The following is a 72,089-nucleotide window of genomic DNA, read 5'->3' as shown; positions in this document are numbered from 1 at the left end:
ACAGATTGGGAAAAGATCTTCGCTAATCCCATTCAACAAAGGGCTAGTATCTAAAATATATAATGAACTCAAGAAATCAAACACCAACAAACACAATAACCAGTTAAATAATGGGGCACAGAACTAAACAGAATTTTCAACAGACAGATCTCGAATAGCTGAGAAGCACCTAAAGAAATGCTCAACATCCTTAGTCATCAGGGAAATGCAATTCAAAAGAACTCTGAGATTCCATCTTACACAGTTCAGAATGGCTAAGATCAACATCTCGAGGGCAGCACATGAAGGTTCAGGGTGTGGAGAAAGGGCAACCCAGACCCAGAAAGACACATATGGCATGCACTCACCTTTTTCATATTTTATGAACTTTAATAATTTTATTTAGTTTTTTTATATCAATTAGTTTATTTACTTTGTATCCCAGCTGCAGCCTCCTCCCTCATTCCCTCCCAATCCTACCCTCTCTCCCTCACCTCCTCCTATGCCCCTCTTCAAGTCCACTGATAGGGGAGGTCCTCCTCCTCTTCTATCTGTCCTAAGCCTATCAGGTCTCATCAGGACTGGCTTCACTCACTTTAAGGTAATCTTAACCATATAGTACAGGATAAGCATACTATGAGGCATAGACCTAAAGACTATAAATAGCAAGAAGGATCCAAAGGAGGATGCAGAAATCTCCACTTGGAAAGAGAGAGAATAGACAGATGTAGTGGCTGAAGAGAGGGAACAAGTTAGGAGAGGGGATAGAGAGAGCTAAAAGGGTGGAGATCAGACCTGAGGGAGTGAGGGCGGGAGGACAGAAGGCCTGTAGAGAAAAGAGGGTGACAGTTTTAGATACCTAAGTTCTCTGAACAGAGGTTGTAGGTTAACTCCATGAATGGTCCTTGGTTGGAGTATCAGTCTCAGAAAAAGACCTCTGTGCCCAGATATTTTTGTTCTGTTGCTCTCCTTGTGGAGCTCCTGTCCTCTCCAGGTCTTACTAACTCCCCCTTCTTTCATCTGATTTCCTGCACTCTGCCCAAAGTTTGGTAATGAGTCTCAGCATCTGCTTTGATACACTGCTGGGTAGAATCTTTCAGAGTCCCTCTGTGGTAGGCTCCTGTCCTGTTTCCTGCAGGGGTGGTTCAATATGCAGAAATCTATCAATGTAATCCACTATATCAACAAAATGAAGGTGAAAAACCACATGATCATCTCCTTAGATGCCAAAAAAGCATTTGACAAAATCCAACATCCTTTCATGTTTAAAGTCTTGGAGCGATCAGGGATACAAGGCACATACCTGAACATAGTAAAGGCAATATACAGCAAGCCTATAGCCAGCATCAAACTCAATGGAGAGAAACTTAAACCAATCCCACTGAAATCAGGGACAAGGCAAGGTTGCCCACTCTCTCTGTATCTCTTCAACATAGTACTTGAAGTCCTAGCTAGAGCAATATGACAACTAAAGAAGATCAAGAGGATACAAATCAGAAAGGAAGAGGTCACAGTATCACTATTAGCAGATGAAATAATAGTATACCTGAGTGACCCCAAAAATTCTACCAGGAAACTCCTACAGCTGATAAACACCTTCCGCAAAGTGGTTGGATACAAAATTAACTGAAAAAATAATCAGAAGCCCTCCTGTATACCAAAGATAGAAGGGCCGAGGAAGAAATTAGGGAAACAATACCCTTCACAATAGTCACTAATAACAGAAAGTACCTTGGTGTACTCTAACCAAGCAAGTGAAAGATTTGTTTGAAAAAAACTTCAAGTCTCTGAAGAAAGAAATTGAAGATGATATCAGAAGATGGAAAGATCTCCAGTATTCATGGATTGGTAGGATTAACATAGTGAAAATGGCCATTCTGCCAAAAGCAATCTACAGATTCAATGCAATTGTCATAAAATTACCAACACAATTCTTTACAAACCTCGAAAGAAAAATTCTCAACTTCATATGGAAAAACAAAAAACCCAGAATTTCCAAAATGATCCTGTACAACAACAGATCATCTGGAGGTATTTCCATCCATGATCTCACGATGTACTACAGAGCAATAGTAATAAAAACTTGCTAGCTTTTTGATCACTTCCCCTTGGTGGGACTGCCTTGACAGGTCACATGGGATGAAGACACGCTCAGTTCCGATGCAACTTGATGAGCTGGGGTGGATGTGAAGGGAGCTCCCAATTTCTAAGAATAGGGGAGGGGAAAAGGGGAAGGAGGGAGGGTGTGACTGGGAGGGGGGAGAGATGGGGCTACAACCAGGACATAAAGTGAATAAAAATAAATAATTTTTAAAATGTAAAAAGAAAGACAAACAGGATATGTACTAATTTTTAAGTGGATATTAGCTGTAAAAGTAAAAGATAGTCATGCTATGGTCCACAGATCCAGAGAAGCTAAGTAACAATAAGGTCTTAAGGGGAGGGGAGAGGCTCAAGGATTTCCCATGGAAGATGGTAAGATGAAATAGAATAGATTTCATTGGTGGACTGAGGGTAGGTGATAGTGAGAACAGAGGGAGCAGGTGTGTGTGGGGGACATATTGGAAGAGGTGATTGGAATTGGGGTCTTTGGGGGAAAAGATAGGAAACCTAGTACAGTGGAAACTCCATGGAATCTACAAGAGTAAACCTAGCAAAGAATCCTAGTAATGGGGAACATGGAATCTGAACTGGCCATCTTCTATAACTAAGAAAGACCTCAAATAGAGGGGTTGGGATACCAACCCAGCCACAGAACCTTTGATCTATAGTTTGTCCTGCATTAAGAGTGTTTTGGGTTCAGTATCTAGCATGACTGTCATCAGAAAGACCAGAGAGACTTCATCCAGAAACTGATGGGAACAAATGCATAGTCCCACAGCCAAACATTAGGTGGATCTGAGAGTCCTGTGGTAGAGGGGAAGGAAGAATTGGAGGAACCAGATGGGTCGGGGCACCACAAGAACATGGCCCACGGAATCAACTGGGATTCATGCGGGCTCGCAGATATCAGGGAGCCTGTAGGGGTCTGACCTAGGTCCTCTGCATTTATGTTATGGCTGAGTAGCATGGTGTTCTTGTGGTATTCATAACAGTGGGAGTGGGGTCTGTCTCTGACTCTTTCACCAACCTGTGGGACACTTTTACTTCTACCAGGTTGCCCTGTTCAGCCGTGATGTGATGGTATGTGATGGTATGGATGTATCTGCGGTGCGTGGTTGATATGTGGGAGACGCGCTCTTTTCTGAGGGAGGCTGAGGAGAGGTTGATCTGGGAGAGAGACTGCAGGGAAGAGGAGGGAGGGGTAACTGTAGTTGGGATGTAGCATACGAGATGGGATAACAATGAAAAGGAAATCTGAAGCTGTTTTGAGCATTTACTCTGTGAATGTTTCTTCTCCTCTTCATCTCTTGTGAGATATATCCCTGCATTCTTGGTGTTTTGAAGGTCACTTGACTTGGGTGTATTTTCATCCTTGCAATAAGCATTTTTCAAATTAGGAAAATTATGCTGTAATTGCATTTTCTTGATTTATTTTTATGCCTTCCATTAATTCTCACTGTTATTTTGTTCTCAGAATTTGAAATTTTAAAAATGTTTTTATCATACAAGATGCATATATTGTAATATAATCACGACTTCATGTGACCTTGATGACATTCATAATTTTAAAACATTAATTTTCTGCTGTGTAAATTTAAGACATACCGCAGGTTGCTTTAAAATGTTATTACGTAGTAAGATGCATATTAAAGGTGAGTAATTTGGTGCATCTCTTGATTTATTCATCCTCCATTACTGCATTATGTTCATCTGTTGGCCTGTATTGTTACATTCCACACCTCTTGTTTCCACCTTTCATAACCACCATTTTCATCTTAATTTTAATGAGTTTGAGATGACTTATTCATGGATCATTTTTATTTATGTATCGTCTTTCACTTATTATAATGTCTTCTATGTTATCTCTAGTAACTGAGGATGGATACAAATTATATGTGTGTGTGTGTGTGTGTGTGTGTGTGTGTGTGTGTGTGTGTGTGTATTCTCCCCTCCTTACCTGTTGGGGAGAACCACACCCTTAATTATTGTATCAGCCATTGGTTTCTTCAGGCTATTGAATCCTCTGATTTCAATATTCATGGATTGTGTATCTCTAAGGATTTATCTATTTTCTCTGTGTTATGTAATGTATAGGTATATTGTTTGTTGTAGCTCTTTGTAATCCTTTAATCACTCTTTTTTTAAATAATTTTTATTTTTTATATTAATCCCAGGTTATTTACTTTCTACTTCAATAACTCTTATGCCTCTGCTGTAACTATTCCATTTCTGGTTTTAGTCATCTTCTCTCTCTGGTTACACTAGTTAAGCTTTGTTGTTTTGCTTAAAGTTTATTTATTTATTCACTTTGCATTTTAATCGTGGTCCCCTCCCTCCTCTCATCCAGTTCCACCCTCTTTCCCTCTTTCCTGTGTTCTCCTTCCCCTTCCCCTCAGAAAAGGGTAGCTCCACCTACCCACCTACCCATACCAGCACATCAAATTATATGAGGACTGAGCACATCTTCTACCACAGTGGCCTGGCCAGGCAGCCACCCCTTCTAGGGAAAGTAATTGAAAAGCATGCAAGAGAGTCCTTGTTAGAGACAGCCCCTGCTCCACTTGCTAGGGAACCCACATGAAGACCAAGCTGTCCATCATATGTGTAAGGGGCCTGGATCCAATCCATCCATAGTCTTTGGTCGGTGTTTCAGTCTTCACAGGTCAGTTGTCTCTGTTGTCTTCCTTCTATCTTTTCTCCCACTCTTCCACAATGCTCCCTGAACTCTGCCCCATGTTTGGCTCTGAGTCTCAGCATCTGTTTAGATCCATTGCTGGGTGGAACCTCTCAACAGACAGCGATGCCAGGCTCCTGTCTGCAAGCACAGCAGAGTATCATTAATACTGTGAGGGGTTGGCTCTCTCCCATGATGTGGCCAGGAGTCAGTTGGACATTCCCTCAATCTCTGCTCTACCTTTATCCCTGAACATCTTGTAGTCAGGGTAAGTGTTTTCCATCTACTTGGAATCTGGTCTGGTTAGAGGGTGGCCTCTTCAGTCTCCATGTCCCCCACTAGTAGGGGTCTCTGGTAGAGTCTCCCCAAATCCTCTCAGAAGCCTACCATGTCTTAGGTCACCAGCCTGTCTCAGAGATGCTCCAAGCCATGGTTTCTCTTCTCTCTGTCTGCCCTCTCTCCTCCTCTCTCCCCCTCTCTGCATATCAGATCTCTACCCTCATTTCTCTCAACACTCCCTCTCCTGTTTCCTCTCTTTTTGTTCTTACTTACGGGAATGCAAAGCTCCTTTCTGAGTCTTCCAAACAATAGTTTCTTGGAACCCTTTAAATCTTGGTTCAACTGTCTCTCACAGAGAAGCTTCCTTACAACTGTGAAATTAACACTATTCCTGGAATAGAGACTATAAATGGTGTGTTTTAAGTAATGATTGCATGAGGCAAATTCTTTCAATCATTGCCTTCTTATAAATCATCTAATTTGATGTTAGAAGGGAATGCCCAGAAGGGCGAGGGATGAGAAGGTAAAGCAGGGGAGAAGTTATCATACACATAGGTGCCACTCTGGTTGTGCTCCCTAAATCCATTTTGTGTTTCTCTATAGTACCTCCATCACTACTGTTTTTCTTGGCCACAGCTGAGCTAAGAGTTAGTTTTCCCCCATTGATAGAATAGAAAATCTGCTCAAAGTTAAGCTAATTCAAAAGGAATGTACTTAAATATGTTGTACTTCCAACCTTTTCTCTTTGTTAACTGCAGGACTGCACTTGTATGCTTTGTGTTATTATATCTGAAAAGGATTTTAGAAAATAACATGTCCTTTCAAGAGTGTTTAAATTGACTTAAAATAAAAATTTCATCTTGAACTCAAATAATTGCTAGGCATGTATTTTGCCATCAATTATAAATATTGACATTAATGAAACTGCTGCGTTGTGATTTAATATATTCATTGAAAGCTAATAATTAGAAACTTATCACACATTGAGACATATAAGAACTATTTATCTTTCAATAACAGGATGTTTTATATTCTTATGCAAATAGTGTTAGCACACAAAATAGTGCATTTCTAATACTCAGCTTTGCTCTTCTCAGAAATGTTTCTGAGGTGAATCTTGGAGGCAGCCCTGAGGAATGTCTTCACTTACTCAAGAGAGGTCTCTCCTCAAAACATGATTTCCTTTGATAAACTTTCCTATGGCCTCTATTTGCTGACAAATCTCAACTCTGTCTTTGGACCAGAACTACTGAGTTCTGTATCCACATAGCCAAATGCATAAGTATCCATGTGTAAAAGGAGAGAGCATCCCTGAGGTGCTTCTGCCACTATGACCCCAATTCGTTCTTTCGTATGGATTCCTCATTGCTATTCAGTCTACTGTATCTCTCCCAGGAAGCCACACTTGCCCACGTTGCTCTTTGATCACTCACTACCCTTAGTCAACCTGCCTTTCCCACCGCTCAAAAACCTGCCTAAACTTGCCTTTATCAGTGACAATTGTACTATTAGTTCCTAAGATTCCTTTTCTGTGGTTCAGTGACACTCTGTCTTATGAACTGACGAAGGCAGCCATATTTTAGTTCTATAATCACTTATCTGCCTGATTTTATTTTTATTTATTTATTTGGCATAAATATATTTAATTTCTAATCCATTTAGGTCATTGAAAAAGAAAAACAAAGAGATTCACTTCCAAACTTATGGCATATTCCATGAGATGGCTGTGCAAGTAAATGGTTGAAGCTAACCTTTGCCCTTTGGGCTATTTGGAGGCTGTTTTGAGACCCCAGCTGCAGTATCAGGGAGAGACTATGATAATACCCAGCTGGCCACAAAAGACCCATACCTCATTCATTGCAGTGAAAAGGATGTGTTTATTTGTGTTTGTATGTGTTGTATGTTGTGTTTTTATAAACTGTATGTTCTAGGAATAGGGGCTATATCTGAGGAACAGAGTTATTTTTAAATGATGTAAGTTTTTTCCCCCCAAACATCTTCACTGTCTGTGATCTGGTTCCTTCTTACCACCTAGCACCTCTGTCTCTATCAATCATTTTTCTATGTCTGCATTTCCTTCACATGACTATCCATTTCTGCTTTCAGTTGGCTCTGCATTCCCCACGGAGACCAGACAAGAGAGACTTTCACTAAGGACAGGAAGACAGATGCATCCAAGGCTGTAAATTTTCCTGGCTAGATTTGAGGCCAATATTTAGACAGTGTGAAGACAGAAAAACTGAGCTAAAGTCACTGATAGGAGAGCAGTTCTGGAAAGTTCCTGAATGAGCCTGACCTAGCACTTGGTGTCCTCAGTGTCACTCCAGAGGGGACTACCTAAGGTTTATAGATATATCCGTGCTTCTGCTGTGCTGAGGCCAGGCAGTAAGCAGTCGAACCTGTCAGAGCAGAGAAGGAAAGAACAGCATGCTCTGTTCCAAATGGAGAGGTCCTAGGACTAGTGTTAAAACTGACATTGGTTTTCTCAGCAAACACTCATGGGTAAAGAGGAAGGAGCGACCACTGCTACCCAGGGTAGAGTACAGGGCCATTTGTTGGTGTATTAGTAAAGGACAAACCACACCCAGTTAATCAAGAGGGGGGAATATCTGGAGATTAAGTGCAAAAAAAATTTTAAATCCTGTGTAAGCTGGATTTGAAGGCTTTCTAATAGAATCTGTGCAGTTCTCCAGATGGAGGGGACAGAGCTGAAATGGTGACATGTCAAGATAATCTTTTCCCTTCTTTACCTGTCTGAGAATTAAACTGATTTTTCGACTAGCCTCATTTGACTAACATAATAATAAGCACCATGGTAAAATGTGTTCAGAGGTTAAAACCACAGTCAGGTGTTGGACATACCTGGATTTAAGGGACTGATTTGCTCTTTGCTTCCTGTGTAATCTTCTGCAAGTTGGTTTTCATAGAGCCTCAGCTCTGTCCAGGCCTTGTGAATTGTCGTTGGGAAATGCATAGGCCTCCTAGCTATAGATGCTTGGCTGCGGCTTTATGCTGTTAGTTAAAAACAGCATCTTCCTCATGGCTGTATTGGGAGAGTTAGGTCAGTTAACACATATAAATTGCTTAGCTTGTAGCTGACATGGAGCAGATACCCAATAACTGTTGGCTGGTAATTTAGTTATATGCCAGGAATTTCATCTTTTGAGGTAGGCCTTGCCCACATCCCCACAGGAATGGAAACATCTTAGATGTAATGTAGCCAGCCTCACTCCAGAGTCTGTGTTCTAAGTTTGTATTCCTTTAATGATATGTGCTTTTATCTTCCTTTTGCTATCCCTCTTCCTCTCTTCTTCTATTTCTGCCTGTCTTCTTCTCTACTACTTTTTATGTTTATCCATTCACCTCCATGCACACATCCATCCATCTTCATCATAATTACTTCAATCACTCATCTTTCTGCCAATCTATTTTTATCTGTCATATTCCTTTGTATTGCTCATTCACATGAACACACACAAACACACCAAACATTCTCTCTCTCTCTCACACACACACACACTCACTCACTCACACATGCCATTAACCCAGTCATTAGAAGACAAACTAAAACTCAGAGAAGTCATTAGACCCCTAGAGAACAGCTCTATTTTTCTAAGTGAAGAACTATCTGACTTCCAAGTCTGAACTGCATAAAAAAAAAAACAAAAAAACAAAAAACAAAAAAAACCCCCAAAAACAAAAAACAACACTCTACATCAAGACTATGGTTAAATGTAGTCTCAATTCTTTTTCAGCACAGTTATTTAAAATTCTACTGTTAAAAAGAAAAATAGAAAAGTCTCTCAGTTCCCAGCTTACCCATTTGTACTTCCAGCAAATGAAGAGGGAATGGTAATAAGAGGCATTGGCATAACTATGTGGGTAATGAAAAGCACACTTTTTTTTCAGGAATGAGGGTAGAGCAATTTGTCACTCATTCAATGTCAGAACCTCTGGTGGCTTCCTCTCTGACAGAGCTGTCCTTCTTCAGGCACAACCTCAAGTAAGATGGCAAGAAAAAAGCAAGACTTGGCCCAGAAACAAGTGGGACCCAGAAAAAGTGCGACACACCCGGCACATATATTTATAGAGACATTCTATGGAGCCAACACACTTATCTGTGGTAATAGAGAAGAACTGGCAGCTCACAAACCCACAGCAGCAGGAAACCCTTAAATTGTAACGTGTCAGTCTGGGAATGTATGGAATTCATTGGGATAATTTTACATCTGATTAACTTTTCTAATTAAGCTTCCTTTCTAATAAACCAGTATGACCTTTTGATCAGCCTCTCTTAAAGACACCCTTCTGCAGTAGCTCTGAATGATATGGGATCTGATTCTTGGCTAGTGCCTTTTCCTGTCAATTGCTTAGTCACTGATTCTCTCCTTGGGCTCTAACCCTTGAACAATCCTGCTCAGTCTCAAGAAAGATGTTTGCTCTGGTTCCATCAGTACATAGAGATTCATGGGCATTATATAATCCAAATTCTCTCATGCACTTCCAGAAAAATATATCCTAGTCAGTATATGGCAAAATTCTTTTGGGAACTGCCAATCTGTCCTGTTTTGTCAGTGGAAATTTCTAGAAATGTCTTTGAGACCCTCTGAAAATAGAGCTGAAGAGATGACTCATTGGATAAGAGCACTTGCTGTCCAAGCATGACTATCTGAGTTTAAACTCTCAGCATCAGCATACAAACCCTGCCATGGCTGTTCACATCTATAACCCTAGTGCTGTTGCCATGGATACCGGGGCTTGCTGGCTGCCAGAAACCATGTCTCAAGGGATAAAGTGGAAAGTGATAGATCAGTTTACCTGATATATTCTTCTGCCCTTCAAAAATTCAAAAATAACAACACATGCACACACACACACACACACACACACACACACACTCCCTAGAAATGTATCTTTTAATAAACAAATATCTCTGAATTTCCTTGTTTAAACTCCATGGTACCAATAGCTTTGTATTCAGATATTATGTTTAAGAATGTGACCATCTACTATTTTCCTTCATGCCTCAGAGGACGAAGCAGGCTCTATTCCATTAGAAAACAAACCATCACATTCTGCATTATACATCCTTTTAGAGTACCATGTTCTCCTCTTCTTTCCTATGTTTGTCTATCTTCCTTCATTAGTCTCCAAACACACTATGGTTGTCTCCACATAAAATTAAAACTAAAATTAAAAGGAAACAATGATTTCCCAAACTGTGTTCCAGGTTCCCCTTTGTTTGTCTTCATCTTGTACTCACTACTGAGCCTGCAAAACTCATATTTTTACCTCTGCTTTTCACAGAAAGCAAACATCCTAAGAAGACCAATAGCCTCCAGCAAAACATTCTCCCGCTCTATTGTTAGCTTTTGATGGCTGCTCTCTCTCTGTAGTATGCCTGCTCATTGAGATAAGACAGTTTCATTAATTCTGTGTTTCAGAATTCAATGAGAAGTCTCTCAACTTATAACTTCTCAACTCATATTTACAAAATGAATGGGCACTGCCAAGCCCAATGAACCCTGAGGCAACTGTATTCTTCTCCAAAGCATTTTCTGTTGTCCACTATCCACCTTTCTTGAATTCTCTCATATTCTGACTCTAGGACAGGGTTGTTTTCTCACCTACAAGAAGTGTCTAGATTTTACTTCATCTTACACTGAGTCATAATGGATTAATCACACTGAGTGTCTAAGCATTTTCTATACTCTGCTTTTATTTCAAGATAGGTCATGTCAAAATAGGTTTTAGATTATCAGAAGCTTCTGGACTCTCAAGTAAAAAGTAATTTGAACTTCATTTACTTACATCCATTTATTATAAAACACTTGCAGCTAATAAATACAAAATACTTGCTTTGTATTTAAACTCAAATTATTTTTTGAAATAAGTACCATAAAGAAGATATAATTTCAACTAAGAAATATGATTGAAAGTCAAGTGTCTTAGTTTTTTTTTTTTTTTTTTTTTGAAAGAAACAGTAAACGGTGGATTAATCTCCCTATGAGATGAGTGGCTAAAATGAGATTAAAAAAAAAAAAAAAAAAACAACCGCCAGGATTTATTATGTGCAGGAGTGTGTGGTAGGTTGATTAGGAAAATGGCATCAATCTTTTTTGTCTTTATGTACCCTTGCCTTTTGCAATGTGGTTTTTCAGAGATGTCCACATGCCTTGCCATTGAATTTTGAGTGTATTTGTTATCTGATTTCCTTTTTTTTTCTGATTTCAACCAAAGGCCCATCAGCCTGGAAGGCTTCCTCCATTTATTCTCTGAGAACTTTACCATTACCATGTGGAAAAAAGCTAGGCTAGCGCATGATGAAGGAACGTTACATAGTTTAGAGATGGATCATACCAGCATATCTACTATTAGACCACCCAACTCCCAAAAGATTTCCACCTGACTCTAGATAGATGAGTGAGTATACCTTGTTAAGATGAGCCAAATTCATCCTACTTTAGATGTACTGGACTGGATTTATGAGCTAAATATATACTTGGTATTTTAAGACATTGTGTTTTAGAATGATTGATATAGCTAGAAAAAGAAAAAAAGGCTAGCGCTCTAGCCAGGGATTCGGTTAGGCTAACTGCAGAGTTTTACCTTTCTCTTCATTCCTTCAGATCCAATACCCTAGTCTCATCCTCACTTCTGTAGCAGACCACCTGCTGGGCCCCCCCCTTCTCTACCCCCATCTACAGTGGATCACAGAGATCTTAACTTCCAACCTTCATTCCCACTCTTCCTGTTAGTCCAGCCTCCAACTCCAGCAGAATTGCTCTAGGAACTGGCTAGCTGATATTGACAGAGAAGTAAGCAGAGCAGTGAAGCAAGTAGGTGAACTTCAAATCTGACTCTCCTTTCTTCCATAGCCAGTCCCCCAGTAGCATCCCCAGTTCTATGGCAGACTACTTGTTGTGGCCTTTCCTCACTCTCTGCCCATATTTCCAGGAGATTGAGCAGGTCCTGGTGGGATACCCTGCTTTAATCCTTCTTGTGGACCCCACAAAACTCCCTAGCCCATCCCCATTTCTAAGTGTCAGCTACAAACACTTAGGAACACCTTTTACCTGAAACTCCCAGCAACCACAACTATCAGGTTGCCAGAAGAATTTTCTACAAGGAAACACAGAGCTACCACATTCACCTAAGAAAAGGAGAGGGCAACAGAAACAAAGAAACAAAACAACCATCCGACAAAGACAAGGGCCTATGTCAGCACCTTGAAATACAATCTTCCCCAAACCAGATACCTACATACCATCCCCAAAATACAATCAATAACATACAGGAAAATATGTATCCATGAGGGCCTAGCTACACTACCAGAGCATGGCCTATGTATTGCAACATAGCTGAATCACAAGACATTAAGTAGCATTTATGAATATGATAAAGGTCTACAAGGAGAAAATGAATCACCACCTTAAAATAATCTATGAAAATACAAACAAAGAGTGGAAGGAGATGAAAAAAATCCTGGCACAAACAACCAGGAAATCTGGAACATTATAAAATGACCAAATCTAAGAAAAATAGGAATACAGGAAGGAAAAGAAACCCAGTTAAAAGGCACAAAAAATATTTTCAACAAAAGCCATAGGAGACATTTTCCTTTACCTAAGAAGGAGATGCTCACCAAGGTACAAGAAGCATACAGAACACCAAATAGACTGGATCAGAAAACAAAGTCCTCTTGGTGCATCATAATCAAAACACTAAATGTACAGAACAAAGCAAGAATATTAAACTCTGCAAGGGAAAATAACCAAACAACATATAAAGGCATATCTATTAAAATGACACCTGACTTCTCAGTGGAGAATCTGAAAGAAAGAAGGGCCTGGACAAATGTTCTGTAGACTGTAAGAGACCACAAATGCCAGCTCACACTATGATATTCAATGGAACTTTCAATCACTACAGATGGAGGAAAAAGACATCTCATTTGATGAAAACAAATTTGAGTAATAAATATGTATCTAAAAATCTATCCCTGCACAAGGAGTTAGGAAAAAACCTCCGACCTAAAGAAGTTAACCACATGTAAGAAAACAAAAGGAATAAATAATTCGAGACCAGCAAATAAAAGAGGGGAAACACACACACACACACACACCACCACCACCACCACCACCACTACCACCACCACCACCACCATCACCCCCCCACAACAAAAACAACAAAAAATAACAGAAATCAACAAACACTGCTCATTGATATTTCTCAACTCCTGCAACATCATTGGTCTTAATTCTACAATACATAGACTAGGAGAATGGATGAAAAAAAAGGATCTATCCTTCTTCTGCATCTAAGAAACACACCTTTACATTAAGGATAGACATCACCTTTCCTTAAGAAGGATGGAAAAAGATTTTTCAAGCGAATGGACCTAAGAAGCAAGCTGGTGGAGCCATCTCAATAGCTGACAAAATAGACTGCAAATCAAAATTGATCAGAAGGGAAAGGGAAGGACACTACCTACTTATCACAGGAAAAATTCACCAAGAGGACATTTGTAATTTTTAACATTTATGTGCCAAACACAAGGGCTCCTAGTTTGTAAAAGAAATGAATGGTACTATAGCTTAAGTTATGTATTGACTCTTACACACTGATAATATGAAACTTCAATATCCCACTCTGACCAATAGATCAGTCATTCAGACAAAAATAAACAGAGAAATGATGGGCTAACTGATGCTATAAACCAAATGGACCTAACAGATATTTAGAGAACATTTCACCCAAACACAAAAGAATACACCTTCTCAGCAACTCGTGGAACTATTTCCAAAATTGACCACATACTTGGACAGAAAGCAAGTCTCAACAGATATAAGAAAATTAAAATAACACTGTGCTGGATAGCTTTATGTCAATTTGACACAAACTAAAGTCATTCAAGAGGAGGGAACCTCAATTAAGAAAATGAAGAGCTACAGTAATAAAAACTGCATGGTACCAATATAGAAACCAGCTGGTGGATCAATGGAATCAAATAGAAGACCCAGAAATAAACCCGCACACTTATGAACACCTGATTTTTGACAAAGACTCCAAAACCATACAGTGGAGAAAGATAGCATCGTCAACAAATGGTGCAAATAGATCCATACTTATCACCCTGCATAAAACTAAAGTCTAAGTGGATCAAGACCTCAACATAAAACCAGACACACTAAACTTGTTAGAAGAAAAAGTGGGGAAGAACCTTGAACTCATTGGCACAGGACAGAACTTCCTGAACAGAACACCAACAGCACAGGCTGTAAGATCAACAATCAATAAATGGGACCTCATGAAACTGAAAAGCTTCTGTAAAGCAAAGGACACTGTCCTCAGAACAAAATGACAGCCTACAGATTGGGAAAGGATCTTGACCAGCCCTGTATCTGACAGAGGGCCAATATCCAGAAAATATAAAGAACTAAAGAAGTTAAAAAGCAACAAATCAAGTAATCCAATTAAAAAATGGGATACAAAGCTAAACAAAGAATTCTCAAGAGAGGAATATCAAATGGCAGAGAAACACTTAAAGAAATGCTGAACATACCTAGTCATCAGGGAAATGCAAATCAAAACAACCCTGAGATTTCACCTTACACCCATCAGAATGGCTAAGATCAAAAACTCTAGTGACAACACATGCTGGAGAGGATGTGAAGAAAGGGAACCTTCCTCCATTGCTGGTGGGAATGTAAACTTGTACATCCACTTTGGAGATAAATCTGGCTCTTTCTCAAACAATTAGGAATAGTGCTACCTCAAGATCCAGCTATACCACTCCTAGGCATATATCCAAAAGATGCTCAAGTATACAACATTTGCTCAACCATGTTTGAAGCAGCTTTATTTTTAATCACCAGAAGCTGGAAACAGCCCAGATGTCCATCAGTTGAGGAATGGATACAGATATTGTAGTATATTTATGCAATAGAATGCTACTCAGCAACTAAAAACAAGAAAACCATGAATTTTGCAGCCAAATGGTGGGAACTAGAAAAGATCATCCTGAGTGAAGTATCCTAGAAGCAGAAAGACACACATGGTATATGTTCACTTATAAGTGGACATTAGAAATACAGTGTAGGATATTATATTAAAATCTGTACACCTAAACAAGCTTAATCAAGGAGGACCCTGGGTAAGATGCTCAATCTTTATTAAGAAAGGCAAACGGGATAGACATCAGAAGAGGGAGAAAACAGGGAACAGAACAGGAGCCTACCACAGAGCGCCTCTGAAAGACTCTACCCAGCAGGGTATTAAAGCAGATGCTTAGACTCATAGCCAACCTTTGGGCAGAGTGAAGGGAATCTTATGAAAGAAGGGGGAGATAGAAAGACCACAACCAAAGAATGGATAAAGAAAATGTGGCATATTTGTATAATGAAGCATTACTCAGAACTTTAAAAAATGATATTATGAAATTTGCAGGTAAATGGATAGAACTAGAAAAAAAATTATCCCAAATATGGTAATCCTATACCCAGAAAGACAAATATGGCATGTATTAGCTTATATGTGAATATTAGCTGTTAAGTCAATGATAACCAAGTTCAAGCTGTAGAATCACAGAGGGTAGGTTTAGATTAAGGGAATATGGGGTGGGTGTAGGTAGATTTCATTAGGAAAGAAAAACAGAATATGAAATTATTATAGTTTCCAGTGTAGTGTTTTTATTGGATTTTTGAATGTGAATAAGTGGGCTCTGTTTCTTGTTCCTTCTTGGGTTCTTTTTCTTCTTACTCATTTTTTTTTCCAAATCTGATGAGTTAGTTTTTGTTTTATCTTGTTTTATTATATTTTATTAGTAACCCATAGAAGTCTTTTTATTTATTATATTTTATTAGTAGCCCATAGAAAGACAGAAAGAGAATGGGTCTGGGTGGGTGGGGAGGAGTTGGGAGGAAAAGAGGAAAGAGAAACCATAATCAGAATATGAGAAAAAAAATCCATTTTCAATAAAAGGAAAAACAAACAAACAAATGGCTGAAACACAATTGTGTGGTAGGAGTGTGTATGAAAATAATCATGAATATATCAATGATGAAATCCTGATAACTGAATGAGCCAGCTGAAGGTCTTAACAGATTAAAAAAGCAATTTATCGAAATATAATTCATACATCTTCTACAACTCATCCATTTGAAGTATATGAGCCATTTTTTTTGTTGGCAAACTCAAGAGTTTTCAACTCCCACTGCAATTAATTTTAGAATATTTTATATCACTCCAAAGAAACCCTATAGCTATTAGTCATCACTCCTCACTTCCCAGCCCTCCTCCCTGAGCATCTAGGCAACTACTAATGTGTTCTCTGACTCTGCAGCTTTGTCTAGTCTGAAAACACTAATGGGATTGTGTGATACATGGTCATTCATAACTGATTTTTTTTTTTTTTACTAGCACAGTTTTTAAGGTTCATCCATACTGTTGCATTTGTCTATACTCCTTAATTTGTTTTACTTTGGCTAATATTACATTATATCGACCTTATCCATTGTCAGTAATGACTATTCAGATTTTTCTACTTTTTATTTATCCTGAGCAATGCTGCTCTAAGAATTTATGCAGAAATACTGTTTTTCTTGTGTAACTTTGGAGCGGAATTGTGTGGTCATAGCATAACTGTGTGTTTATCCCTTTTTTCTGAAGACTGTCACATTGTTTTCAGTGGCAGCTGCCCCTTTTGTGATTGCATCAGATTATCACCAAAACCTATTATCATCTGTATTTTTGGTCACAGCTCTCCTGATGGGTATGGCATAAGGTATTATTGTATGTGGATTTGCAAATCCCTGATCATGAATAAGGTTGAGGGTTTTTTTTTTTATGTTTTTACTGTGATCATCATAAAAACTGAGCCCCCCCCAACCAAAGAGGACCTAAATGCATGAAGAGGACCTAAAACCCAGGCTCAGATTGTAGCCCATAGATTCAGTCTCCAAGTGGAATCCCTAGTAAGGGGAGCAGGGACTTTTCTAGCATGAACTCAGTGGCAGGTTCTTTCATCACCTTCCCCTGGAAGGTGCAGCCTTGCCAGTCCACAGAGGAAGACAATGCAGTCAGCCCTGATGAGACTTGATAGACTAGGGTCAAACAGCAGGGGAGGAGGATCTCCTCTATCAGTGGACTAGGGGAGGGACATAGGGGGAGAAGAGGGAAAGAAGGTGAGATGGGAGGAAACAAGGGAGCTGACCACAGCCAGGACACAAATTGAATAAACTGTAATAATGATACTAATAAAAAAAAATAAAAAATATTTTGTCTTTAAATCAAATTACTCAGAAGATACTATCCTTCAGTTACATTTGATCATTGTTTGGGCCCATGTATTCTTTGTTGAAGTGATGTTAAGAATAGAGTCTCACTCCTAGGCATATACCCAAAAGAGGCTCAAGTACACAAAAAGGACATTTGCTCAACCATGTTTGTAGCAGCTTTATTTGTAATAGCCAGAAGCTGGAAACAACCCAGATGCCCCCCAACTGAAGAATGGATACAGAAAGTATGGTACATCTACACAATGGAATATTACTCAGCAATGAAAAACAAGGAAATCATGAAATTTGCAGGTAAATGGTGGGAACTGGAAAGGATCATCCTGAGTGAACTATCCTAGAAGCAGAAAGACACACATGGTATATACTCACTCATATAGACATATATTATAGGATAAACCTACTACAATCTGTACACCTGAAGAAACTAATCTAGAGGGAGGACTGGCTAAAATGCTCAATCCCCATTATGAAAGGCAAAGAGGATGGACATCAGACAAAGAAAACAGGAAACAAGTTAGGAGCCTCCCACAGAGGGCCTCTGAAAGGCTCTGCCCTGCAGACTATCAAAGCAGATGTTGAGACTTATGGCCAAACTTTGGGCAGTGTGCAGGGAATCTTAGGAAAGAAGTGGGAAATAGTAGGATCTAGAGAGAACAAGAGGTCCACAAGGATAGCAACAGAACCAAAAAATTGAACACAGGGGTCTTTCCTGAGACTCATACTCCAACCAAGTACCATGCATGGAGATAACCTAAAAGCCCTGCACAGATGTAGCCCATGGCAGTTCAGTGTCCAAGTGGGTTCCATAGTAATGGGAACAGGGACTGCTTCTGACATGAACTGATTGGCCTGCTCTTTGATCACACTCCCCCCCCCCCCAGGGGGGAGCAGCCTTACCAGGCCACAGAGGAAGACAATGCAGCCACTCCTGATGAGACCTAACAGACTAGGATCAGAATGAAGAAAAAGAAACCCTCCCCTACCAGTGGACTTTGGGAGGGGCATGCGGGGAGAAGGGGAGGAAAGAAGGGATTGGGAAGGGAGGAGGGAAGGAACTAGAGGGGGGATACAAAGCAAAGTGTAATTAAAAATTAAATTAAATTAAAATAAAAAAAGAAAAATAAAAAAGAATAGGGTCTCACTCCCCACCCTTACCCTGCCAAAGTAATAGCCTAGACAGGAAGTCACCAAAGAGAACTCTTTTTTTTTTTTAAATATAGAAAATTGTTTTATTTATTTTTTTATTTTTCAATTTTCTTATAAGCAAATATTAAATATGTAACAATAAAATTTCTAGGTCTAATTTTTATTTCTTAAACACTTTTATTTTTCTAGATGCCATATTTACTCAATATATCTTTTACTTTTATTTTTATGATTTAAAATATGGTTAAGAGCTGGGTAGTTTGGGCACATGCCTCCCAGCAGTAGGGAGGCAGAGGCAGCCGGGTCTCTGAAAGTTCAAAGACAGCCTGGTCTTCAGAGCTAGTTGTAAGATAGCCAAGGCTACACTTTTTTTTAAAGGAGAACTCTTTTTTTAAATTCATTTTTTTTTTTATTATTATTCATAGTTTATTCCCTTTGTATCCCAACTTAGTCCCCTTGCTTGGTCCCTCCCAATCCCAGCCTCCCTCCCTCCTCTCCACCCATGCCCCTCCCCCAGTCCACTGATAGGGGAGGTCCTCCTCTCCTTTTATCTGATCCTAGTCTATCAGGTCTCATCAGGACTGGCTGCATTGTCCTCCTCTGTGGCCTGGTAAGGCTGCTCTCCCTTCAGGGGGAGGTGATTATAGAGTCAGCCACTGAGTTCATGTCAGAGACAGTCCCTGTTCCCCTTACTAGGGAACCCACTTGGACACTGAGCTTGTCATGGGCTTAAGAAGTGTTATGGGTATGCTAAAGTGCGGCTTTCCACAATTGACAGCCTCTGGCATGAATATGGGAGGGGAAGGACTGAGCTCTAAGGGGCAGGTCATTGAGTGTTTGGCCATGCTCCAGTGAGTATATGGACAACAGAAATTGGACTTCTTACTATTCTTATTTTTACTTTTGGGATGTCACAAGGGTAGGAGGCAGACATTGAAGCAATGGGAAGTGAGTGTGATCAGGATGCAGGATGTGAAATTCCCAGAGAATCAATAAAAATGTTATGTTAAAAAGAATGAAGGTCTTACTCGGATAGTGTATATGAAAATCAAGGGGAAATCAAAGCTGCTGACTCTCACATCTGGATTTTTTCCCACAGTTTAGATATCTGCAATAAAGGCTGTGCTTGGATAGCAGTGGCAGGCAGAGAATGTGCAGGTTCAGCCCTTATATTTCATGAGCTGCTCTTGCACTTCACAGCACATGCCGTCCTCCCTCCTCCCTATACATTGTATCCCACGAAGCCCAGGGGCATAAACTAACAAGATCTGAAAGAAAGGAACAAATACCCTTTGCTATGCTCAATAGCCGTTATTCAAATAGATCCCTCCTTGCCTGGGAGATCAGAGGAGAAGCACAGGAAGAAGGCATCAAGTGGATTGTGGAAGGCCAGTTATGAAAAGCCAGCGACTAGTGTGATGCCCTTGAGTATATAAAATCCAGATGTAGATACAAGTTAGCCATCATTTACCAAAGTCTAGTTTCAAATTCTAGAAACAAAGCTCTTTCAGCTCCCCAGACCAATAAGCAGGAAAAAAAAAAAGACCCCAATTTCTGGTTTGAGCATTTTTATAGCAAGGGATATCTGTATATATCTTTATCACTTTGTTAAACGATCTCTATTAAAGAATTTACACTGAGTTAATTATGTAACCACAAATTTCTATGCAAGCAGTGGTCATACTTCCTTAAATAACAACAGAGAAGAAGCACACAAGGAAGAAAATGCCAAATTGAACATTCTGTTCATTATAATTTCTTCCAAGTCAACATGAATTGCCTCAAAAATTAGCAGTTTTTTTGTTATATATATTTTATGTGCACATGTAGTACATGTGTCTACGTCTGTTCCCATGTATTTTGGTGCGTGTGTGTGTGTGTGTGTGAGCGTGTACATGTATGTGTTCTGTAGGGTGTCCACAACCACCAGGTGTGCTAAATGTAGGGGGCCCATGAGTGGAGCATGTTTCCCCTTCCCTCCTCTCCCCGTCCCTCCCTCTCTCTCTCCTTTCCTCATTCTCTTTCCTGCTGTTGAAGGCCCTCTGTGGAGTACAGAGGGCACTTGCTGAAGTTTCCAGGCTCTTTTGTCCCAGGAGAAAACACTGGACCGGGGACACATGGTTAAAGATAGAAATAGAAACAGTTTATTTAAGAAAGGAAAAGAATGGGAGTGAACATGTAAGCTAAGAAAAAAAAAAAAAAGCTGAAACAACACCTGGCTAGACAGCCCCAAACTTTTGTAGCTTGTTTGCACAACAGCCGCCTCTCCCACATTCTGCACCAGAGGGCCTTTCTGGAACATGCTCCATTACTGTAATGCGGCACAGCTGGGGCAGGCTTCCAGTCCTTTGTCAACTGCCTTCTTTTTATTTTGATCTTGAGGTCTAGCTTTAGACTCGTCCTCCTGACACTTATTAATTGTTTACTATGATTTATTTTGTGTGTGTGGAGGTGGGGGCATGATGCATGCCATGGTGCAGATGTAGAATTCAGAGAAGAGCTTGTAGGTATCATTTCTCTCCTTCCACCATAGGGACTCTGGGGATTAAATTAAAGCAAGCACTTTGGCATGTGAGGCCATCTTGCCAGCCTGCCTCTTCTCCTTTCTTCATTATCTTCTCTATATTCCTCCCCACCCTGTCTCTGTCTCATTCTGGTGATGGGATCTAGGAACTTGTACACAATAGGCAGATCCTCTGCCACTGAGCTACAACCTTAGCACTTACACTTACGCACTTTTTTCTCCTGTTTCTCTGCCTTCCCCTTTATTTGTGATAGTTCCATGCACTGATGCTGTACTTAACACATTCCAATTTCCATGTCAGTACTTTCCAGGCATAGTGGCATGGGAGGATATTTGCCAGTCTAGAGCAGTTTTCTGATTTCTGCTCCATAAGAGAGGAAATAATTTGAAATGTCAAATAATTTGGTTAAGTTCACAGAACTCTTACATCAGGAACTGTCAATGATCACATGACTTTCCCTCCCAAGTCACCTCCTGAAATATACTCTCATAGCACACAGGTTCTCCAGCACCAGCTTCAAGTATATTTGTTTCTGGGTTTCCCATAAAGCCAGGCACGGGAGCGAAGTGCAAGGCTGAGGAGATGCATGCTACAACAAAGGCACTCAGAAATTATCTTACATATTGCCTACTCATAAATGACACACAAATTTCTCGCTGGCAGAGTAAAGTTCTAATCAATGAGCATCTTGCATTATCCAAACTCTTTCTATCCTCCTAACTCCAAAGTAATTAACTATTCAAATGGACCTCAGTGTCCTTCAAGGTATGAGACAGAATATTGCTTTGTGAAGGAAGTATATATGTGGGATTTTTGAAGAAAGACGTGCCCCTGCCACCACAAAAACACATTTCAATTTTAATTTGCTGTACACTAGGAGAAAAAGCATTATTTCCAGTGTTTAGGATTATCCCTAGCCAAGCAGGCGTTTAGCTGGCTCATCCTCCCGTGGAAATACCGCTGAGTGTATCTCTGGCTTCCAGAAGCTGAAGGGCAAATGCCATAGCTTAAGTTGTGTTTGTCTAAAAAAAAGTGTCAAAATTTTCTGCAGACTGTTGGAGCAGGTGATGAAGAAGCCTTTCTAGATGCTGCTTTCTTTACTGCATCCAAGGTTAATACCGGCTACTTGCTTCACATTATATTGGTGTGATAGTTTTGCTACCATATTGCCACAGAAATTGAATATTGTTAAGAAACATACTAGAAAAAACTTTATTCACGTGGTTGTGAGAGAGCAAGAGCAGAACTAACCCCATTTTGTTGTTCAGGCACCATTTTGAATGGCCCTCCTTTAGGTGACCCAAGTTTTCCCACCAGGAACTTGGTAAGAATAATTAGGCCCTGCACCTGGAGCCAACCAGTCAAGTAAGAATACATACATAGTTCCCAGGTCAAGATATTCCTTTTCAATAGCCTGTTTCCCCACTTGTGGTTTGGCCAACTGGCACGAACCAATCAGCTTAAAGGTCAATCTACCCCCCCCTTACCTATTCCTGTAATGCCAAGGCTTGGAATTCCCCACTTGCAGTTTTTCCCTTTAAGAACTCTACCCTCCTGAGGATTGGGACTGCTCTTTCTGAACTGTTGTGTCAGGGATGATTGACGGCCCAAGCTCAAGCTTGAATAAAGACCCTGGTATGTTTGCATTAGACTCATGTTCCCGTGGTCTCTCGGGGATATGGTGATCTAGGCATAACAGTTGGTGCCACATTCTTCTATGAATGTATTGACTGTTTTGTCCATCTGACATTATAACTCTGGTACCATGTAAATTCTGAAGAGCAGAATTCCAAGGCCATGCACACAGCTTTCTGCGGTTCTCAGCCTGGTGTGTCCCTGGAAAAATTGTAGCACAGGAGAAATCATTGTGCATGAAATCTCCTTCCTGTACTTGATCCATTTATATTCAGATTCACTCTTGGGCCTTTCCTTGCAAACTCAGAAAGTGGTAAAGCAGTAGCTGGTAAAACACTTTATATTATTCTGCAGTAAGGCTTGTTTAAGATGGATGTTTACAGCAAAATTTTTGGTGTTATGGTATGTCAGGACTAAGATATTTTAATGAGTAGACTTGTTTAGAAAAGATTAAAGATTAAGTTTTGCCACCTGTGGTGATTGAAATTTGTCATAGAGGCTCAAACAAGATGTAATTAGGCTGTTTGTAAATTAAATGATGACAACTGGCATGCAGGTTTTGGTAGGTTACAGCTCTAACTGCAGTCCAACTGTGGGTGACATGAAGCTGAGAGAGATTTGCTGCTGGGTCTCGAATATCTACCAGATCTAAGGTTTCCAACTAGAGAATTAGTGTTAGAAAAGAGAGGGTACTCTATTTTGCTCTACATCCTTCTGGCTTTAGGAACAGAAAAGCAGATTAAAGGAAGTATTAAGAAACAAAGGCTCAACACAATAGCTTTTCCGTTTCATCATCAAATAATAGAATTGCAAAAATGAGGCTATGTTATGAGCCCAGGGCTCCACAGCTATGAATAGCAGGGTTGGGCTCAAAATGTAGGTAACCCAGTAACTTAAATCAGGCATTGAGTTTAGAGGGGTAGTTATTTAATTCAACAGTTTTCTTTTTCTTGTTACTGTTTTGTTTTCAAGACAGGGTTTCTCTGCGTAACAGATTCCTGGCTATCCTACGCTTGTGTCAGAGACCAGGCTGGTCTCGAACTCAGAAAGATCTGCCAACCTCTGCTTCCCAAAAGCTGGGATTAAAGGTGTGCACCACCATGCCTCACCCAACAAGTTCTTTACTATAAATAAATTTAATAAAACGTATTTTCTTATGTCCTCAGATATATTATGGAGACATTTAACTCCACAGAAGAAAGGATAGAGCTAGATAGAAATTCTCAGAGAATATGCCTCAATTATCTTATTTCAAAGTTAAAAACAAAAACAGTAGCAGAGAGAAGATCCACTTACTTGTATGTTTATAAAATGTAGATGTTGAGGTAGCCCCTCCCAGGACAGTGGGCTTTCTATTTTCATGCTGCCCACAAGGGTTCTCAGAAGCCAGAAATACAATAAAACAAACATATTTATGAAGCTTAAGGTATTTTAAAATTTATACTACCAACATTTTTGGATATAAAATTGTAATTGTAATAACTAATTTGGAAGAATATTGATTAGTTGTTATATGACTAATTATGGAATCTGAGGAAAAGCATGAATTTACACATGTCTACAGGAACTTTATGTCTTAAGCTTGTTTTCACCATCTATTATTGTCTCCATGCATCTACCCACTCATGTATCTAGCCATCCATCAGTCCATCTACTCATCCACCCATTAATTCAAAGTCAAGCATCTATCTATCTATCTATCTATCTATCTATCTATCTATCTATCCATCCATCCTTCCACTTATTTCCTGAATTCCATCCTTTTTTCTGTCCTTCTGCATCCCACCAATTACCAAATTTTATATTGTAGTTTTTATCATATTGGTATCTTTTGTGACTACTTCCGTCCATCATCAATGACTCCATGTAAAGTCATTCTAACCCTGCTTCAGGTCAGGTTAACAGGTTTCTTTTTATCATCAACTACTTTTTCCTTTATCTCTGTCCTTCTGTTTGACCATCCTGGAATTGTGATCATGTAGTTCTCTTGCTGAAAAATGTCTACCTAGGCTTCTCTGAAGTTTCAAGAAGATAGTAATTTCTTTTTCTTGGCTAAGGTGAGTTTTCATGATCCATCTTCCTTACCTAGGTTCTTTATTTCTCCTCACTGTCCTTGCTCCATTCTCACTTCCTCTTATCAATTTAGAACATATATTTTCACCTGTGTTGTCAATAAATGTTTGATGAATGGGTAAATGGGCAGCCACACCAATCCACTTTGTGCTGAACATGTCATTTTCTCAAAGATTTAATAAGAACATTAGAAGTAATGGTAAAGACAGCTCACCAACACTGAAAACTTGTATTGGCCAGGAACTACAGGGATCATCTCATTCCGTCTTTTCAATGCCTCAAAATGGCTCTACTTTGTACAGATGAGGTATGCAAGACAACTAATTAACTATACTAGTTAGTTAATTAGAAAACTATGTAGCTGTAATGTATGCTCAGCCTTCCTAGCTTCAGAGACACAAATGTCCTAATGACTACATTCACTGGTTCCATACTTGGAAGACACTTTTCCCAGACCCACAGACTGCATACAATTCCTTCATTCATAAAATTCCAGGTCAAGAACTACTTTCAGTGACCCTCTATGTGTGTCTTCTACTGTAGTCTTATGTTTTTCACATGCTAACTACATGAAATTACCTTTGCAAAATTGGCCAGCACAGTACAACCATTCAATAAAAAGGTAAGTAAATGAAGATCAAAGCAGGGTAGGGATTTCCATAAACACATATCAAGTGATCAATTTAGAACAAAAACAGAGGTCCCCTAAAGTTTAGTCCATTTCATCTGAGCGTAGCACTTATTCATAGTTATATGACCTTTTAAACTGTTGATGAAATTATTTTCATGTAGTAGCTGTGTGGCTTAGGTAAGACACTTAGACTGAGCCTCATATTGTTCATTGAAAATTGCACATAGTTACCCTATTCATCATCCAAAGGTTTGTTGTGAAGACTAGGAGACTCCATGCAAGGCATTTGGGATAGAGCTTGGTGTGTCATGTTAATCCAGAGGTTGCCATCATAGCCTACATGACGGCCCTATGAAACAGTGCTCTTCATCATTGTGTTTATCTCCATGGGATGCTTCAGACTTTTTGTCTAGAGTTCTGTCAGTCCCTACCTTACTGTTTTTCATGGGAAGGCTGCAAGCCTCCTAAGCTAGTGAAGCCCTTGGAGGTACTCTTCTGAGTCTGAACAGCAGCTTGGTGAGAAGGTCAATCAAACAGTGTTTCTACCCCTGGAGTCCTCTGCAAAACTGATTCAGACTTTCTAACCCATGTGTATTCCCTGTACATCTACTGACTAAAAAAATAACTAGAACTCATCAACCGTGAACCAATGTAAGAAATAGTGTCATGTGACTTTCAAATTTAAAGGGCAAATGCCATTTTGAAGAAAGGTCTCTTTATGGGGTTGTTCTATCCAGAACAGCAGACTGATGCATTCATTTGGAAAGTGAATAGGGAAATATTAGGTATAAGGATGACAGTCTTTAGATTTGAGGATATGTTAAGCCTTTGTTCTTCAGGATTAGAGAAAGTGGTAGACTTGGATCCAAAATGAGCTTGGGAGTTGAAATGAATGATTCTCAATTATATCTGGAAAGCAGGTAGAGGGTAAGTATGCATCAGTCTGGACTCCCTTATTTCTGTCTAGGCATATTGTAAAAGTTCCTTAGTTTTTCTAAGACATGGGATTCACACCTATGCAAGAGAAATAGAGACCTCTGTTAGAGAATTGGTCCTTCATGAATAGGTCAATATTTATGGAGCAATTGCAGTGTGCCTGTCCTCAGCATTCAGGTGACATCCCTAAGCAAGACAACATGAAGAATCAATAAGGCAGGTGTGCATTCAGTGCTGTGTGCTGTAAAGAGTAGCATCAGTGTCACTATTTATATCATGATGTTTTATTCACTAAATAGAACATGATATGTGCTGTTTGTTTTGAAATCTGCCTTCTTCCCACAGGTGATGTGTATAATTTTCATAATGTCATTCTCTTCTGTCTTTCTGGATTTCCTTAGTCACCAACAGCAAGCTCTTGCATTTTTAAAAAGTTTTTTAAGTGTTCATATAAAGTCTCATATTCTCAGAAATCGAAATGAAATGCAAGTTTCTTTCCTTTCAAAGTGAGAAACTTCACAGTTAATTAAATGAGCCAAACTGACTTAATTTGGTACAGAATTAAGGGCTCTCAGCATAGGCTGGTATTTTTGGCTGTCATATTAACCTGTGTGGCCTCTGAATCTAATGATCCCAGCCCTTCCTCACCCAGGCATCTTACTGTCATCACTGACCTGCAGCAGTGAACTCATTTTTTCATAAATTAGTGGTTTCTCTACCACTTTGGGCGAGTTATTACATGCGCTCCACTCATAGAAGCTGATCTGGGCTTGCTATCACTGCTATAGGGTTTCTGGTGCCCCTTCCTTCCTCCATGGGAGTGTACTTTAACCCCTCACTTTTTCTAGTATTCCTGAACTATCATTAGCAAGTGAGGTCTATCTGTGTATGCACATCTGGCCTTACTGATTGCGGTAGTAAGTGCTTGTTCAGTTAGAGGTTCACTTTTCTCGTCATCCTCAGCATTCAAAGTAGGTCATTTTCCTCCTAATTTGACTGAGGAACTGAAAGTCATGTGACCACAGTTCCTTAACCATCTATTCTCCATCATGATTTTCTCAATTCTTTCTGCTACTCCTTCAGTCATTCAATTATGTATGGCTTGCATTTCTCCATCCATTTTGTTTTTCTCTTTCATTATATTCCTCTTGCAAGAGATAAGCAGTGTGTGTGTTGTGCATGTGTGCAGGTATACACAGATAGAAGTGCATCTATGTGTGCTTGGACACAGAGGCCAGTGGTCAACCTTAGGTGTCTTCTTGAGTTACTACCAATCATTCTCTTAGAGACTGGTGTTCCACTGCTGCCTACCAATTCAGCTAGGCTGGATGGCCAGTGAGCCCTAGAAATGTTCCTGTCTGTGTTCCCAATGTTGAGTTAGAAGTAGAAAACTGAGCTTTTTATAATATGAGTTCTGGGGATCCCCTGAAAGCTCTTTGCCAACTGTGCCTTTTGACAGCCCCTAAGCAAGAGTTTTGAAACCATAGTTATTGAAGGTGAGATGCAGATGGCTTACAACTGGTGTTTCCTGGATTGATTGCCTAGTATCCACATCCAGATGGTTGACATTCAGCCATTATCTGGAGTAGGCTTGGTGAGGATCTGATCTCAGGCCACTGAAATGAGCTGTGCATTTGGTGTTACCTCAGAGACAGCCTAGAAGGGCAAGCTGGGTCCATGGTGTAATGAAAAAAATCCTGTACTACACTCAGGCAGATGGGTGCCACATCCTCATCTGCCAACTCCTAGCTATGTGTCCTTGGGCAAACAACAGCCCTTCTGCAAACCTCTTTTCTCATTAAAAATGTGATTATAATACCTACTTTGAAGGTTCACTGTGAAGATTCTAAAGTTTAGCGCCTATCTTATTTCCTTAAAAATAGTAAGCATTCAATACATGGCAGCTATTATTAGCTGAGACTCATACCCTGAAAGTCAGCTTCCCTGCTCAGTCTGCTTCTGCCTTGAGTCAGTGTGCAGTTACAATCAGGTTTCTATGTGAACTCCTCAATCTCCTTTCCTAGCTTGCATAGTTTGTAGGTTCAGCATTGTCTCTGGGGTTTTGAGTTTATTTTATACAGTAATCCTCAAAGCCTAGAAAGAATTAAAAATAACCAAGAGATTTGTTTAAAATGCAAGTTACTGACCTCTCACCAAAGGATCTCACTCTATCAGACTGGTCCATGAATATGGATTTTTAGCATCTGGCCTGGATTATTCAAATATAGGTTAATTACAGATCAGCTACTATTTCAGGAACTTGCACATAGTAGGTGCTTTAGAACTTTTTATTAAATGAACAGTTAGGTGAGGTGTACTATATTATGTATCAATTGCTACACAAGAAACACCCTTAAAACTCGGTCAGGGGGTTTTAAGCACAGAGACTATATGTGCTAATGAAAGATCAGTGTGGCTGCTATCTGAATTAAAATGGGAGCAACAGGAGGATCACTTGGGACATTGCAATAAGCCATGGAAGAGGCTCTGAGAGGTGCAGGAGCCTCAGCAGAGATGGTGCCAGTGGAGATGTCTTAAACAGTACCTACCCACAAAGCCAGCCTTACAGAAGATTCTAGAAGGAAATATACAACCCGAGAAGGCTAACTAACCCAGGAAAATACAGGAAAAAAATAACCTCACTACAGCAAAACTAGAAGTAGCCAAGCACACAAACACACTACCACAACCAACAGCAAAATAAAAGGATCTAACAATCACTGATCATTAATCTCTCTCAATACCAATGGACTCAACTCTCCAATAAAAAGACAAACAGAATGGATGTGTAAACAAGACCCAACATTCTGCTAGAGACATTACCTGAGAGTAAAGGGCTGGAAAATGGTTTTCCAAACAGACCCAAAAAGCAAGTAGGAGTAGCTATTTTAATATCTAATAAATCGATTTTCAATCAAAATTAATCAAAATTAATTTAAAGAGATGGAGAAAGGTCACTATATGCTCTTCAAAGGAAAATTCCACCAAGAAGATATCAAAATTCTGAACATCTATGGCCCAAATATAAGGATACCCACATTTTAAAAAGAAACATTAATAATACATAAACCACACATAGATCCCCTCACATTAAGAGTGGGAGACTTCAACAGTCCGCTCTCAACAAAGGACAGGTCAACAAAACAGAAACTACACAAAGAAACAATGACACTAACAGATGTCATGAATCAAATGGACCTAAGAGACATCTGCAGAACTTTTCATCAAAACACAAAAGAATTTACCTTCTTCTCAGTACCTCATGGAACCTTGTCCAAAATAGAACATATAATAGGGCACAAAGAAAGCCACAACAGATACAAGAAGATTGAAACAATCTCTTGTATCCTATCAGAGCACCATGGATTAAACCTGGACCTCAATAACAACAAATAGCAAAAAGTCTACATAGGCATGGAAACTGAACAGCTCTCTACTCAATGGCAGCTGGGTCAGGAAAAAAATAAAGATAGAAATTAAAGGCCTCCTAGAACTCAATGAAAACAACAGCACAACATCCCCAAACTTATGGGATACAATGAAAGCAGTCTAAGAGGAAAGTTTATGGCATTGAAATTTGAAGCATCCCATACAAGCAGCTTAACATCACACTTGAAAGCTCTAAGAAATAAAAGAAGCAAACACACTGAGTAGTCAGATGGAAATAATCAAACTCAGGGCTGAAATCAATAAACTAGAAACAAAGAAAACTATTCAGAGAATCAATGAAACCAAGAGCAGGTTCTTTGAAAAAAATCAACAAGATAGACAAACCCTTAGCCAAACTAACTAAAAAGCAAAGCAACACCATCCAAATCAAGAAAATCAGAAATGAAAAGGAGACATAACAACAGGCACAGAGGAAACAAACATTAGGTCTTACTTCAAAAGTCTATACACCACAAAATTTAAAAATCTAAATGAAATGGACAATTTTCTTGATCAGTTCCACTTACCAATGCTGAATCAAGATCAGGTAAATAAATTAAATGGTCTTATATCTCCCAAGGAACTAGAAGCAGTCATCAAAAGTCTCCCATCCAAAAAAAGCCCAGGGCCAGATGGTTTCAGTGAAGAATTCTACCAGACCTTCAAAGAAGAGCTAACACCAAAACTCTTCAAACTATTCCACAAAATAGAAACAGAAGGAACATTACCAAACTCATTCTATGAAGCCACAGTCACCTTGATACTTAAATCTTACAGAGATCCAACAAAGAAAGAGAATTTCAGGCCAATCTCCCTTATGAACATGGACCCAAAAATACTCAACAAAATACTCACAGACCAAATTCAAGAACACATGAAAGATATCATGCACTATGACCAAGTAGGCTTCATCCCAGGTATGCAGGGGTAGTTCAATATACAGAAATCCATCAATGTAATTCACCATATAAACAAACGAAAAGAAAAAATCCCACATGATCATCTCCTCAGATGCTGAAAAAGCATTTGATAAAATCCAACACTCATTCATGTTTAAAGTCTTGGAGAGATCAGGGATACAAGGCACTTACCTAAACATAGTAAAGGCAACATACAGCAAGCCTTTAGCCAGCATCAAATTAAATGGAGAGAAACTTAAATCAATCCCACTGAAATCAGGGACAAGGCACTCTTGTCCATATCTCTTCAACATAGTGCTTGAAGTCCTTGCTAGAGTAATAAGACAACTAAAGGAGATCAAGGGGATACCCCCTGGGCCCAGGTTTTTTGGCTTTGTTGATGTCCTTGTGAAGCTCCTGTCCTGTGGAGGTCTTTCTATCTCCCCCTTTCTTCCATAATATTCCCTGAACTCTGCCCAAAGTTTGGCTATGACAACACATGTTGGAGAGGATGTGGAGAAGGGAACTCTCCTCCATTGCTGGTGAGAATGTAAACTTGTACAACCACTTTGGAAATCAATCTGGAGCTTTCTCAGAAAATTAGGAATAGTGCTACCTCAAGATCCAGCTATACCACATCTAGGCATGTATCTGAAATATCCTCACCCATACAATAAGGACATTTTCCTAACTATGTTCATAGCAGCTTTATATGTAATAGCCAGAAACTGGAAACAAACAACATGTCCCTCAACCGAGGAATGGATACAGAAATTGTGGTACATTTACACAATGGAATACTACTCAGCAATTAAAAATAAGGAAATCATGAAATTTGCAGGCAAATGGTGGGAACTAGAAAAGATCACCCTGAGTGATCTAACTCAGAAGCAGAGAGACACACAGGGTATAAACTCACTTATAAGTGGATATTAGTCATATAATATAGGATAAACATACTAAAATCTATAGTTCTAAAGAAGCTAAACGACAAAGAGGACCCTAGGGAAGATGCTTAATCCTCATTCAAAAGGGCAAAAAGGATAGACATTGGAAGCAGGGGGAGACAGGGAACAGGACAGGAACCTACCACACATGGCCTTTGAAAGATTTTACCCAGCAGGGTATCACTCCTGTCTTTCAAGCCTCTGCTATGAAATTGCTGCTTGTTCTTTTCCCTGACTCAGCCAATCCCAAAGAAAAGTAAATATTTGTTTCTTTATTATTTGTTTGTTTAATTAACCTTTGGTATGTGTGTGCACACATGTGCCATGCCACAAGTGTGGTGGCCAGAGGAAAACTTGTAAGAGTTGGCCCTTTCCTTCTACCATGTGGATCTTGGGAATTGAATGCAGGTCATCAGGCTTGGTGGCAAGAAACTTCACCTGTTAAACATCTTGATGGTTTGATACTTACTTCTGTTCTCCCTTCTGGGTTATAAGAGATCTTCTCACAATGTTTAATATTTTCTTGACTTCTTGAGGAACAATTTTCTCTTTACTCTGCTTTCATGTGTGGTATTTTCATGATTGTTGGGTTTGTTTCTGATGACATCTTCTCCAAATTTTTTATCTTTTTTTTTTAACATGTGTGAGTATTTATATGTGGTGCCCAGGAGGGCAAGAAGAGTGAGTTGGATCTCCTGTATCTTGAGTTATACTTGTGAGCTCTCTGAGGGTGCTGGAATCTGGCTCTGCTGCAAGAGCAACAAGTGTTTTTAACCACTGAACCACCTCTCCAAACCTTATCTTCTTTCCAGTCCTTGTTTCTTCACATTTTTTTCTGAAACATCCTGGTAGATCCTATTAACACCTTCTCAAATACATAAAATAAAACCCAAAGGAGTACTAAAGAATCATGGAGAAAAATAAGCATTTAGAAGACAAAACAAACTTTACCTGTCATGTATTTGGTTCTTAGCCACACATATCTCATTAACAGCTTGCAGCACCTGAGGCTTCAGACCTAAAAAGATAAGGAACAAGGAGGAATCAAGGGAGGATGCTTAAATCTCATTCAGAAGAGGACATAATATAGATAATGGAAGTGGTTGACGAGATTGACCAGGTAGGAGAGGGAGCATAGAAAGAAATGAGGGTGGAGACCAGACCTGGGGTGAGTTGGGGTGAGAGGACAGAGGGCCTACAAAGAGAAGAGAAACTGTGGGCGGGGGCATCTCCATGACAAGCTGGAGACCTAAGACAGGATAGGCTTCTGGGAGGACATGGGGTGATTCTAACTCAGACTCCTAGTGGCAGGGGTCATGGAGATTGAAGAGGACACCCTCTAACTAGACAGGACTCCTAGTGGAGGGAGGGGAACACCAACCCACCCACAAAAACTTAGACTCAAAATTTACCCTTCCAACAAGATGCATAGAAATAAAGCTAGAGCAGAGATTGAGGTAATGTCCAACTAATGCCTGGTCCCACTATATGAGAGAGAATCAACCTGTGACACTATTAATGATACTCTGCTATGCTTGCAGACAGAAGCCTAGCGTAGCTGTCCTCTGAGAGGCTCCACACAGCAGAAAACACATCACAAAACAGATGCTGAGACTCACAGCTAAACTTTGGGAGAAGTATAGAGAGTCTTGTGGAAAAGTGGGGGAGGGAGAAGGGTAGAAGGACCAGGAGGTGACAGGAGCTTCACAAAAAGAGCAACAGAGACAACTAACCAGGTCCAGAGGGGCTTGCGGAGAATGAAGCACCAAACCTAGGTCCCCTACACAGATATAGCCATTGGGCAGCTCAGGGTTAATGTGGGTCTCCTAGTAAGGGGAACGGGGGCTGTCTGACATGGACTCGGTTGCCTGATCACTTCACTCTGATGGGGCTGCCTCACCAGGATTCAAAGGAAGAGGACTATCTCAGTCCTGCTACAACCTGATGAACTGGAGTGGGTGGGTGTGTGGGGCTCCCCTTTACTGAGGAATAGGTAGGATGGATAGGGGAAGAGGGATTGAGGGTGAGAGTGGGAGGAGAGGAGGGAGGGGCCTAAGATTGGGATGTTAATTAATTAATGTTATTAACTAATTAATTAACATCCCAATTAATTAATTAAAAACAAAAAAAGACCCTGTAGCACGTTTCCTGTATAGTGCTGAATGTAAGCAGTATTTCCAGCTTTCTGTGATGACTCTAGTATGATGTATTTGTAGCTTTTTATACTGTTCTAGGGATTGAGGTTTCCCAGACAAGGCTCTTAAAATTAACTCAGCTATGATCTGTGATTATAGCTTTAATTACTACATGAACCAACATTTTCTGTGGCTGATATGATTATTGATTATAATACAGTTAGTAACTTGGGATCCTTTAATCAGTGTCTTTCTTTCTTTGCAGTGTAGATATAACCATTCAAATGTCCTTTTAGAGAGGTGATTGACAGTCTTGGAACATCATTATTCAGGTGCTAGCTTTTCCTGGCTTCACAACACCATGCTCTTCTCATTTGACCTCTTCCTTCCTGTCATTGTACTTTGCTGACTTCTTATCCTCTGCTTGATTTCAAAATAGCTGACTGGCTCCTGGGCTCACTCCAAGCTTCTTTTCTACTTTCTTTTCTTTTCTCTTTTTCTGTCTTGAGTGACTTCATCCATCCCACGCCTTTGCCAACCATGTATTTGGTGATAAATTCCAGAATGACTATTTCTGATCCTGACTTCCTTTGCTTCAGACTACCATGGCCAGGTGCCTACATGTCTAAATCAGCACCTTACAGACTTTTTGAGTTTAATATGGGCAGTTATCAGTTCTGTCCTCCAACTCTGTCATTCTTTCAGATATTTCAGTCTCAACAGATGTCAGTGTAAACCACACAGAAGCTGAAGTTGAAATAGCTAGAAGTCATCCTCGTTTTCTTTATTATCAATTTGAGGGAGCTCAGCCCTCTGAGGAGGAAGTTGTGCTGGCTTTCCCTCTCTCCCTAGTCTACCAATTGCTTATCATCTGCTTTGATGCCGCTTCTCTCTTCTCCCCTCGTATGTAGCTTGCAGCTCCACCCCTCCTCATTAATATCAATGCATATAATATAACATACTCCACAAGCCCAAACCCAGTATTTTCTTCTTATAACATCAACTCCATTTTATGAATGAATATACTAGGGTTAGAAGTAAAAAAACATAAAATAACTTGCCTGAGTTGTATAAATGGCCAAGCTGGACATGACTGTAGCTCTAAAATTCAATGTGAGAAAGCTTCTCTGCCCAGGAAGGAAAGCAGCTCATTCTGCCATTTATCACCTATGTGAGTTGCAGCAATTACTTTGTTATCTGAATTTCAGTCTATTCATCTTTAAATTGGAGGCAAGATTATTATAGATCCCTATAACAAGAATTAAATGAATAAAACATTGTATAAAAAGAGCCATGTGTGGTGACTTGAATATATTTGGGTTGTTAGTACGTGCATACTTACTAGCTTTCATCATTGTAATTATAAAAGGAAAATATTATGTACAATTGTCTATCTGTGGTCTAATAAAAGGGCTTAGGAGTCCCAGGTAATGAAAAGAAACCCAAAAAACAAAAAAACAAAAAACAAACAAACAAACAAACAAACATATGCCTTGTCTTTGAGAAATTTATGAGGCTGAGACCTTTTTCAGTTAAAATATAAGATCTTGTTGTTGCTGTAGAAAAAAGTTAAAAAAACCTGTTTGACATTATTAATATCACACATCAACACAAACAGAAACAAGCATGACTCAGCTCTGGTGGTATATTAAGTCTCAACAGTCACCATGAAGAAGCTACACTGGGCTGTCTGAGGGCTCTGTACTCCTCTTTGGATCTGTTGGCAATGGCAGCCACCACTTCATCTTGTCTCTCTACAGTCCAAGTAGCTGTTGCACACCTCATCCCAAACTCTTCATCTTAAAATCCCAGCAGGACTGGAATGGGTCACCTGTAAATCTTGGACTTGTAATCATGAGAAGGAGAGGACACAGTGATTGGCAAAAGTCTGTGCTATGGGTGTTTCCTGAATTTGGCATGCTGGAAGCTAGGATAGCTCACCTTCCAGGAACTGTTTCAAGGTTTCCCTGGAATGTAAGTATGGTAGTCAGAAGGGAAGAAAGAACACAGGACAATTGGAAACAATGGATTCCACTATGTTCATTTTTCTTTCTGCACTATTTTCACTCAACATGCCTTTATTTGGGGGGGGGGTGCTTAAACCTTAGGAATGATTTGTTTCTTCTCAATGGAAGCTGAGAGGCAGGGCTGCATCCTAATGTAAACCCAGCTGTAGCAGTTGCTACAGTCTGAGAAATGGAGGAAGTCTTGGTAATGAAGATTTAGTCTTTGGAGGGAGACAGTGGGGGAGGGGACCATGAGGAGTGAACCTGAGCAACATTTACTTCCTCGGGCATGGCTCCCAGAAATCCTATGCTAACAGGTATCTGGCCCCAGTTCCCACTGTCATCAGAAAAGCTCTTTGGGCTTAGGTTGGCCTGTCCTTACCAAAGACTCTTCCTATTGGTCATCTGTTGATTAAAACCATCCTTCTCTGAAATGTTGTTGCATCTGCTGGGTGGCACATTAAGCTACACCCCATGGAGGAAAGAGAGCTATGAAAATAGAATCCATCCCCAGGAAGCAAGTAGAATCCATTGCCCAGCCTCTGCATCAAAGCAGCGTAGGAGCCAGGCGGTGGCACCAGCAGGCTCCCTGTGCTCAGCATGTTCCTTGTAGAAAACAAGATCACTCAGTGACTTCCACATCCTGCCGTCATCTGCTTACTCCAGAGATCATGCAGCTCTTGCCAGTTGATGCATTTGCCTCATCTCTGCTCCCTCCATTTTTCTTCTTGTCATGGAAAAAGACTTAACAGAGCAACTCACATTAATATTTCTGATCCCTGCAAATGGTCAAATGCCTTAGAGACCGCCAGGCCTCTCTGTTCTTCGTGACTCCACCCTTGTACTTTATGTCAGCGGAGAACGTGGCAGCAACATGTTGCTTGATGTGTCCCCGCTGTTAATTCCCGTCATCCCGTTGCTAGTCGCTCTCCACTGACGATGAGGAGGCGGTTTCTAACCTGGGACCTTGTGTTTCCAGGCCAGTATGGACGTTCCCTTAAAGCAGAAGTTACCTCAGCCCTCGAAGGAGCTGGCCTTAAAGCAGAGGTCACACAGAGATACAAACTCAATTAATTAGAAGTATGGAGTGACTGTGGTCCTGGGTAAAAACCTGCCATCAAGTTTGAAGACCCAAGGACAATGTGTGTGTGTGTGTGTGTGTGTGTGCGTGTGTGCGTGTGCAAGGATGCTTCCTAGCTCAGGTAAGCATGTGGAGGTCAGACACCGCCTTTAAGTGCTTTCTGTCTTTCCTACCTTCTCTTTGACACAGGACCTCCTTCAGCCTGGACTCACCGTCTTGTTTAGACTGCCTGGCCCCAAGGCAGGGCTCCAGGGCTGCACTTCCAGGCTTGCACTGCACCTGACCTTTTCCGTTGCTTCTGGGGACCTGAGCCCAGGTTCTCCTGCTCTCAACAGCGATTACTTCACTTAGTGAGCCGTCTCTCAAGCCCTTCCCCCAAGGGTGATTTTAAAACCATGTAGTCAGTGTTTCCCAGTTGCGGCACATCTCCCCACAAAGGGGTAATTTTACCAACTGTGAATACATTTTGGTTGGAACAATTCAGATGGCATAGCTGATAAGCAATTGATACTTATCAGGCTGAGGATGGTGCTCCAAAAACTAGACGTAAGCTCCCCCCCCCCACAAAGCAAATTTTTCATTTCCAAGGGTTAATAATAGCAAGGTTGAAAGATCTGACCTTGACAAGAATAGGTTGTGGTTTCCTCATTAATTCTTTGATTTGCATATTCACTTAGCCCTTGAGTATGAAGAGGCCAGTATGCATCAGGAACCATTCTATCAGCAGTATCAACAGAACAATGCAGTCCTGATACCTGTTCCCATGGAGATGATAGCATGGTGAGATACATCAATAATAAGTAAATATACACATAAGACCACTGAGAAAGTAATATTTCCACAAATACAGAAATTAGAAAGGAGTGAGTTTTTCCTAGGACTTGAGTCATCTTAGCCAGGAGGTCACAGGAGGTCCTCCTAAAAGTCAGCATTTGCTCTGAGATCTGAAGTAAGTGTGTGTGTGTTGGGGAGAAACCAAAATACCTGTAAAAGAATGAGCAGGAGGGAGAGAGAGAGAGAGAGAGAGAGAGAGAGAGAGAGAGTAAAGAAAAGGTTAGATAGAGTACCTGGCTAGAATCTGGAGCACAGGTATTTGACAAACCTGTTCTGGAAAAGGCCAGGTGGTAAATATTTTCAGATTTGTGGCCCATACAGGTTTCTCTCAAATACTCAATTCTTCCATTGTCTTGCACAAGCAGCCATATACGCTATGAAGACAACTGGGTCTGACTGGTCTCCAATATAATGTTCTTATAAAGTCGGGCTATTTTTCCCATGTCTGGTGTAAGACCTTGTAGAACATGAGAAAAAATTTGAATTTTAAGTGCCTGTGGACAATTTTAAACAGGGGAATTGATGACATTTTGAACTGTCCTTCACAAGAATAATGTGGTCACGTCTTGGTGGCCTTGGGCTCATCATTTCATCTCTCTGGGCCAGAATTTCCTGGTGTTTAAAATAGAATTGGCCGGTGCTCCTAGATTGATGTTAGGCTGGCGCGACACAGATGGCGGGAATGAGGCGTAGTTTGCAAATGTGAGTTATCGTGACTGTTAAAAGTGTTCCCATCTGTGGAGGCCCCGAGGCCCCCCCTCCCCATGTATCTCTACAGCCTTCTAGTATGAGGGATGGCGCCGATTCATAGCAGGAGAAACTTCCTCAAACTCAGGAGGCAAAATTACTCACTTGTCATCACATAAGGAAAAGCAGTTGTGTTTGGGTTCCCGCCCGCCCGCCTGCGTGTTTTCAGATCAAATATAGACTTCATGCTCAGCGCTTCGTGGGGGCAGCTTCTCCTCTGCTGAGCCCACGAGCTTTATTTTCTCTGCAGAGGACTCACTTCTCCACAAGCAAAGCAACTTTCTTTGCCCTGCTTATCCTTGGCAAATGTGCCATGCAGTCTGGCCTGGGTAGTGTCCGTAGGAAGCTCAGAGTAAGTTAAAGGGGCAACGCAAAGATAGGTGCAAGGTCCGAGGCCAGCCGGTGGCAGATCGTAAGGAAAGAGCATGTGCTTCGGAAAATTCTTCCCACATGGGAGGCTAGGCCAGGTCAGGTGCTTCTGACCTACTTGTTAGGGCTAAAGCTCCTTCCCCTGGTCCTCCTCTAGCTCAACTTTATCTCTCTTTCTCTGCTCTAAGGATGGTCCCTCCTCCTGCTCTGGCCACAGTGTGTGCTACAAACACCAGAAAAACATTTCCTCAGGGCTTCTTTAACAGCTTTCTGGTTACCTCACTCCACCTTTTTCTTTGCTTGTCTAGCAACTTCACAAAAATCTCCGTTGCAGCTTTCCTAGACAAAGATCTTTTCTCTTGCAGCACACTCCCACTGACACTTTGTATCTCCTTATTCTGTTATATTTAGAGGCCTAATAGTGTACCACATATACTTAGCTGGAACTGTAGTCTAAAACATTTATCTGCTTACTGTCTGCATGTCTCTATTAGAATATGGGCAAGTTAAAGGCACAGATCCACCACAGGCATGGAAGTTCCTCTGAATCCTGCCTAGGTGTCTTTGGCATTAAAATAACTATTGTGAAAGAATGAGAAGCAACTAGAGAGGCTAGGACAGATGCTAGGTGCTCCCAGTCAGCTGCTCACTTGTGACTGAAGCTGGTAGCAATTGAGGGCTGTGACAGGTGACAGGAAGCAGCATTTTGAAATCCGAGCTCCGTGAAACATGCAGACTATCTTAGAGGAACACTAGCTGCTCAAACAAACTTGTATTTCACTAAGCCAATCCTTATTTCTCACTCATATAACAATCCATTGTGGATTCGTGCCTACTAATAGGAGAGTTTTTCCACTGTGATTCAGGAGCTCAGGCTCCTTCAGTTTTGCTGGTCTGTCATCACCAAGAACTGTTATTTCTCTACTTCCATTTTATGTTAGGGAGATAAAAACTGGAGAAGGCATGTCCACTTGCCATACCCCAGAGCTCAGAGGATTTCCCTACTTCTACTCTCTTCTCTCTTTTATTGGTGTGAATAGATCATGTCTTCATGTAGCTGCAAGGGAGGCTCAGGAACCCTCTCCCACTACTTCACAGCAATAGCTCTGTACAAAGAAGTAGCCTGTGCTCTCCAATCCAACTGCTGATGCATATTTGACTGTCTTTGTTGGATGGACTAGCTCTTGCATTGTATTTCTTCTATGATGACAACTTTGCCCAGCACTAACACTTGCAAACAGCTAGTAGGGACCCTTAAGCTTCCTAGCCTATTAGTCTTTGCCCTGTATTCAAAGCTTGTCCAAGCCACAAACATAGCCACGTTCCTCTTATCACCATTCCCAAGGTAGCCTTCCTGATACTCCCAGGAAGCTAGCTGGTCACTAATGAGTCAAATGTTTCTGGAAGAATATTCTGTTGATTTCCCCCAGACATTATTGATTCCTTAGATTCCTGAAACTGCTTCCATTCAAAGTCACCTATGAGCTTCTTGTGAATCTGATATTCTCACTAGACTCCATACCAAATGCCTTCTCTGAAAAATTTGACACCAAGGAAGATATCTTTTTGCCTGAAGCTCGTGATTTTTTGAGCTCTCCATTTTCTCTATTCATCTTACTCCTCTGACCATTCTTTCTTTGTCCTTTGCTTTCTACTCAATGTTGATGTCACTTGAATTCTTATCTCCTCATTCACAACATTTTCTGCTGAGAATTCCTTTTATGGCCGAAGCATTCTGTATTTGTCTCCTGTAAACCAAAATAAATTGTTGCCCACTGCATGGCTAACGATGATAGAGATTTATTACTTTATTTTTCTGGTAGCCGGAAATCCCCAAGTCAGGGTGCTCATGGGTGAGGTTTAAGCTGGAGATGCTGAGGAAGAGTCTGGTGTTTCTCACTCTCAGACTCCATGGCTCCAGCACTCCTCAGAATTCCTGGTTTTTAATGCATCAATGTTTCTATCTCTTCATTTGTCTTTTTCTATGTCCTTCTTTCTTCTATGAAATTAACAACCACTGATTTCATAGCCCACTTTAAGTCTAAGATTGTCTCATGTCAAGACTTCAATGCAATTATATTTCCAAAGACCCCTTTTTAATGTGGCTATATTCAAACTGAGAACTAGGACCTTGACATATCTTTTGGTAGAACACAACTCATTACACTACACCTTCCAAATTTGTCACCCCTTCACCATAGTTTCTTCTGGGATCTGCAGCCCATAATTCCAACTGCTTCTTCATGTTTTCACAGAAGCCTCAAATGCACATGGTCAAGTAAGCATATAGTATTGGTTTCTTAAATTATTGTTGTTCTTGATTCTCTTTCATGGGAGGTGGCTCACCATCTGTCTGCTCTTCTAAGCTAGCAGCATGAGGCACATCCTGGATTCCTTCTTTTCTTGCCTCCCACCTTCAACAAGGCACTGACTTGCATGGATTTAACTGGGAAATTATCCCCCCCCCCCGCTCCCACACAACATCTCCACTGTCAGTGTCTCCAACTTGTTGCAAAGCTTAGTATTTTTTGTTCTTAGTTTGTCTACAATTTCTTCACTATCTTCTTCCTCCTCTAATTTCGCCAATTCATTCTTAGAACTGTTCAAAGACTTTTCCTTCTAAATCTTGAACCTGGTCATGGGAGAGGTCTGTATTTCTTCATCTAAAATCTGGGTTTTATGAACGTCTCAGAATCTTTTGTATTTAAGAGATGTCATACACAGCACATTCTGTAGGTCCAGCAATACATTCTGGGATAACTCCATCCTCTCAATCACGGAATAGTGACATGCATAAAAACTCACACAAAGAGGGAGAAAGATCGTGAAGAGACACTTATAGGTTCATCTGTGTTAACCACCAAGTTACCACCGAACTTCAACATATGAAGAAGCCTTCAGTTGTCAGGTTTTTGAGTTGTTAGAGGATGGATAATGGCTTCTAGACATATTTCCTTTGTGGAAGTTTTTATTGTTTCCTGATTATTTTATCCATTGGACTTTAAAAAAAAATTTACAACTGGTTTGTGGCATTTAGACATGTGCATGCCTATCACAATATTTTTAAACATTCAAAGTGGAAAGATTTAGGATAAACAGACTTGCACATATTTTTTACTGCTCCCGATTGTGTTTTTATTTGTTTGTTTTATACTTTATTTTTTATGTTTTAAAAATTTTTATTTATTACAATTTATTCACTTTGTATCACAGCTGTAGACCCCTCACTCATCCCTTCCCAATTCTGCCCTCCCTCCCACTTCTCCTCCCATGCTCCTTTCCCAGTCCACTGATAGGGAGGTCCTCCTCCTCTTCCATCTGACCCTAGCCTGTCAGGCCTCATCAGGACTGGCTGCATTGTCTCCCTTTGTGGCCTGGTAAGGCTGTCCCATCCCCCAGGGAGAGGTGATCAAAGAGCCAGCCACTGAGTTCATGTCAGAGACAGTCCCTGTTCCCCTTACTATGATGCCCATTGGGAGACTGAGCTGCCATCTGTGCAGGGTTCTAGGTTATCTCCATGCATGGTCCTTGCTTGGAGTATCAGTCTCAGAAAAGACCCCTGTGCCCAGATTTTTTTTTTGTTATGTTACTCAGCAATTAACAACAAGAAAATCATGAAATTTGCAGGCAAATGGTGGGAACTAGAAAAGATCATCCTGAGTGAGGTAAGCCAGAACCACAAAGACATGCATGGTATATACTCACTTATGAGTAGATTTTAGCCATATCATATAGGATAAACATACTAAAATCTATGACATAGATTTTCTAACAGCAAGTTGATTTTCGGTGCCAGTTTCTGCATTAGGAGAGAGGAAGTTACAGTGCAATCACAACCTTGAAATGCAACTCTGCATCACTTTAATTTAGCAGCCATCATCTGTCCTACATGGCTATAAGGAGGCTCCCCTTGAACAAACACTTCTATACTCATGAAGGCAGAAAGAAAGACTTAGTGATAAGAACAGTGGCTTTTTATAACTCCTACCTATGAGTGATATGCACTAGATATGATTGTTATTCTTTGGCTAGAGCAGGTCAAAGATTTCATATAACTTTTGGGATATGGAAACATACTTGGGAGAAAATATTTTCATGTGGAAATATTTGTGAATATACCTAGTGCTATCTATAACAAGCATCCTCTTGTTAGCAGTTGGTCACGAATGTTAGAAGTCTCCCTTTTAGGGACCACAGGCAAGAATCCCTTAGCACTTTAGCACAAAATCTGGGTGCTCAAGCTGCGCTCTGGAGGCTGGGTTGTTTAGGTATGGCTGAACCCCCTCATGGAAGATAAAGTTGAAATGTAATTCATTAATCAGGATTTAGGCAAAAGGTTATTGTTTGGAACAGCTTTATTTGTAATAGCCAGAATCTGGAAACAACCTAGATGTCCTTCAACTGAGGAATGGATACAGAAATTGTGGTACATCTGCACAATGGAATACTACTCAGTTATTAAAAACAAGAAAATCATAAAATTTGCAGGCAAATGGATAGAACTAGAAAAGATCATCCTGCATGAGGTAACCCAGAAAAAGAAAGACAGGTGTGGTATAACTCATTTATAAGTGGATATTACCTGTGTAATATAGGATAGCCATCTACAGCCCCAAAGAAGCTAAACACTAAGGAAGACCCTGGGGGGGGGGTGTGCTTAAATATCATTCAGAATGGCAAACAGGATAGACACCAGAAGTAGTAGAAGAGAGGAAACAGGATGGGAACCTACTATAGGGGTCCTCTGAAAGGCTCCACCCAACAGGGGATCAAAGCAGATGCTGAGACTCATGACCAAACTTTGGGCAGAGTGCAGGAAGTCTTATGGAAGAAGAGAGGGGTGGGGATAGAGGGAGATGGAGGGGATAGCAGTCCCAGAAGGAGACCAACAACAAAGCTAAAAGTTCTAAGCTCAGAGGGTCCTGCAGAGACTGATGCACCAGTAGAAGACTATGCATGGAGAGGACCTAGCTCAGATGTGGCTGATTGGCAGCTCAGTCTCCATGTGTATCTCTGAGTGAGGGAATCAGGGGCTGCCTCTGTCATGAATTCAGTTGACCCTTTGATCACTTGTCCCTGATGATGCAGCCTTACCAGGCCATGGAGGAAGAGGATCCAGGCAGTCCTTTTGAGACTTAACAAGCTATGGGCAGATATATAGTGAAGAATTCCCCCTTTCAGTAGACTAGGGGAAGGGGATGCGGGGGGAAGAGGGAGGAAAGGTGGAACTGGGGGGGAGTTGAGGGAAGGGGCTTCAATCAGGATATATAATGAATAAATTGTAAAGTAAAAACTTAAAATAAAAAATAGATTATTGTGGGCATGAGCAGCTTAAATTGGTTCACATGGATCTGAGCAAATATTATGGACAGTCTAATTTGTTTGAGTAAAAACTTAGAGCTCCTGCCAGTTTTGCTGAACACCTAGTATGTAAACGGCTCTGAAGCACACAGCATCCTGACTCCTTCCTGGCTCTCGCCTTTTCTTGACTGTGTCTCACTACACAGGTAGATGTCTCTATGCGGAAATAGTTGGTCCTTTTCTAGAATGCTTCCTCTTTAGCAGCCATGAGATACCCTTTCTTGGCATTAGAACCTTAGCTTAAACGTCACTATCTCTTTACTTCTTACCACTTAGCAGTCTTTCCATGTTCTCCAGGGCAAGAAAGCATCTGACCACACAGTCTATGAGCCCGACACCTCTTTCCTGGAAGTCCCTGATTACTCTTTATTCTCTTACAGGGATCTGTGGGTGCTTTTACACTAGGTCTGGGAGGTTCTATCATTGTGTCAGATGCCATATGCTTCACCAAACAAGGGTTAATTCTAGTTTCCCCCAGTAAATGTTTACTGGACCCTGCCCTGAGGGTGCTCTGTAAAAATAACATTTTCTTTGTGACAGTGTTTTCTGGCTTGATATGTAGTTGATACTTCAACCTTTCCATCCACACTGGAATATCCCCATCAGAAGGGATCTGGCTCCTTGCTTCTGCCTTGCTCTTAGATAAAAGAAGAATTCAGAGATACCCAAAAAGACATTTTGTTTGAATAACTAAATAAGTAGGTGTTGTATACACAGTGTGAGCAAATTTCACTGGATAGCCCACTGAGCCACACAGTCTGCCTGGTATACACCAGTGTGAGGTGGAAAGAGTGAAGAGCACAGGTGTGTTACCCATCATTTTGGTTGGAATGTGAAATGTCCCCCACAGCCTCACATGTTTAAACACTTGGTCCCTAGGAGGTGGAGCCTTGATGGAGAAAGTTCGTCACTTGAGGTAGGCCTTGAGGCTTTATAGCCCAGCCCCTACCGCCTGTTCATGCTCAGCTCTGGAGGGCAGTCAATGTGACCAAACAGCCTCTTATTCCTGACACTCTTCGCTACATATACACATGTCTTTTCTACCCATGAGGTACTGTATCTCTTCAGAATTGTAAGTCAAGGTTAACCCTTAAATAGCTTTTCTTAAGGTATTTTATCACAGCAACAGACAAGTAATTAAAATATCCACCTTTGGATTTTGTTGTTTAAAATGAACAGCTACTTCTTCACCTATCAATTAAAACTTCTCTTGGTCTGCTTCATACTATAATAGAAGACTGGAGACTGGTTAATTTAAAAAAAAAGGGGGTGGGGAGATACATTTCTCATTGTTCTGGAGACTAGAAAGTTCAAGATCAAGCTACTAAGGGACCAGAATCCACTTCTTTGATGTTGTCTTGAACCAAGAGGGATGCTGTTTCTCTCATCAAAAGAGCAAAGAAAGAACAAGAGTAAGAGAGACAGAGTGGCGCCACAATGAGAGTGAATTCACTGTTTATAGTTAACCCTCTTCTGAGAAAATTGACTAATTCACACTATAATAAAACAATTAATTTACTTCACTTTCATCAACTCTCATTAGTCTACCTCCCAAATACTGTTGCATTAGGGATCATTTTTCATACATTCAAACCATAGCATACCATGAAAATTAAGGTACAAAAAATCAGCCACATAGCCTAATCTAAAACTTAGTAGTCTGCTAACTTGCAACAGACCTTTGTAATAACAAGGACCTCAGCATTCCATAATGGCTCCAGAATTCCAAGGCAAAGAGGAATAGGCTGGATAGAGAGAGATGGCTCAGTCCTTCAGAGTACTGGATGGTCTTCCAGAGGACTTCGGGTCAATTCCCATAGCAGCCCACAACCACAGGAGATCCAATACCCTCTCTGGCTTCTATTGAAACTGCTTGCCCTTGGTGCAAAGACATCCAGGAAAATCTAGTAAAACATTTACACATAAACTAAAATAAAAATAGATATAAAATACTCAAAAAATAAACTGAACTGACTTAGGTTTCATCAATCCAAGTGACCAAATCCCCTCAAAATGAGTGCTTTATGGGAAAACTGTTACCTGGCACCCTCCCTTAGCTCACTGACATTGTCAGCTAGTGTAATGCTCTACCATCCCTGGGAGAGGACTAGTTTTACTGGAAGCCCCAAGTCCTCATGTAGTAGTTGCCTGATGCAAATGATATTTTCTAAAAGGTATAAACCAGTTTTCCTCAGATTGTGCTTTGCTGAGTAAATCAGTGATGGCATTTCCAGGCTCAAGCAGTGCTTTTGAAGAGGAAGATGCAGGAGATGGTAGCCGGTTGGGGAGTAGAAAGAAAGTGAGTGAGTTGTGCAGGATCGTTTTAACCACTCAGTGGATGTGGAAGAGAACAGCGGAAACACGGCCTCTTTTCAGGGCTCCCAGTAATAAAATGCATTACATGAAAACTCTGCCAAAACAATAACCACTGTTGACTCCTGCTTTTCTTCACTGTCTGTGTCCAGCAGGTGTTGTGCGGGCATCAGTTCTGAAGTCCCTTCTTCATCCTATGTCTGCCCCAGGATTACCGTAGTATCTCCTAGGCCTTACACTTGTACCAGTCAACTTACATTTGGACTAATTCATCAACTTATACTCGGACTATTGCATTTCATCCTTCACTGTTTGTTCATTTCATCCTGTCTGTTCTTGCCATAGTAGCTTCAAAATTTCACTTTTCTCATTTCAGCTAGTGTGAATTCTCTTAAACAAAACCTTCTGACTGATATGTTTGCCATGGCATACAAGGCCACATAATATATGTCTGGGAGTGATCATATGCTCTAGAGGCAGTGAACCCTTTTGTTATGTTTGAATTTTGATGTCCATCCCACCCAGATTCATATGCTGACTCTTAACCCTCAGTGCAAACCTATTGAGAGGTGAAGTCTTTGTGAGATGGTAAGTCATGAGGGCTTCCACACATTCAGGGTTGGAATCAGCACCTTATAAGAGAGACATAGGAGGTTACAGCAACAAGATAATATAAGAAAAACAGAAAGAAGGTCCTCATCATATACTAGATGGACTGGCTCCTTGATTTTCAACTAGCCAGCCTACAGAACTGTGAGCAACATATTTATACGCTTATAATTAATTTGCTGAGTCTAAGGTATCTGTCTACTGCCCCAGAAATGAACTGGCATAGTCTCTGAACCCATCTCCACTACCATTTTACTCTAGGTTCCCTAACCTGCTTGTGATATCTTCAACCCACAGACTGTGCCCTTCCTGAGAGTCCTTATGATATATTCATTTTCCTGGATCAATTTCATAAATCTTTCCTGCCAGGTGTTTCAATCACTCTGGGTTCACTCTCCTATCCCTTCTCAGAGAGACCATCTGACCACTTATCCACAAGACCTCCCACTCAACCGCTTTCTCTTCTATTCTTTTGCATTATTTTCTTTACCATTGTCATTTCTCTCCAAAATACCATATTTCATTTTTTTCTAATGTTGCTTCTTATATATTTTGCCTTTTGCAACACTTCAGTTCCAATGTTCAGTTCCACTCCTTGATATACTGGCACTTAAGAAATAACTACAAAGTTCTGAATACTACTTATATAAAATAGTAAATTCACTGAATACTTAGGCACACATTTCTTATTCATTCATTTCCCTTTTCAGTAGTGCTCACTGCCAGTCACTCTGCTAGACATGAAGTAGAGACAGGATGATGTGTTCCTGCCTTTAGGTGACTTTGTACTTTGAGGACTCAGATAGATTTCCTCCTGGTTAGGCAAAAGTTTCAGGCTGGTAAGGACCAGAAAAGAGCTGTGAGCAACAATGAAGACCAGAAGGACAATGTGGCAGATAGTATATCTCATGATAAAGTAGACACTTTTCAAAGGATGGAGCTCTTGAGTTGGATTTCAATGGATAATTATGAGATGGTTACGTTAAAGGGAGCTTGGAGAGATATGATATCAAGTTTAACCATCAATTTTGCTGAAGTAATATATATATATATATATATACACACACACACACACACTGTGATCTGCCCAGTAGTCAAAGTAAGGAAAGGCAGAGAAGGAAGTTCTATGGAGGGAGAAAACAAACAAACAAACAAACAAACCAAGAATGCACAACCTTCAATCTCCACTTCCATGTGGTGCTTTTTTTTTTTAATTTGGTCACACAAACATTTGAGTGTTCTCTTATGTTAAATGTGCTCAAATGATAGAACAGTGGTGAATAAAATGGGCCATCACCTGCCCCAGTGTAGATGCGGTGTAACTGGTCATTGGTTTTATCTAGAAATTGAGCCTCTTTGTAGTATCAGATTCCAGTGGTTCAATGATAGGAATTTAACTGAACTAAGATCTCTATTTGATCTCTGACACTAATGGAATGGGTATGTTTTCTCCCAGACAAACCTGGCATGAGTCTGTCTTGACTAAGGTCAAGACATGGGGCAAAGGAACTGATCTTTTCTTCCTTACAGAGATGAACTAAATAAAAACTGTAAATTTCAGAGTACTCTGTAACAGACAGCAGATGCTCAAGACCTGCCTGCTTTTAGTCCAAATATAGTCCCATATCTGTCCAGCCCTCAGTATAATAATCTGAGTATTATAAAGAGAAACTAATTTCTTACTCTTTGTAATGCTGTGATGCCCAGGCTCAAAGTCCCAGCAGTTCAGGGAAAGGAGGAAGGGAAAAGCTACAGACATAACTGCTCATTTGAAGAAAGAACCTTTTCAGGAAGCAGACTTGTCCCAGCAAGTGATCTTCTGGCTATGATCTCCTTTGCTCGCACACACCAATGCAGAAAAACCTCTGGAGCTCAAGGGTGAGGGTTTTTTTTTTTTTTTTGCCTTCTTTTTGACTCTCTTTTCAGTGTGTGACACACAGTAGGTACTTAGGGCAGGGGCTTGTACTGGGTGGATTTTACATTTTTAGTTCTGAAATGTTTTGTGTCTTAATAACTTAACAGTATTCTTTGTACTTTAATGAGCCATTTCAGACAAGCACAGACTGAAAGAGAAAGGTAAAGAACATATCTTCTAGTTGGCTAAACTGTACAGAGGCTTTGGAGAAAGAAGGTTCTTTTTGAAAGAGTGGAATGCTCCACCTTCTCATCGGTGAAGCAGGAAAAGAGGGGAGGCCCTTTACTATTCAATATACCTGAGTGAGAAGCTGCTTCTTTTAATGTACTCAACTTTCAGAGGCTGTTGAACTAACTTTAATCTTTCCCCACAGATGGCATTGCTGTCTCTGTAGAGAGAACATGGTGTGAGTGATTAGAGAGAGGAAAGTCAGGCAGAGATGGGGAACAACTTCCCACTCCTCTCTGTAAGATAGTGGTATTTAGTCAATCTCTTGAGTTCTCTCTCTCTGGACACCTACTCCACTACTCATCCACTGTGCTTTCTCGGGTATAGGGAGGGTCTCAGATAAGAGGGTCTCAGATAAGTTATGCTGTCAGTTAGGTGGCAAAGGTGGTAAGGGGGTAAGAGGCAGAATTCTCCCAGATACCAGCCAGGAGGAAATATAATATAAATAAGACTCTGGCACCACTGGAATGCTCTTTTCTTGGCATTTGTACAGATTCTAGATCATGGCAGTCCACCAAAAGCTTGCCCATTTTATTTCTCTACCTTGCCTGGCATGGAAGAACCCTCTGGCTTGTACCCACCAAAAGCCCACATTCTCCATACTTAGTCTTTTACTCTTTTCTCCTTTTTCTTGATTCAAGAAAGTAAGCTGAGCTGGGTGATGGCACATACCTGTAATCTCAGTACTCAGGAAGCAGAGGCAAGCAGATCTCTGAGTTCGAGTTCAGCCTGCGTGAAGCCTGTGTAAGCCCATTTCTGAAAAAGAAACTCCAACTTAAGGGTAAATGACCTGGGAATGAACTCCAGTTTCAAAACAGGTCCTTCAACCACTCACCTCTGGTAATATTTAACCATCACCCCTAGTAACAGCTAATACCTAAACTTTACCCAGGTATTCTTTACAATAAGTTGGGTAGAATAATTAAGGTTTGGCCCTCCAGACACAACAATCGAGTTTTATCACCTATATTTGCTAAATATCAATTATTCATAGAACTGCCAAGCTGGAATTTTCCCAGTCCTTGCTCAAACCCCAATAAAAACCCTCCTCCCTCTGAACTCAGGGCTCTACACCACTGAATCAGTGAAGGTGTGGGCCAGAGCTCGAGCTTATAATAAAGACTCTACTGTGTTTGCATTGGAATCAGCTCCTTGGTGGTCTTTGGGGTCTTCGAGGCTTGGGCATAACAGCTGGTCTACAGAGAGAGTTTTAGGATAACCAGAGAAAAATCTGTTTTAAAACAAAACACAACAAAAACAGAAAAAGTAAGATATTTATAGACTGGTTCTTTGAATTCCCTCCCATCCTGCCAAATTTAAAGGTTGCAATCTTAGTTTCTAGGTCCCAGAGTAATGGTTCTTGAAGATGGAATTTAGGGTAGAAATTAGAGTTCGATGAAGTTGCTGTTTTTATGAGAAGAGGAGGTGACTGGAGTGCCCCTCCTTTCTCCCATCCCTACCCATATCCCACTCTATCTTATAGGAAAACACCAAGAAGAGAGACTAAAGTGGTTTCTTGATCTTGGATTTTTCAGACTCAAAATCAGTCTTGTTGCAGGCACCCAGTCTGTATTCTAAGCAGGGTAAAAAAAAAAAAAGGTACAGGTGCCATCCAGTTTGTGATCTCCATGAGGATGAGTCTGACATATCCTTGGAAATGTCTTTATCTAGCTCACATTGGCATGGCATGGGGGACACAAGTAATACTTATTAAACCAGTGAGAAGATATACAAAAATGCTTGAGGCAGTTACCCGCTCCCCCACCCCCACCCCTATTACCTTCTTCTCCAGGTTGTTCCTGGTTTTTGTCTTTGCCTCACATAAGCATGAAAACGTTAGCATGTATATGGCTACAAAGCAAAGAAGATTGAGCTAATGGTGAATAAGCCATTAAACATTTCAACATTTCTTAAAAAAAAAAAAAAGAAAAATCAGGAAAAACCATCAACAATTCAATTTTCTTCCTGTGCTTCTCTTTTCCCATCTCCTGAATTAATCTTTCCTTTGACTTTTATGGATTTTATATGAACTTTCCTTACTTTCTTTGATTCTTTTTATTTTTTTAAATTAATACTTCAGATTAGAATCTAATTACATTATTTCCCTCCTCCCTTTCCTCCTTCCAAACCCACCTACATACCTTCCTGCTCTCTTTCAAATTCATGGACTCTTCTTTCACTGATTATTGTTACATATATTATAGACATATATTTTCTAGATACCTAAATGCAATCCCTACAAAACTTTATTTTTAGAATAGACATGATGAAATTTTTGTTTAGTTTCTGTATTTTATTTTAAGTTCTTAAAATATAGCTCTGGTTGGCTTAGAACTCTCTATGTAGTCCAGGCTGATCTTGAAGTTGTGACAATCTTCCTGCCTCTGCCTCCCTGTAGTGGGATTACAGGTATATGACACTATATCTGGCTAGAGATGAACTTTTTTTGTTTGTTTAATTAAGATTTTATTTTTATATTAATTACAGTTTATTCCCTTTGTATTCCAGCTGTGGTTCCATCCCTCCTTCCCTCCCAAAGTTTGGTTATGAGTCTCAGCATCTGCTTTAATGCTCTGCTGGGTAGAGTCTTTCAGAGGTCCTCTGTGGTAGGCTCCTGTCTTGTTTCCCGTTTTCTCCTTCTTCCAATTTCCATCCCATTTGTCTTTCTGAGTGTGAGGATTGATCATCTTACCATTATAAGCAGATATACTATTATAATATGCCATTATAAGCAGATAACTCAATGACATGTTTGTTTTATTTTTATTTATATTAATATTCAGCAAGTAAAATGTACACTATTTCACACAAAATTCTAGATTTTTGAGTTCTGTTGGTATAATATCTAGAAACACTGTGTCATCACACTGAGTAAGAGCTGGTGGTAGTGTTCCTTTTAGATGGGGTTTGTATTGTCTGGCTACAGGGTTCTTATCATTCTCTGCTGCTTATGCCTTTTTGGTTTCATTTATTTCATTGTTACCCAGATTTGCTCCCCTGGGTTTGGATTCCTGCTTTACCAGTTTTTCGGTCCTTAGGCTCCCCATTAGAATGGCTTTGTAGCTGCATTTTCACAATGTTGCTCTACATAGCATTTCCAACTCCTGAGCAGCTGGCTCTTTTCAGATACCACTTCATGGCTCAATAAGTCTCCATCTCTCTCCCACTCCTTTGAATTGAAACCTTCCTGTTAAAACAATAACAACTGATTGGAATATTGAAACATCACTGACATACTATTAATATTGATTAATAATATGTGGATGCCATAAATTCACAAATTACAGGACAAAAAGTATAAAGCAATGATACTTAATCACTCTCACACCACTCTGATATTAAAAATATATTGACACTTGTGGTTAAATATAATTTACTGGATTCATGAGGCATTGATTATATATGAGACATGTTCTCTGCGGTCTACATGTATCAATGCCTTTAAATGACTTTTAAATGACTTTTAGTCCTGAAAATTTGGGCACATTTCCTAAGGAGGTACCACTAGTCAGCACTGAGATCTTGGTTCACACTAAAGCACTCTGACTTGACAAAGCATTTTTGGATGATCTCACCATGTAGACATGTACGTTTTACATAGATTTTTATGGAGATGGCAACAGCGTTCTAAGAAACAACCGTGAGAATCCGTGGTGGTTTGATTGAAAATGTCCTTCATAGGATAGATAGGGTCTTTGAAGACTTTGTCCCCAATTGATAGTGCTGTTTGGGAAGATTATAGAACCTTTAGGTGGTGGAAACTTTTCAGAGGTAGTACATCACTGGGCATGGCTTTTGGGTGTTTATAACCTAGCCTTGCTTCCTGTTTCCAACCTCTGATACCTGTGTATAAATATGATCAGCCAGCTTTCCGCTTCTGCCATCATGATTTCCATACTTTATATACAGTAATAGAAAAATAATACAGAGTCTCTTCCCTGAAGTTTAAAAGAACACATGAAAATATCTCAAGGCTCAGGATAAGAGTAGTCTCTCTTAGCATTCTGCTCCAATTGTTACCTTATATTGGCCTTCTCTTGAGTAACCAGATTCTTTGCGTTATTATCTTAAGAGCACGGCACACCTTTCTACCTTTGATTTTTTTTTTTTAACTAGGATTATGGAACTTCTTTGTATTTTATGAATAAAAAGAGTCATAGGAAGGACATAAAAGAAGAAGGAAAGCATTCTACTTTGGAGCTCTGTATGCCAGGCACTTGGTATCCATTATCTCACACTACCCTGTTCAGATGAAACCTGTTTGTTTATTTATTTATTTATTTATTTATTTATTTATTTATTTACTTACTTATTCATTCATTCATTCATTCATTCATTCATTCATTCATTGCATAAGAAAAAGAAAGATAGAGTCACATATTCAAGCATACAGAATTAGAAGTCTTAGACTGGAATTTGAACTTATATGGGTCTAACTTTAAAGTTCCTTTTCCCTCACCTATCTTGTGCCTTTCTATACTATATAATTACATTATTTATCATGGAAAGGGTAGCCATCACATTATTTTCTCAGAAGAATGAAGAACTCTCTGATGAGAATGCCCTTGGCTCTTTCTTATGAACACCACTGAATATCATATTACAATTTGATTGATATCCCTATATCACTTTCCTGCCCTTGAAAGAGGTGGTCTAACTTTGAGTCTTGAAAATACAATATATTTGAAGTACCTTTCTAGAGAATCGATACAAAGGTGGAGTCGTAATGTACCCTAAATCAGTATAACGGTGGAAACATTGTATTCCTTTGTAAGACATGCAGTGCACCTGTGGACAGTGTCTGGAGGCATTCAGAGACCTCTGCAGCACCCTTCCCAGGAGACCCTCTGTTTTGTCGCTTTGCTGAGTATTCCATTTTAGAACAGTTTTTGTTCTCCAGAATCATGATGAGGCTAGAACACAGAGTTCCCATACATGGCACACTCAACTTCCTTTATTATTAATATCTTACATTATTCTGCAACATTTGTCACAATTAATGAGCCATAATGATACATTATTATTAGCTAAAGCCTATGCATTAATAGATTTTTTAGTTTCTCCCAAATTTCTCTTTTCTGTTCAGGATTCCATCCCAGGTATCACAATACATTTAGTCACTCTGACTCCAAGTACTTTTTGGTTGTGATATTATTTTCTCTGAGTTCTCCAAGTTTTGATAACTTCAACGGTTTGGAGGAGCACTGGGTGATTGTATTGTTAATATTACTGTGATGATTAATTTTGGCTGTCAACTTGCTGGGATCTAGAATTAAAGACAAGGCACTGGGCACACCTGGGAGAGATGCTTATGATCTTGTTATTCAACGTGAGAACACCCATCCTGGATGTGGATGGGATCTTCTGGTGGTGGCCCATATAAAGGGAGGCAGAAAGAAAGACTTTGTTTTTAGTTGCCTCTCTTCACTTTCGTTGGTGAGTTCATCTATTCGGTTGTTCCTGCTGCTGCAGCATTCCCTTGCCTATACAGGTACCTAGCTTATTCTGGCTTTCAACGTAGACTGCAGACCAGTGTTTCTCCAGGAATTCTCCAGTGAGGTGGAAGTTTCCGGTTTCTTTGAAGACTCAGTTGTGTCATGTGATGTTTTGTGGTGAGCTGTCTCGTGCTAGGGGCATGACTTTGGCCAGCTGCAAACATCCCTGGGTGAACTTTGAGGAGCAGAGATATATAGAAGCCCATGAATAGTGAGACAACGCCTTTCAGATCAACATCACTGTGCTGGTCTTCATCCTTTAACACTTCACTTTGCACAGAAAAAAATGTTTTGGAGAACTTCTTAGGGAAATCCGATTGAGTCTTGTGGCTTTTTCTGGCTTGTCCCAATCTGCTGAATCATGCTGGTTCATGGACTGGACTGTTGGTATCCAGACAGCGAAAAATGGACTCACCCCAAGGAGACCTCTAAAAATGTCTACAACGCCCTTTTCCTAACAACCTTCTACCACTGGTAATTACCTCTGGTCAGTGTGTTGGAAGGGAGGTAAAAGCATTTATGGACTCTAAATAAAGTAGCTTTGTTAAAAAAAAATCTAAGTTTACAGTTCAGCATCTGATTTGGACTGCAAGGCATCCAGCTGTGTAGACTGAACAGCTACTAGGTTATCAACTTTTCCATTGTAAATATGTCCAGTGTTGGATTATCCAGACTGTATTAGATTGGCTTACAAATCAATAAATCCCATTTAAATATATATTCTTTCTATGGTTCTATTTCTTTAGAGAACTGGGACTAATACAATTAATCTACTAGTATTTTCTGATGTTCGTTTCATGGTAAATATTAGATTATGGTTTAAAAGAAGATCAGAAAATTATCCTGTTTTATCATATGGCATCAAAGGTTCATGTTATCATTGTGTTCTACCATTGTTGCTGTTGTCTTGGAGAGCTGGGTGCTTGATTGTCAGAATTTTCCACTGTCTTGATCTTCATATGTGCATTTTGAAATGGGGTGTGTCTACAGAGCTCACCCTCACTTAACCTAGTGGAGAGCTATGCATCACCTTGAAGGTGGAATATCTACGCAGGTTGCCTCAGAGCTTCCTGCACAGCATGTCTGTCTTTTCTCCCCTCATTTATTCATTCATTCAGTCATTTTTTTTTCTTCATAAAAATATGGAGTCAAGGAAATAGATTTTGCACTTTGATATATAATTTAATATTAGTCTATAAATGTTGCTTTGACCACTGGGGCTCTTTGACTTGGTTGTTCAATCCCTTTGAATAATCACCCATCACTGTGGCTGGGGTTTTGGTTTAGGATCTGTTTTTGTATGGATTGTTATTAGTATACGAGTTTATAATTTTCTTGATCTGCTTTTTGATTGCTCAACTCTATACTTACACTTCCGGTGGTCTGCTAGGTTTCTTCACAGCGCTGTGTCCTCTAATGAACAGCATGCATGTTTTCCAGGTTCTTCAGTCACTGTTGTGGCTCCAAGGGGTCTGAAGTACTGTTCCTCTCCCATCCATCTATTCTGGCCCCCAAGGCTGCATTTGAATGTTGTCTCTATGTAGCTTGACTATGTCACTGAGCTGAAAGCTTGAATTTGGGGAGGCTATAGCAGCTCTCATCACATTTTTTTTTCACTTCATCACACTTCTCAAAGGAGATATATCTACTTGCTTTCTCACTTCCCACACAGTGCTTCTCTTGCTCTTATCTATCTCTAGCACTCTCCTGAAATATCTCATGAGCAGGTCTCCAGAGATCTGCATATTGCTGCACCCAACAATCCAATAATGTTTATGTTGCTTGGTCTTACAGAAGTTTTCAGCATGATCTTCCCCTTCCTTTGGCTCTTGAGATCTTGATTCTCCAGAATTTTTCCCACCTCACTGAAGGTTCTACCTTACTCCTATTTTTCCCAGACTAGAAATGTCATTGCTCCAAAGGTGATATTATCAACTTCTTGTAACTTAGCCCTTCTAAGCAACCTTCTCCTTTTAGCCTTATAACTCACAATTATAACAATTATAACTCACAACTGTCTTCAAGTCTTGAACACAGTTTTACAAAAGCTAGCTTTTGTTTTGGAATGCTAAGGAGAATCAGAGTCACTGGAGAGTTTTGAGGAAAGTTGCTAGAGATACAGGCTCCTGGAAGAAAGACTGGACCTACCAGGAACCACTGCAATCATCACATGCAACCCCAGGTATGGCAGAAGACCATGGAGCAGAAATCATATGCACTGGTGAAGACAGATGTCTGATAGGCCTTTGCAAGTTCTTTAGACACTAATCAGCAGATCTGTTTTATTATCTTGCTAGTTTGGTGGCGAAGTCACTTGCAAGACTCATGGCCAGCTTGTAAGACAATACTTATGAGAGGTGAAGAATGAAACTTGAGACAGTGCCATTTTTTAAATTTTTAATTATTTTTATTTTTATTAATTACAGTTTATTCACTTTGTATCCCCCCCTGTACCTCCTTCCCTTCTCCCCTCCCAAACCTACCCTCCCTCTTCCCCACCCATGTCCCTCTCCCAGTCCACTTAAAAGAGAGGTCCTCCTCCCCTTCCCTCTGACCCTAGTCTATCAGATCTCATCAGGAGTGGCTGCATTGTCTTCTATGGCCTGGTAAAGCTGCTCCCCGCTCAGGGGGAGGTGATCAAAGAACAGGCCAGTCAGTTCATGTCAGAGACAGTCCCTGTCCCCATTACTATGGAGGCCACTTGGATACTGAACTGCCATAGGCTACCTCTGTGCAGGAGTTCCAGGCCATCTCCATGAATAGTCCTTGGCTGGAGTATCAGTTTCAGAAAAGACCCCTGTGCCCAGACTTTTAGGAGACAGTGACAATTTTATACACATTTAAATATAATAGAACTTTGGACCTGTGACCTTTACAATAAGAATGAATTTTATTGGATTTTATTGACTGATAAACAGAACTTAGGGCTAGAGCCTATAAGAAGGATCTGTGATAAGCATAAGGTGAAATTCTATTGGAGGAAGATACAAAGTACATGGGAACTATTTCATAGAGATAGGTTCTATTCACTGCAGGATTAGGGCCTAAACAATGCTTAGGATATTGGGGGCATTCAGGTGGAGGCTGGCTCCCAATAAAATAGCAAAGGTTCACCAGGTAGTTCAACCACTGTCGCTCCAGCATTCATTTCCTTCCATTGAAGAAAATAGTCCCATGTGGTTGACCATCCTGGTTCATCCAATTATTATTCTAAGCTGTGCTTCCTACAGTTTTGGTTTAAGATTTGCCTTCTTTAGCTCTCAATTGAAAGGCTGTTTGCCTAATTTATGATAGGAACATACGTAAGATGAACAGTAGCAGGAAGGTGAAACTGAAGTCTAATGCAAGCAAGTGTGTAGGTGCTACTGCACAGAGAAGTACTGGTTGTTGCTCTGGATGAATACACAGTCTACATCCTAATGGGTTGGGCTACATTCCCTAGGCATCACAGGGAATGGCACTCAGTGTTAGAGATGAAGTTGGTGATCTTATGGAAAAGATGAAGAGTCACAAAGAAACGTAAGTTATTAAGACTCATAACCAATGCAGATATTAAGACTCATAACCAAACCTTCGGCAGAGTGCAGGGAATCATAGGAAAGAAGGGGGAGCTAGTATGATGTGGAGAGGGTAGGAGCTCCACAAGGACCAAATATATCTAGGCATGGGGGTCTTTTCTGAGACGGACTGATACTCCACCAAGGACCATGTATGGATGGATATAACCTAGAACATCTGCTCGGATGTAGCCCGTGGTAGCTCAGTTTTCCCTAGTAAGGGGAACAGGGACTATTTCTGACAGAAACTCACTCAATGGCAGGCTCTTTGACCTCCCCACACCTCAAGGGAGGAACAGCCCTGCTAGGCCACAGAGAAGGACTTTGTAGCCAGTCCTGAAGATACCTGATCAAACAGGGTCAGATGAAAGGGGAGGAGGTCCTCCCCAATCAGTGGACTTGGAAAGGGGCAGGAAGGAGATGAGGGAGGGAGGGTGGGATTGGGAGGGAATGAAGGAGCAGGATACAGCTGGGATACAGAGTTAATAAAATGTAACTAATAATAAAAATAAAAATAAAGATGAGAAAAAAAAGAAACGGAAGAACAGCCATGGGTAAGTTTATAACAAAGTGGACTTTTGACATGAAAATTCAATAAACTTGATGTTAATTTCAGCTAGTGTGAATAACAAACAGATGGCTTATGGGCATCTGGAATAGACAGTTTGTAGATAACATGAACTCTCAATAATTTGTAGATAATGGGGAATTAAAGCCTTTTTTTTTAATTAAGTTTGTGTGATTGGCAGATAATAAAAGTCTTTAGAACAGCAGCCACTATAATTATACTAGTGTACCTCATGAGGACAGGCTTTATCTTTCTGATTTATAATTGTTTTCCTGCACTTAAAACAGTGGCTAACATAGAATGGGTAATCAATACATAGTCCTTGAACAAATTAATTGCTCATATATATTGAACACTGTGTGTCAGGCAAAAATGTAGAGGTAATATTGATCACAATTAATAATAATGATAACAACACTCTTAAAGCAAACTGTAGCAAGCATCAAACCAATGTATCAAACACTATTATCTCTATTCTCAACGCTAAAGCTGTGGGTTGAGCTGTGTCTCTAACTCAAGTTTCATGTCATTGAAGCCTCGGCTCTAGCATCTTAGACTGATAGTATTTAGATATGGGGATCTTTAAAGAGGTAATATGAAGAAATATACGGTAAAATGAGGAAATTACGGTAAGCCACGGTGTGTATATATGAAAGACTAGGATGGCAGAGGGAGACCATGTGACCAAACAGAGTAAAGAGCACCACATTCAAGGGGATGGGCTTCTGAGGAAATCGAGCGTGTTGACACCATGACCCTAGATTCCCAGAAGTATAAGACAATAAATGTCTATTGTCTTATCTAAATCATTCAGTCTACTTTGTGGCACTTGTAACCATCAGGTAACCTGAATCCAGGGTTCTTCTTTCTGCCTATTACATTAGACCAGGCTGTGTAACAGCTTATTTAACCAACAGCTGCCCCATGAGCAAGATGGCTGCCTAAAAGACAAGAAATTCAGCAATGTTTTGTCTCGTTTTGCATTTCCTCCAGCCTTTTGTGCTTATTTTTATTACTTAATCTTCCACATCTTACTGAAATTAATATTTTTCTTTACAGCTTCAGGAAGCTTGTCTGGGTCTCCAGTACTTAGTATTCCAGGAGAGACCATCAGTATGCTAATCAAGGTCTTACAGATGCTCATTGCGTGTCTTTTACTTTCACTTAGTGTCTTCATTTGGCCAATGACACACCAGAGTGATGTAAAGCAAAGACTGTTCATTCATAAAATATGCTGGCTTCATGCAAACTGCTATAGCTTAATGGGTAATCTGTGGGCAAAAGGGTCTCCTTGCTCTGTAATGCAAATTATGTTACTGTCTTCTTTAGGATAGTTGGTGAAGGTAGCTCATAAGATGAGATGGTACTATGTCAGTGAGTGAGAAAGCTTTAACATTCTTTTTGACAGACTTTTGACAGGCTTCTTGGCCCTAGATCTACCCTTGCCTATTTTAGAGCTTTAGACAAATCGTAACTGCAGATTCCTTCTTGGACACTTTGATATGTAAATCTTTTAAGAAGCGTTTTGCCGGGTTGAAGCTCAATAATGCCCCTCACAAAGACCTGGGAGTCATTTCTTTGAAGTACAACCATCATAAAAGGTTGTTCCCTAAGACTTGGTCTCTGGGAAGTGGGAAACCTTCTGATGGACACATTGTTCCATGTTGTAGAGCATTGTATGTGAAGACACACAAAAAAGTCCACTTTTTCTATGGGTAAGGCCAGTTAGTGAGTATATGTGGCAAATGGTTTCAATCTCTCTAATACCTAAGACTCAATGACCCTGTGTTGTAGTATAGACCTTAGACTAAATGCTCCCTCTCTTCTTCATCTCTCTCTCTCTCACACACACACACATATTCCTGAACCAAGGCCTTTTTGACTATATATCCTGATTTGGTACACTGTTTTTTCTTTGGTAGCAATATTTAGTAAGAGCTCAGTAAGTGTTAAGCACTCGGCATATTACTATGCTGTGCTTTCTGACTTCAGAGACCCCTAATGAGCCTGAAGAAATGGCTCAGTCAGTAAAGTGCTTGCCACACAAGCATGAGGACTTGGATTTGTTACCCTGGGACTCATGTAAAAGCCAGCTGCAGTGGATATATTGTGATCTCTGTGCTGGGAGGTGTGTGTATGTACCTGTTTCACTTTTAATTCCTCTTCTATTGGTATGTAATTTTGTTTTTGCATTTATTCTTTAATTTGTAATTAGACTTTTTTCTCTTGCTCCTTTCTCTCCCTTTTTAACACTCTTCATTCATTCTTCTTCCTTTGTTCTGTCTGACTTTTCTTCTCTTTTCTCCGTTTTTTTTTTCTGGTGCTTTATGTCATTCATGAACTACCTTTAGCTTTACGCATTTAAACTTCATAGCTTATAAATACCATATTAGGTTTGCTCTTTTTCATTCTGTGGTCAATAGTGGCATAATTATTGGCTATGATTTATTTCAAGTGTATTTCTCTCTGGTTTGTTTTGGCCTTGTAGCTCTTAGAGCAGTTAGTTTCATCCTCTATAAGTGGTACAGCTAACTGAGTCCCCAAGAGAAAATCCCCAAGCAAAACTGAAAGTGATATTCACTAACAGAGCTACAAACTTCAACATAGACATTCAAAAACTCTGAAAGGGCAAAGCAAGATGAACCCCAAGACTGTAACTCAATTCCTGAACCAAAGGCACTGAAGCAGTTCAAATGCAGCCATCAGGGGCTGGGGAGATGCCTCAGCAGTTAAGAGCATTTGCTGCTCTTGCAAAGGGCACGGGTTTGTTTCCCAGAATTCACAGCAGCCTGTAGTAACTCCAATTCCAAGGATCTGACATACTGTCTGGCTTCCAGGATCACCAGGCATACATGTGGCTTTATATACAGACATAGAGACATTCCTTCCTACACATGAAAAAACAACAACAAAAAATATTCATACAAGAGTGTTTGAAGTCTTAGCCAGAGCAAAAAGCCAAAGAAAGTGAAAGTGATACACATAAGCATGAAAGAAGTCAAATTATCCCCAGTTGAGATTGTTATGATCCTATACTTTTTAAGTATAATTTTTTAAAGTATACTTTTTAAGTATAGCCCCAAAAATTTCACCAAAACTCTTAGATTTGATAAGCATTTCAGTCAAGTACCAGGATATAAAAAGCAACGTAAATCAGTAGCTTGTCTTCATATCAATAGTAAACAGACTGAGATAGAAATCAAGCCTACCACAGAGGGCCTCTGAAAGACTCCACCTAGCAGTGTATCAAAGCAGATGCTGAGACTCATAACCAAACCTTCGACAGAGTGCAGGGAATCATATGAAAGAAGGGGGAGTTAGTATGACCTGGAGAGGACAGGAACTCCACAAGGACCAAATATATCAGGGCACAGGGGTCTTTTATGAGACTGTTTCTCCAACCAAGGACCATGTATAGATATAACCTAGAACCCCTGCTCGGATGTAGTCCATGGTAGCTCAGTATCCAAGTGGATACCCCAGTAAGGGGAACAGGGACTATTTCTGACATGAACTCAATGGCTGGCTCTTTGACTTCCCCTCACCCCCGAGGGGAGGGAGGAACAACCTTGCTAGGCCACAGAGGAGGACATTGCAGCCAGTCCTGAAGAAACCTGATAAGCTAGGGTCAGATGGAAGGGGAGGAGGACCTCCCTTATCAGTGGATTTGGAAAGGGTCAGGGAGAGGATGAGGGAGGAAGGATTGGATTGGGAGGGGATAAGGGAGGGGGCTATGGCTGGGATACAAAGTAAAAAACCTGTGATGAATATAAAAAAAATAAAAAAAGAAATTTAGCAATATATACAACTGACTCAAAGGTGGGGAAAAACTAATTAAGGAGGCAAATGACATCTAAAATGAATGAAAACTTTTAAAACTGCTGTAGGAGATGATTAATATTCACCATTGATATATCTTTTAGTAAAGCTGCTGTTAGTCCTAAATAGCTGTATACCCAAATCGCCACACAGAGACTGGGTATTATTTAATGCTGGGCAATATTTACTCCCTCCTAAACCTCCAAGCCCTCATAGTTCCTAACATTTAGATTTTACCCATTATACTTGCTTTTTGTGATATATTAGGTCCAGTCCATCTCTCCTCATCATTCCAAGATCTGTCCCCCAGCTCTGGTCTCCTAGCTCTCTCCTGCCCTTCTTTCCTCCCACTCTTTTCTGTCCTCTGGCTTCTCCCCTCTCCTGCCTACTCCTTCCTCTCTATTGCTCAACATTGTGGCTGGTTGTTTTACTTTGTCATGTTTACACAAAGTTGAGACAGGTGATGCTTAGAAAAAGTATCACAATGCAATGTCTGGATTGAAACCAGAGAGTGAGGGAGAGAAATCAGCATTTGAATGAACAAGGGTAAGGTGTATACATCCCAAAAGAACATTATACAAACAAAACACTGAATAAATAAATTGAAGATGACACTAGAAGATAAAAGGATCTCTCATGTTCATGGAGTGGCAGAATTAATACTGTGAAAAAAAGCTATGCTATTGAAAGTAGTCTAAAGATTCAGTGCAATTCTCAACAAAATTCTAATGACATTCTTTCATAGGAACAGAAGAAACAATCCCAAAAATCATCTGGAAGGGCAAAAGAGCCAAAGTACCCTGAAGAGGAGAACAGTGCCTGAGATAAAACAATACCTGACTTCAAATTATAATATAGACCCATAGAAACAAAACCAGCATGGTTTTGTTAGAAATGCACATGAAGACTAATGGAATAAAAATGGAGACCTGAAATAAATCTACCCAGCCAAAGCAAGCTGATTTTTTAAAAATAAAGATGTCAAAAGCAGTCACTTGGTAGAAGATAGACTTTAAAAAATAGTATTTGGCAAACTATGTATCCATAAATCCTAGGTCAATACATTAAGGATTCTATAATAGCCTATGGCAACATAGGAGGTGGAAATAGGAGAATCCCCAAAAGCTTGTGGGTTAGCTACTCTGTTCTGCACAGTGGCAAACAAGAGAGACCCTGCCTCAAAACAAGGTGGAAAGTAAGGACTGACACATATGGTTGTCCTCTGACCTACACACACACACACACACACACACACACACACACACACAAACACACACACACACACACACAGAGAGAGAGAGAGAGAGAGAGAGAGAGAGAGAGAGAGAGAGAGAAACAGATGACTGGGCAACCCAAAATATGGTACATACATACAATGAAAATTTTACTTAACATAAAGAGAACCAAAATGATGTCATTTGTATGTAACTGGATAGCTAGGGGGTCATCAGGTTAAACCAAATGAAATAATCACATAAAGATAAACATTTAATATTTTCTCTGATATGTGGTATCTAGATGTTAAAATATGTAACATGAAAGTGGATGGTTTTATTTAAGAGGAGAAATGGGAGTAGAAGAAGAGTGTAGGGGAAAGTCTAGATTTTGCTGTGTATATCACATTTACAAGAAACACACTTATACAAGCCTAAAAAGGATTAATGGAGGAAAGAGAAGAGGAGACAAGAAAAGACATTGAAGGTGTGAGTGTGAGTGAGGTATAATGATATATATTGTAAAAAAAAAAAATGCCCCTCACTCACATTCATGCAAGCAACCCAAACTTCAATTTTACCACAAAAAAAGCCATGAAATAGGAGGTGGAAATGTTTAAGCAATTGACAGAGACTAAGAGTGGGTAATGGGGTGAAAATAACCAGTGTACATTATCTGTATGCATGAAGCTATCAAAGAACAATAATGGATGAACATAAAATATAATATTTAAACTAATTTTGCATGCTAAATAAAATAATATTTTGAAAAATTAGTAACTTAAATGTGATCAAAGAATCTGGTCCTCTTAGGAAGATGACAGCCATCACCTCTATTCCAGTGCCTAGCACATGGGCATCTCCTTGGCCGTGTTACAAAGGGAAGGTGGTGAGGCAGTTGGAGAGAAGATCCAGGGCTCATGCGTGCTGTTCACGAAAGTCTGAGGCACCGAATGGAAAAGGCAAGAGCTGTGGTGTCAGAGGCTACACTGATGGTGTAGAAATGACAGAAATAGATCTTAACTGTCATCTCTTTCATTCATTTATTGAAAATGGATTTTCTCTTGTACAATACATCTCTACCACTCCACCCCACTCTTCCCGGCTCCCACCACCACCTCTCCTCTCCCCTAGATTCACTCCCCTCCATTTCCTCTTCAGGAAAGAACAGGCCTCCAAAAGACAAGAGCCAAAGAGAACAAAACAAGATACAATCAGACAAGGCAAATACCCTCATGTTGAGGCTAAATAAGGCAACCAAATAGGAGTAAAAAAAAAAAAAAAATCTCAAGAGCAGGCAAAAGATTCAGTGATATACCTGCTCCTACTGTTAGGAGTCCTACAGAAACACAAGGGTAATAGCCATAACATACATACAGAGGACCTGGTACAGGCCCTTGCAAGATCCATGCTTTCTGTTTCAGCCTCTGTGAGCCCATATGAGCTCTGCTTAGTTGATTTAGTGGGCCAGGTTTTCCTGGTATTCTCTAGCCCCTCTGACTCCTGAAGTGTTTCCCCCCTCCTCTTCCATGGGGGTTCCTTGAGCTCTGAGGATCCAGTGGAGACCTCCAATTTTGACTCTCTCTCTACACAATATCTGCTTGTAGGTCTCTGCACCCCTTCCCATCTGCTACCATAGGAAGCCTCTCTGATGACAACTGGACTAGGCATCAATCTATGAGTAGAGCAGAATATTATTGTACAATATTATTATTATCTACTTTAGGTCTCTGGATTATCCAGTCTTTGTTTTCTGGTTCTCTTGGGGTTTTTATTGTTGTGAAGAGACATGATGACCACAACAACTCTTATAAAGGACAACATTTAATTGGGGGCTGGCTTACAGTTTCAGAGGTTTAGTCCATTGTCATCATAGTGGGAAGCATGGCAGCATGCAGGCAGACATGGTACTAGAGAAGGAGCTGACAGTTCTTCATCTTAATTTGCAGGAAGCAGGAGAACTGTGAGCCACACTGAGCACAGCTGAGCATATGAGACCTCAAAGCCTAATCTCACAGTGACACACTTCCTCCAATAAGGTCACATGTATTCCAAAGAGGCCACACTGCCTAATAACGTAATTCCCTATGATCCAAACATTTGAACACGTGAGTCTATGGAGGCCATTCATACTCACACCACCACACCGGCCATGCAGGCAGTGTAAGCATGGGCTCTCTCTCATGGCTTGGAGGTCAAGGTAAACCAAATATTGATTGGCCACCCCCACAAGTTCTGTGGCACTATTGCCTCAGCACATCTTGCAAGCAGGACATATTGTAGGTGGATGGCTTTGTGGATGAGTTGTCCAGGTTTCTCTTTTGATAGCTTACAGAGTCAAAGTGATTAGAACACAGGGGTGAAGTCTCCATGCAGGCACTAGCTCCACCTCTCTATGTTCAACGAACTGTGTGGATGTTACTTGGCAATGAGGACCTGCCGTCAGGAAGGAAGCTCATTTGTGCAGTTGAGGAGACCAGTCAGCTCTTCTGCATACTGTCTTGTTCTGGGTATTCATGGCTTGCAGGATGCAAGAGACAATAAAGGCAAGTTATGTGGGTAAGCTTTAAAAATGCAGTCTACCCTGGATGCCAGCATGGCATAGGAGAGAAATAGTTTTGCAGAAGATTCTGGCTATGGGTGTGTGAAGTTTGGGACCTCAGGGAACTAGCTAGGGTGATGAGATGTAGAAATGAATAGAGGGTTTTACATGCCTGCAGTGTTGTAGCTCTGTTGACAGGACTTTAAAAGCAACCATAAGGTTTTTTTTAAACCCCTAGTATTCTGAGACACAAAGGACAATTAAATCATATCTCTGAGATGATCACTGTGCCTTGGGCCAGCCTTGAACACTATATGTATAGGCTAGCCTTGGATGTTAGATGCTGCCACTGTGGGTCTGGGATACAGACCCCCAAAGAAATGAGGCTCTCTGTAGTGAAGAAGAATGCCATGTTCTCTTCTTTGTTTGACCTTCTCTGCTTCTGACCCTTTGAACCCCCCAAAAAACAATTTTTCTTGAGAGAAAAATGATAGAAGACAGAAAATAAAGGCAGAGCCTGCTTCATCTGCTGTTAGTTTCCTTAATTGTATTTCCTACACATTCTTTAAATAGATTTTAAGCAAGACACTATGTTCTTTAAATTGTGCATTTCTGTTGTTATGGGAACGGCTGCTTTTATTTCTGCTACCCTTCCCATAGTCTCTAGTTCAGCCATAAAATAGAAGTTAGAACTTGCTCTTTCAGACAGGTGAATTATCTAGTAACCTTGATCTTTAAAGAAGGTCTCCATGAATGGGGTCAGAATAACCTGTGGCTGAAATCTCTGTAAGAAAGCATCAGGTGAGCAGCTACAATTCTCAGAAAATGTGCCCATCCACGCCAACTCTTCAAATGATAAGTGACTCACTGCCCAGATTCAGAGACGATTGGAACTCAAGAGGAATCTCAAAAGTGGTAATCGTCATAATAATAATTTCAAATCACCTTCCTGTGCACATTCAATGCATGAATAGTCTCTAAAGCAATTAAATCATTTGGGATTAAATCATTTGTTCAGAAACACTGAACATTAATGCAGAGCTGGTGCAGACACAGATGACCATTCCAGATTACTGCACAGTGCCTGTCACAACAAAGGGTCTCAGCAAAGATTTATCTGAGAATGAATGAAGCTATCCCCTCCTCCAGGCTTCTGAGAGATGTTCATGCTGCTGCTGCTGCTGTTCCAGGCACATGCTTGCATATGGGTATGTACAAAATGTTGTGGGAGCAGATGCTAGTTCACAACCCTCCTCACTTACTGTTTCGTAAGAAGGAAGAAAATTAAAAAAATATGACTATTCAAAAATGTTGTGTTACGATTTCCTTTGAATTGAAGCCTTCTTGCCTAGGAGGAAGCTTTAAAAGATTTAGGAAGTAAACAAGTCACCCATTTCAGGAAGTTTCTAAATCTTATCAAATGCACAAGGTCCTTCTTTCCTCAAGACTATGGAAGCAGTAAGGACTATCAACGAGAGGAGACTCTTTGACCTGTCCAGCTGCCTGTAAGTCCTGCAGAGAGTTCTGGGATTCCAGCTTTTATGAGTCCTCACCCATTCTAGGATGGGCTTTGTGATGCAGCTGTCTTTGAGTCACACATACTACTGTAAAAAAAAAAAAAAAAAAAAAAAAAAAAAAAAAAAAACAACCCTTATTTATAATTTTTTAAAGTAATCCAAATAAACTGAATGCTTATAAATCTGTAGGTTATGAGATTCTGCACTTGTCTAGGGTACAAAATGTGATATGTTAATATCAGTAGTTTATAATATTATTTAATAACTACAAGGACAAAGTACATTGTTAAGCCAATTAAAAAACTTTTTTTAAGCATATTATCTGCCAATCAATCTTCTAGATGCTGCTGATATGACAGCAAAGATCAATAGCACATATTCATGAGGCTTATGTTCAGGAGGGGCTGAGCAGGCATGAAAATAAACTGGTTGTATTAGCTCTATTCTTCTAGTCTATGATAAAGTGGCCAGGCCTATAGAGAGAAAACAAGATAGGGGAGAGTTGCAATTATAAGTGGGAATTTTAGGGATGAATCTTGCTACAAAGTCTAAGGAAGTATAGAAGGATAAAGATATTTGAGGAGTTTTCTAGAAGGAGAGTTAACAAGTAAAAAAGCCCCAGGGCAGGAAAGAGTCTGATTAGCCATACCTAGGAGGTATGTCTGCCTGAGACAGAGAGGGCAATAAGATATGAGAAAGAAATAAGCTCCAACCAGAAAACCTAAGAACTTTGGCTTTAACTGGAAGTAAAAGGAAATTCTTTTTACAATTGTGTGAGCACAAGGACAATAGGGTCTCCACTGTATTTTAGCAGGCTCTTCATCCTGATTCCTGTTGAGAACAAACAAGGAGGAGCAAGCACAGAAGCAGCAGGAAGATCAATCATCCCCATCAATCAAAGTAAGTTCACCTTTGCATCTCCATCTTCCTGGGGAACTCCTCCCCCTCAGCCAGCATCATGGAACCTCAGAATCACTTCATAAGGTTTGTGAAACCTTGCCCCATCCAATTCGGGGGCTTATTATATTGAAATGTTTTCTGTTACAAATTTGGGGAAGGCCTCTCTTCTATCACTTAGGAACCAAGTCCTCTTCTACCTCTCTTCTATAAGCCTTCAGAAGCAGAGAAACAGCCTTCAGCAGAGGAAGACTGAGCTAAAGAGGTCTCTATGTCAGTTCTGTTCATATTCTCTGTCCAGAACTCCATGCCATGGATGCAAATGGAAAAATGTTAGTTGTTTTCTCTAGTTAAGCCCCCACATTCCAGTAGAGAAAATCAAAAGTCCCTCAGAGAGCTGTCTGGGGGCTGTGGGACAAAGACTCATCATTCTGTGGGAGTATAGCTGGCAATGAGCCAGGAGAGAGAGGAAAAAAGGACCAGAAAGAGTGTTTAAATTAGGAGCTACCTCGCAAGTGGAAATGAGTTAAATACAGCCAATTACTGGCTAGTTTTATGTTATGAGACCTGAATGTTCTGGGACCAAGCAAGTTGAAACCCAATTTCAGGAATGAGCAGGTTACAGATAGCTCTGAGGCTCTGTTATTAGAAGGAAATCTAGAGTAACATGAGCCCCCTTGTGGATAAATGCATGTGTGTATGTGTTCATGTGTTGATGTATGTGTGTTCATGTGGGTGTGTGTTTATGTGTGGATGCAGGTTTACCTTTATGTGTGTGGAGACCAGAGATTCACCTTGGATGTAGTTCCTTAGGCATCATTCAGCTCGTTTTTGAGATAGTAGTGGGAGCACTAGTCTTGAGTTCACCTACTAGGCTAGGCTAGCTGGCCAGTGAGCACCAAGAATCTCCTGCTCTAGCTTCCCAGCCCTGGATTGCAAGTGGGTATCACTACACCTGACTTTTTGATGTGGCTTCTGTGGAATTGAGCTCATGTTCTCATGCTTATACAGCCAGTACCTTAACAAATGAACTATTTCTATGCCTTTGGTTAGGAGGGAAAGTAGGATTAGGAGGAGTTGAGGGAGGGGGTTACAATCGGAATATACAATGAATAAATTGTAAAAGAAATAAACAAAAAACAAACAAACAACCCCCCCCCCCAAACTAAGACCCTGACTAACCTCTGAAGATAGTCAGAAACCTGCAGGATTTTAATGTCAGTATTGCACGTGCTGCTTGATAACTTTACTTAACTCCTGAAGAAAACTGAGGATCATAGCGGGCCAGAAATTTTCTCAATGTGGCTAATTAAGGTTCGTGAAACATTGCCCCATCCAATTTAGGGGCTTAATATATTGAAATGTTTTCTGTCACAGATTTGGGTAGGGCCTCTCTTCATGAAGTCCCTGAGGAACCATGGCCCCTTCTACCTCTCTCTCTAAGAGACATCTTAGTTCAGCAGAGAAACAACGAAGAAGGCTGAGCTAAGGAGGTCTCTGTGTCATTTTTGTTCATATCCACTGTCCAGAACTCTGTCATGGATGCAAAGGGAAAAAAACATCTCTGGCTATGTGGATTATGGAGCATTGGGACTGCTAAGTAGAAAGGCAAACTGGACCAGATGAAAACCATCACAGAAAAGAGGGGCATGTAAAAAACCTTCTTAATGGGTAAGTTGGTTATCAACCTGATACACCTTCCAAGAAGAAACCTCAGCAGAGGAGTTGCCTCCATCACACTGGGCTCGGGGCTTATCTTTGGTGCATTTTTTAAGCTGATTGACGTAAGAAGGTCACTGTGGGTACAGCCATCCACGGGCAGGTGAGCCTGACCCATCTGAGAAAACTAGCCTCCAGGTTTTTTCCTTAAACTCATGCCCTGACTTCCCTTGATGATGGATTGTAACCAGTTAGCCGAAATATACCCTTTCTTTCCCAAGTTGATTTTGGCTCGTGTAAGCACATGCAGAGAGTCTTTTTTTGGTTCTAGGCTCTCATTTTAGTACCTTCTCTTCCAACTTTTCGCCACTTCCTTTCCTTTATCCCTCTTTTCTTCCTGTGTTTTTTATCTTATTTTTCTTTCCTCCCCTGTCCCTGAGATTTTTACCCCTCTTTCCTTTTACCAATATATAGTTGGCATCTAGAAGCTAGAAAGATGTGAAAAGCTGGAAGCCAGAGAGATGTGGGTAGCATTGACCTGCCATCAGCACTGATTCCATGTGCCCATTGCACAGTTTAAGGACAATAAATGGACATAAGAACTGAATATCAAAGCATAAGTGACACCTGCTACCTATGTGGGTAGAGCACCCTGGACGTGCAATGTGGAGCTGAAAAGGATGGATTGCATTGTAATGGTACCATGTACCACCTGTAGGACCTGGGCCTGCTCTGCCTCTCATTTATACACTTCTAAGATTGGGACAATGAGGCCTTGTAGTAGGTGGCAAAAGAGTATAAAGAGCACTTTGGAGAAATTACTTTGGTGAATGTCAGACTGTTTGCTTGGAAGACTAAATCCTAAAGAAACAGAGGGGACTGATGGTATAAGCAGTACCATCCAGGGATCCTATAATACCCATTTTACACTGTAATGGGCTATATGAGAGCAAGTTCTGGGCTTATTGAAAATGCACCTATACCTTCATGGTAGTTGGCTCGGGCATACCCATTTCCTTTAGTTGTTTAAACTTTGCCACAGAATTCCCTTCCCTTCTCTGGCCTGTGGAGCTACCTGCATTTAGGGGACCATGATTTAGCTTCTATGTCATCCATTTGACACTGCAGAGCTTTGCCTGACTGATCCCTACTGCCTTATCTTTATACAGACTATTGAACTTACCTGGACGGCACAGGAAAATAACAACTCTACAATGTCTCCTGGTAAAGAAACTTTCTCAGACTGGACACCTTGGTGGGGCATTATAGATTGGGTTGGGGGAAGGATGATTTGTATTTTGTTTGCTCTCTGCAGAATCTTAACTGGTCACTAGTCCAAAGTTGTGCATGGCAGTTTTGTTCTTCAACGTTCACAGGGTAGGAAGAGGCAGGAGGCATACAGTTGGTGTCTCTGTCACTCATCCCTCTTTCATTGTCTAATCCTGCAATTTCTGTGTTGAAACTCTTTGTAGATCTAAGTGTTTGTTTAAAAGAATGCACAATTGAAAGAAATGGGGAGGGGACAAGCAATAGCATTGAGGGTTGCTTTTATTTGGATTTCAACGTGAATTAGTTTTTGATCATTGAGAAAAAAAATGTAATGGAGATAAAGATGCTTAATAGAGCAGGAGGAGATGCCATCAGCATGGGGACCCAGTGGTGGAAAGA

The sequence above is a fragment of the Psammomys obesus genome, unplaced genomic scaffold (genome assembly GCF_907164565.1).
Source record: "Psammomys obesus unplaced genomic scaffold, mPsaObe1.curated_primary_1811, whole genome shotgun sequence".
Lineage (NCBI taxonomy): Eukaryota > Metazoa > Chordata > Mammalia > Rodentia > Muridae > Psammomys > Psammomys obesus.
Note: the sequence above shows the minus strand (reverse complement) of the source record.